At 44.4% G+C, this 72089-nt stretch overlaps 2 protein-coding genes and 2 long non-coding RNA genes across 8 annotated transcripts; 1 reads left to right on the plus strand and 3 right to left on the minus strand.

The window, feature by feature from the left end:
* Positions 1-2493: 2493 nt before the first annotated feature.
* LOC118378294 (coiled-coil domain-containing protein 69-like) lies at positions 2494-23964 on the minus strand. Of its 2 annotated transcripts, XM_052516660.1 has the most exons (10): positions 23717-23964; positions 19484-19547; positions 13082-13266; positions 10962-11000; positions 6735-6822; positions 5280-5353; positions 5043-5144; positions 4717-4836; positions 4324-4421; positions 2494-3798 (listed from the first exon to the last, which is right to left on the minus strand). In XM_052516660.1, the coding sequence occupies exons 1-10, from the start codon at positions 23735-23737 to the stop codon at positions 3630-3632; spliced, it is 960 nt and encodes a 319-aa protein (XP_052372620.1). In that variant the 5' UTR covers positions 23738-23964; the 3' UTR covers positions 2494-3629. The 2 variants fall into 2 exon arrangements, with proteins under 2 accessions (XP_052372620.1, XP_052372622.1); XM_052516662.1 differs by lacking the exon at positions 10962-11000 and having other exon boundaries at positions 23717-23957.
* Positions 6829-8479, plus strand: LOC127929130 (uncharacterized). Of its 2 annotated transcripts, none has more exons than XR_008133306.1 (3): positions 6829-7208; positions 7279-7458; positions 7504-8479. It is a non-coding gene; the product is annotated as an uncharacterized LOC127929130 (long non-coding RNA). The 2 variants fall into 2 exon arrangements; XR_008133307.1 differs by having other exon boundaries at positions 7279-7413.
* Positions 18167-19480, minus strand: LOC127929133 (uncharacterized). Of its 2 annotated transcripts, XR_008133320.1 has the most exons (4): positions 19391-19480; positions 19210-19268; positions 18911-18969; positions 18167-18194 (listed from the first exon to the last, which is right to left on the minus strand). It is a non-coding gene; the product is annotated as an uncharacterized LOC127929133 (long non-coding RNA). The 2 variants fall into 2 exon arrangements; XR_008133330.1 differs by lacking the exon at positions 18911-18969.
* Positions 23965-51941: 27977 nt separating the features above from the next.
* On the minus strand, positions 51942-59498 carry LOC118382395 (ganglioside GM2 activator-like). Of its 2 annotated transcripts, none has more exons than XM_052516704.1 (4): positions 59038-59498; positions 58780-58932; positions 54954-55183; positions 51942-53173 (listed from the first exon to the last, which is right to left on the minus strand). In XM_052516704.1, the coding sequence occupies exons 1-4, from the start codon at positions 59137-59139 to the stop codon at positions 53110-53112; spliced, it is 549 nt and encodes a 182-aa protein (XP_052372664.1). In that variant the 5' UTR covers positions 59140-59498; the 3' UTR covers positions 51942-53109. The 2 variants fall into 2 exon arrangements, with proteins under 2 accessions (XP_052372664.1, XP_035625096.1); XM_035769203.2 differs by having other exon boundaries at positions 55001-55183; positions 59038-59497.
* Positions 59499-72089: the final 12591 nt, after the last annotated feature.

Raw genomic sequence — 72089 nt, forward strand, 5'->3', positions numbered from 1 at the left:
ACACACAGTATGGAAAAACAACCACGTGCTACTTGTCACTAAAAGCATTAACTAATATATATATATATATATATATACAGTGCCATGCGAAAGTATTCGGCCCCCTTGAACTTTGCGACCTTTTGCCACATTTCAGGCTTCAAACATAAAGATATAAAACAGTATTTTTTTGTGAAGAATCAACAACAAGTGGGACACAATCATGAAGTGGAACAACATTTATTGGATATTTTAAACTTTTTTAACAAATCAAAAACTGAAAAATTGGGCGTGCAAAATTATTCAGCCCCCTTAAGTTAATACTTTGTAGCGCCACCTTTTGCTGCGATTACAGCTGTAAGTCGCTTGTGGTATGTCTATCAGTTTTGCACATCGAGAGACTGAATTTTTTCCCATTTCTCCTTTCAAAACAGCTCGAGCTCAGTGAGGTTGGATGGAGAGCATTTGTGAACAGCAGTTTTCAGTTCTTTCCACAGATTCTCGATTGGATTCAGGTCTGGACTTTGACTTTGCCATTCTAACACCTGGATATGTTTATTTTTGAACCATTCCATTGTAGATTTTGCTTTATGTTTTGGATCATTGTCTTGTTGGAAGACAAATCTCCATCCCAGTCTCAGGTCTTTTGTAGACTCCATCAGGTTTTCTTCCAGAATGGTCCTGTATTTGGCTCCATCCATCTTCCTCTCAATTTTAACCATCTTCCCTGTCCCTGCTGAAGAAAAGCAGGCCTAAACCATGATGCTGCCACCACCATGTTTGACAGTGGGGATGGTGTGTTCAGGGTGATGAGCTGTGTTGCTTTTACACCAAACATAACGTTTTGCATTGTTGCCAAAAAGTTCAATTTTGGTTTCATCTGACCAGAGCACCTTCTTCCACATGTTTGGTGTGTCTCCCAGGTGGCTTGTGGCAAACTTTAAACAACACTTTTTATGGATATCTTTAAGAAATGGCTTTCTTCTTGCCACTCTTCCATAAAGGCCAGATTAGTGCAATATACGACTGATTGTTGTCCTATGGACAGATTCTCCCACCTCAGCTGTAGATCTCTGAAGTTCATCCAGAGTGATCATGGGCCTCTTGGCTGCATCTCTGATCAGTCTTCTCCTTGTATGAGCTGAAAGTTTAGAGGGACGGCCAGGTCTTGGTAGATTTGCAGTGGTCTGATACTCCTTCCTTCCATTTCAATATTATCGCTTGCACAGTGCTCCTTGGGGTGTTTAAAGCTTGGGAAATCTTTTTGTATCCAAATCCGGCTTTAAACTTCTTCACAACAGTATCTTGGACCTGCCTGGTGTGTTCCTTGTTCTTCATGATGCTCTCTGCGCTTTTAACGGACCTCTGAGACTATCACAGTGCAGGTGCATTTATACGGAGACTTGATTACACACAGGTGGATTGTATTTATCATCATTAGTCATTCAGGTCAACATTGGATCATTCAGAGATCCTCACTGAACTTCTGGAGAGAGTTTGCTGCACTGAAAGTAAAGGGGCTGAATAATTTTGCACCCCCAATTTGTCAGTTTTTGATTTGTTAAAAAGTTTGAAATATCCAATAAATGTCGTTCCACTTCATGATTGTGTCCCACTTGTTGTTGATTCTTCACAAAAAATACAGTTTTATATCTTTATGTTTGAAGCCTGAAATGTGGCAAAAGGTCGCAAAGTTCAAGTGGGCCGAATACTTTTGCAAGGCACTATATATATATATATATATATATATATGAGAAGAGCCTTTTGGTAGAAATAGGAAGAGAATACACACTAAATAATACAGCTAGAGAATATGACTTCCCTGTTTGTCAGTTGGAATATAAAAGTTAAAAGAATGAACACAAGCGTATTACTCTCGTGTGGGGGCCCGTCCTGAGTGCTTTATGGAGAAGTATGCTCATTACTCTCGTGTGGCGCAGCGGTCGAAGGCACTGCATCTCAGTGTTACAGGTGTCACTACAGACACCCTGGTTCGAAACCAAGCTGTATCACAACCGGCCGTGATTGGGAGTCCCATAGGAGAATTGTCCCAGGGTAATCCGGGTTTGGCCGGTGTAGGCCGTCATTGTAAATAACAACTTGTTCTTAACTGACTTGCCTAGTTAAACAAATTAATGAACACAATTTACATTTCACATAACCTGCCTCCTAGTGGAGACACTGACACACTTCACATAACCTGCCTCCTAGTGGAGACACTGACACACTTCACATAACCTGCCTCCTAGTGGAGACACTGACACACTTCACATAACCTGCCTCCTAGTGGAGACACTGACACACTTCACATAACCTGCCTCCTAGTGGAGACACTGACACACTTCACATAACCTGCCTCCTAGTGGAGACACTGACACACTTCACATAACCTGCCTCCTCGTGGAGACACTGACACACTTCACATAACCTGCCTCCTAGTGGAGACACTGACACACTTCACATAACCTGCCCCCTAGTGGAGACACTGACACATTTCACACAAACACTTTGCAGTCCAGTGGTTCAGATGCAACTGTTTATTGTGACTTCCTCTCTCCTTCTAGATCTATCCGCTACCTTTGAAGAGCGTTAGCTAAATGATTCAAATAAAAATGTCAAACCAACTAAAATGTAAACGCAATAATAACAAAAAAAATTACATCAACTACCGATCACATATAGTACTAGTAAAATACTGATTAAAAGTGCTAGTGCATCAGAAGAAAAAAAATACAAATTTAAACACAGAATTGCTTCCGTTTCTTTGTTACTTCAAAAAAGTAAAAAATATGCCTCATCTGCAAAACAAAAAGGAGAACAAAATCCAACTGCAAACATGGCAATCTATTTTCCATATTCTATAAAACAAAAGTATAAACATCTTCCAATACAAAGGCAGTTGTCTAAAGTAACGGTTTAAATGGCATTATATTCTGTTACGTCTATTCCATACTGAGTGATGTAAAACCTTGACACTGCATTTTGATAAACGTCATAGTGTCTCGGCAGGTAGATATATATATATAAAAATAAATGTAGCTACTAAGTTTGTACATCTGTCTACAACCGCAAGTCAAACCATCAAAGTGAACACGGTCACATTCACCTAGAATATTCTCAGTTGAACAGTAACACAACTATGAGAATGTCAGTCGAATAATGATCGCAGTTGTACAGCAGGAGTCAGTTAAGTCCAACAAGCGCATGGCTATACCCACTGCCCCCAAAAAAAACCCCAGTCCTTTTGTATGAGCATCATACTGCTATAGAAAACATGATGTACTGTAAGGCACAGCAGGTACACAACTGGACTAAAAACATTATTTGGCATCAGGTTCCATCAGACATGTGACTATAGCCCTTTGTAAAGGTACCTGGACTTTGGTTGTCAAAGTAGGATTAGGGTTTCAAAAAAGGCCCCGAAACATTCCCAATGGCCCCTGCTTTTTCAGAAATCCCACTTGGAAGAATTTCAGGTTGGAGGAATCATTCATTACGTATTCCTGGATGATTCTTAGAATCCTCCAAGCAGGGAATTCTGAAAAAAATAAAATACTTTCAGAATTTTGGGAAATGTTCCGGATTCAGGCTCCATGTTTACAACCTGGGACAGGATTAAGATCGAGGTAACCCTGACTGTCCTGTTCGGATCAGCTGGGGGAGATCTCAGACACTATGGGGAAGGATGGGAAGGTAGGACAGGAGTCTCTGTGCTTCAGTTTAAACATGAGTTGCTCTTTCTCCTGGGTGAGCCTCTGACAGAGACCTGCCTGCCTGTCTAACGCCCCTTGGAGGTCCTGGTGCTCCTTGGAGAGCTGCCTACAGACAGGAGCACAGGGGAGGAGACATATTAGAAGAGAACACACATTTATCAACATTGATAGTTTAGCACAGAAAAACATTGATAAAACAAATCTGTAGCAAAGTACTTTATAATCAGTCTTTTGCTGACCTCAAATTACTATTCTTCACCAAAATCCTACATGCATTGTCATAAGTAGAAGTAGCACCAAAAACTCATCTATATCAACTACACAAGTATGGATGGTGAAATTGTACTTTTACACTCTCAAGTAGTGTAAACTGCCATAACTTGCTTCCACTATGAAATATCCTTCCCACTTTCTCCACCAAGTGGCGCCACATTCACATCTTATGTAAATGCCATAGCCGTTTCCTACATTTGAGTTCGCTTGAACAGAACTTGTTAACTTTGTTAAACTATTTACAGCCTTGTTGCCATGTATTCTTCTACAATGCGACTTCCTGGTAACAACATTAACTCCAGGGTAACTGACTGTTCCAAACAGAGAGACAGACGGTGTGGATAGCATATGGTCTTACTGTAGAAGGCTTTGATGGTTGTCGATACGAACCCTCAGGTCCTCATTGTTCTGTAGAACATTTATGACCTGGTCTTCTAGAGACAGATTCTTCTCCACCTGTCAGGGTAGAAAAAAGTAATGACCCAATCAGCAACCAGGGTGGTGAAGACATGTTGACATTCACAGACTTTGTGAAACTATAACCCAGAGTATTTTTTGACAACGCAGAGCACCTCAGATTTCTCGTTTCTGTTTGATTTCCTCCGTAAAGTGTATTGAAGGTCGACTCAGCAACTCTCTTCTTTATTATACAGTTTAAATAAAGAATGACTTGAATTAGACTATAGCAGAAATCTCAGAGAGTCCGGTGCCTGGACTAGTCTGTCCGCCAGTCCATGTCCCAGTTCCCTACCAGAACCTGCATCTGTAGCAGTTTGTTCCCCTGCGCCTGAATACGTTCACTCTTCATCTCAATGACAAACAGCAGACTCTCCTGCTCCCGCTCCCAGAATGGCCCAGGACTGCCGTGGGCCTAGAGAAAGAAAGGGAGGGTAAAGAGGGAGCGAGAGAGAGGGAGGGTAAAGAGGGAGCAAGAAAGGGAGGGGAAAAAGAGAGAGAAGGAGGAGGAGAGGAAGAGTATAACATTAACAGCATACTAATGAAACCTGGAGACCAGATGTCTAAAGCAACAGTCCAACTAAGTGAACTGGTTACTGGATCATGCACACACACACACACCTGAATGTTCCGCTGCAGGTCCTTCTTGAAGGTAGACTGGTCAACTCTCTTCTTTAACTGATTGTACACGTGTAGCTCTCTAGTCAGCTCCTCTACCTCCTCCTTTAAAAGAAAACCTACTAGTGAGTTCTGTACTTCCTAGTACACAGTTAGAAGGTAAGGGGTAGTGTATAGACCACAGTACATCAAAACAGGTGATACAAACTGATCAAGTTAAAGAGACAACTAAACACACACCTTCAACGTTCTCTCAGCTGCCTGGTGGGTCTCTGTTAGTAGTTTTGTCTCGTCACTCTGTATCATCTGCCATTCTGTAGGGGATAATAGGGATTTATTATGTAATTATACGGGCCCGAATAACATCAATGACTACTCATTCTAGAACCAACAGAATGACTACTCATTCTAGAACCAACAGAATGACTACTCATTCTAGAACCAACAGAATGACTACTCATTCTAGAACCAACAGAATGACTACTCATTCTAGAACCAACAGAATGACTACTCATTCTAGAACCAACAGATTGACTACTCATTCTAGAACCAACAGAATGACTACTCATCCTAGAACCAACAAAATGACTACTCATCCTAGAACCAACAAAATGACTACTCATCCTAGAACCAACAAAATGACTACTCATTCCTAGAACCAACAAAATGACTACTCATTCTAGAACCAACAAAATGACTACTCATTCTAGAACCAACAAAATGACTACTCATCCTAGAACCAACAGAATGACTACTCATTCTAGAACCAACAGAATGACTACTCATCCTAGAACCAACAGAATGACTACTCATCCTAGAACCAACAGAATGACTACTCATCCTAGAACCAACAGAATGACTACTCATTCTAGAACCAACAGAATGACTACTCATTCTAGAACCAACAGAATGACTACTCATTCTAGAACCAACAGAATGACTACTCATCCTAGAACCAACAGAATGACTACTCATTCTAGAACCAAAAAATGACTACTCATTCTAGAACCAACAGAATGACTACTCATTCTAGAACCAACAGAATGACTACTCATTCTAGAACCAACAGAATGACTACTCATTCTAGAACCAACAAATGACTACTCATTCTAGAACCAAGAGAATGACTACTCATTCTAGAACCAAGAGAATGACTACTCATTCTAGAACCAACAGAATGACTACTCATTCTAGAACCAACAGAATGACTACTCATTCTAGAACCAACAGAATGACTACTCATTCTAGAACCAACAGAATGACTACTCATTCTAGAACCAACAGAATGACTACTCATTCTAGAACCAACAGAATGACTACTCATTCTAGAACCAACAGAATGACTACTCATTCTAGAACCAACAGAATGACTACTCATTCTAGAACCAACAGAATGACTACTCATTCTAGAACCAACAGAATGACTACTCATTCTAGAACCAAGAGAATGACTACTCATTCTAGAACCAAGAGAATGACATCAATGACTACTCATTCTAGAACCAACAGAATGACATCAATGACTACTCATTCTAGAACCAACAGAATAACATCAATGACTACTCATTCTAGAACCAACAGAATAACAATGACTACTCATTCTAGAACAAATAGAAAACAAAATGCAGCTCCAAAACAAAATAATCAATATGGTTATTAGATGTACAGAAGTTATTTCACATGCTGTAGTCTTGCCTTCCAGCTGTCTCTCATGCTGCTCTGCGATCCTCTGGCTCTTCTCCACATAGAGAACAGTCAGGTCAGCAGCTGTCTCTGTTTCCACCTGGAGATGATCAACACCACAAGGACAGGGTTGAAGCCATGTACAGCCACACTTGTCATAGGAGCTAGACAAAGTGAATATCAAATATAAACAGTGAGATCTTTGTTATATAAACAAGTGTATAATACCAGATGAACCAGCCATAACTCACTGTATACCAGGTGTATAATACCAGATGAGCCAGCCATAACACACGGTTGTGCCAGGTGTATAATACCAGATGAGCCAGCCATAACTCACTGTTGTGCCAGGTGTATAATACCAGATGAGCCAGCCATAACTCACTGTTGTGCCAGGTGTATAATACCAGATGAGCCAGCCATAACTCACTGTTGTGCCAGGTGTATAATACCAGATGAGCCAGCCATAACTCACTGTTGTGCCAGGTGTATAATACCAGATGAGCCAGCCATAACTCACTTGTGCCAGTTGAAGCCATAACTACTGTTGTGCCAGGTGTATAATACCAGATGAGCCAGCCATAACTCACTGTTGTGCCAGGTGTATAATACCAGATGAGCCAGCCATAACTCACTGTTGTGCCAGGTGTATAATACCAGATGAGCCAGCCATAACTCACTGTTGTGCCAGGTGTATAATACCAGATGAGCCAGCCATAACTCACTGTTGTGCCAGGTGTATAATACCAGATGTGCCAGCCATAACTCACTGTTGTGCCAGGTGTATAATACCAGATGAGCCAGCCATAACTCACTGCTCAACCAGACCAATATGAGGACAGACAACAGTTAACAATCCAACTGGCTGCTACCAACCAATCACTCAATCCACCATAAACCTTCCAAGACTTCTCATTCTTACTTTGTCAACTATGTTTGCACAAATCACTGCTCCCCCCCCCTCCCCCTTCTGGAAAGGCATTGTGATCCCAAAGCAGCCAAACAGGTCTAGGCAGCATCCCAAACTGAACCCTATTCCCTACTTAGAGCGCTACTTTTGAGCAGAGATGTTATGTCCGCAACGACACCCTCATGCTCTGTTGACAGGAGGTTTACAAATCCATAGCCAGAGAACTTTGCAGGCGATCGCACCCGCTGTAGGTAGTCACCATACACACACACACACCAAGTAGATTGTGTAATGGAAAAGCATGTGTTTATTATCTCCAACAGCTGTAAAATATATATTTGACTTGACATCATGTTACTGTGCTGCTCTGGTTATTCTGCCTTCAGCTTGTGCCGACTTGAAGCTGCACATCCTGGAAACATAGGTAGTGTCCCAAATGGCACCCTATTCTTTATGTAGTGCACTACTTTTACCATGGTTCATAGAGACTATATAGGGAATAGGGTGCCATTTTGGACACAACCACTATGAGACCTCAATTCAAATAGAAACTTTGTGATTAAAATGCAAAATCACAATGCAATCCTGCAGGAAGAGCAGAAATACTTCTGATCTGCTTAGTAATAATAATGATGTCCACATATACCTTAGTAGTGGCTATGTGGTTCACACTAATTAACACTAATGCCCTTTTCATACTATTGTTCCAACTGTACTGTGTTGGCATGGATATTTTCTTTTCACATTATCCTCTCCAACCCGGTTCCGGCAACTATAGAGGATATACTAAATAAACAGGCCAGCCCAGTACAGTTGGCTAGGCTCTGCTCAGCAAAGTAGTGTGGAAAGGGTACATGGTGAATGTATACTGAACAAAAATATCAAAACGCAACATGTAAAGTGTTGGTTCCATGTTTCATGAGCTGAAATAAAAGATGCCAGAAATGTTCCATCCGCACAAAAAGCTTTTCTCTCAAATTTTGCACACATTTGTTTACATCCCAGTTAGTGAGCATTTCTCCTTTTGCCAAGATAATCCATCCACCTGACAGGTGTGGCATATCAAGAAGCTGATTAAAAACAGCATGATCATTACAGGTGCACCTTGTGCCGGGGACAATAAAAAGGCCACTAAAATGTGCAGTTTTGTCACAACACAATGCCACAGATGTTTCAAGTTAAGGGGGCACGCAATTGGCATGCTGACTACAGGAACGTCCACCAGAGCTGTTGCCAGAGAACTTAATGTTAATTTCGCTACCATAAGCCGCCTCCAACATTGTTTCAGAGAATTTTGTAGTACGTCTCGCCCGCCTCACAACTGCAGACCATGTGTTTGGCATCGTGTGGGCGAGTGGTTTGCTGATGTGAACAGTGTCCTGTGGTGGTGGTGGTGGGGTTATGGTATGGGCAGGCATAAACTACAGACAACGAACACAATTTCATTTTATTGTTGGCCATTTAAATGCACAGAGATACTGTGACGAGTTTCTGAGGCCCATTGTCATGCCATTCATCCGCTGCCATCACCTCATGTTTCAGCATGATAATGCACAGCCCCATGTCGCAAGGATCTGTATACAATTCCTGGAAGCTGATAATGTCCCAGTTGTTCCATGGCCTGTATACTCAGACATATGTCACCCATAGAGCATGTTTGGGATGCTCTGGATCTGTGTACGACAGGGTCTTCCAGTTCCCTCCAATATCCAGCAACTTCTCACAACCATTGAAGAGGAGTGGGAGAACATTCCACAGGCCACAATCAACAGCCTGATCAACTGTATGCGAAGGAGACGTTGTGCTGCATGAGACAAATGGTGATCACATCTGGTTCTAATCCACGCCCCTTCATTTAAAAAAAAGGTATGTAACAGATGCATATCTGTATTCCAGTTACATGAAATCCATGTATTAGGGCCTAATCGATTCATTTAAAAAATGGACAGATTTCCTTATATGAACTGTAACTCAGTAAAATCTTAGAAATTGTTGCATGTTGCATTTATATTTTTGTTCAGTCTAAAAATGGTACAAATATATAAACTCAGCAAAAAAAAGAATTGTCCCTTTTTCAGGACCCCGTATTTCAAAGATCATTCGTAAAACTCTAAATAACTTCACAGATCTTCATTGTAAAGGGTTTAAACACTGTTTCCCATGCTGTTCAATGAACCAAAAACAATTAATGAACATGTACCTGTGGAACGGTCGTTAAGACACTAACAGCTTACAGACGGTAGGCAATTAAGGTCACAGTTATGAAAACTTAGGACACGAAAGAGGCCTTTCTACTGACTCTGAAAAACACCATAAGAAAGATGCTGTAGGCATGCTGTAAGGAGGCATGAGGACTGCAATAAATTGCAATGTCCATACTATGAGATGCCTAAGACAGCGCTAAAGGGAGACAGGACGGACAGCTGATCATCCTCGCCGTGGCAGACCACGTGTAACACCTGCACAGGATCGGTACATCCTAACATCACACCTGAGTTACACCAGGAATGCACAATCCCTCCATCAGTGCTCAGACTGTCCGCAATAGGCTGAGAGAGGCTGGACTGAGGGCTTGTAGGCCTGTTGTAAGGCAGGTCCTCACCAGACATCACTGGCAACAACATCGCCTATGGGCACAAACCCACCATCGCTGGACCAGAAAGGACTGGCAAAAAGTGCTCTTCACGGATGAGTCGCGATTTTGTCTCACCAGGGGGTGATGGTCGGATTTGAGATTATCGTGGAAGGAATGAGTGTTACACCGAGGCCTGTACTCTGGAGCGGGATCGATTTAGAGGTGGAGGGTCCGTCATGCTCTGGGGCGTCACAGCATTATCGTACTGAACTTGTCATTGCAGGCAATCTCAACGCTGTGCGTTACAGGGAAGACATCCTCCTCCCTCATTTGCAGTCCATGAGGAAGAGATGCACTGCAGTACTTAATGCAGCTGGTGGCCACACCAGACACTGACTGTTACTTTTGATTTTGACCCCCCTTTGTTCAGGGACACATTATTCCATTTCTGTTAGTCACATGTCTGTGGAACTTGTTCAGTTTATGTCTCAGTTGTTGAATCTTGTTATGTACAAACAAACACAAATATTTACACGTTAAGTTTGCTGAAAATAAACTTAGTTGACAGTGAGAGGACATTTATTATTTCTGAGTTTACAGTATATGGTGAATGTAAAATGGTACAGGGTATAGGGTAAAGGGTATATGAAGGGCTGGAGGTAAAACTCCAGCTGGAGAAAAGGCTTGGGAAACACTAGTGAGCTGAGGGTTAGGGGCTAGGGGTTAGGGAAGGGTGCTAGCAGTTACTACCTACCTTCTCAGCAGGGCCGGTCCTTGCCGTTCTGCCACAAAACTAGAATAGTCCCAGTAAGCAAAATTACGTTGAAAAGACAGGTGAAAAACATTCCAGACATTGAAGTTAGGTTCTGACTGAAAGGTGACTTATTTTTCAGGATGTTTTCAACATTCTGTTTCCAGGATGTTGAAAATGTGTCTTTTCTGGATGTTGAAGAGATTGAAAGGCATTAGCTTCGGTCTGTGCTTACCAAGATGTAGCCTACAGTGTTGCCTGAAACTACATTTTAAAACACCCACCCATGTGGTAGAGGGGCCCACCCATGTGGTAGAGGCCCACCCATGTGGTAGAGGCCCACCCATGTGGTAGAGGCCCACCCATGTGGTAGAGGCCCACCATTTGTAAAACAAGCCGTTGCATTGGCTTTATTAGTCCTGATTCCGGTGACTTATCAATTTGGCTATTTAAGCACTGAATATCAGCTACCCAACTTTATCAGGACTTATCGTGAGCCTATTTGCAGGAAAAGCAGAAGTATTTTTTTTCACTATGATCAGCTTGTCAAAAATGTATAGATACAAACTTGAAACCTCTGATCATGACAATGGGGTGAGCCTTAGACCACAGATGATGCATGTCTGTTCTAACCAAATAGATAGATTGGGCAACCAGGATGAGCAACCAGGATGGGCAACCAGGATGGATAGATAACTCTTTAAACCACTTTTTATAGACCATAAATCCACTACTACATTAAGTGTGCTCTGAACCACAGCATCACGGAGAAGCACGGCGGGTCCGCTCATTAGGCAGGATTAGGCAGCCGATTGACGAGGGCAGCATTTTCTGACCGTTGGGCCAGTAAATGCTGGTTCGAATCCCCAACCTGACTAGGTGAAAAATCTGCCAATGTGCCCTTGAGCAAGGCACTTAACCCTAAATGCTCCTGTATGTCGCTCTGGATAAGAGCATCTGCTAAAATGACTAAACTGTCTAATGTAATGAGCTCAATTCCCTTGATCACCTACAGTGCCTTCAGAAAGGATTCAGATTGGGTTTGGTAACAGCCTTACTCTAAAATTGGTTAAATAGTTTTTTTCCCCGCCTCAATTGACACACAACATCCCATAATTACAAAGCAAAAAAAAAAAAAAGGTTTTTAGAAATGTATTACAAATAAAAACCAAAATACTGAATTTCTGAAGTATTCAGACCCTTTACTCAGCACTTTGTTGAAGCATCTTTGGCAGTGACTACAGCCTCAAGTCTTTTTGGGTATGACGCTACAAGCTTTAGTTGGCACACCTGTATTTGGGTAGCTTCTCCCATTCTCCTCTGTAGATCCTCTCAAGCTCTGTCAGGTTGGATGGGGAGCGTTGCTTCACAGCTATTTTCAGGTCTCTCCAGAGTTGTTCAATCGGGTTCAAGTCCAGGCCACTCAAGGACATTGAGACTTGTCCCGAAGCTACTCGCCGCTGAAAAACAGCCCCACATCAGAACAGAGAATCTTGTTTCTCATGGTCTGAGAGTCTTTAGGTGCCTTTTGGCCAACTCCAAGCGGGCTGTCACGTGCCTGTTACTGAAGAGTGACTTCCGTCTGGACACTATCAGAAAGGCCTGATTGGTGGAGAGCTGGTGGAGAGCTGCTGAGATGGTTGTCCTTCTGGAAGGTTCTCCCATCTCCACAGAGGAACTGTAGAGCTCTGTCAGAATGATCTGTGCCTCGACACAATCCTTTCTCGGAGCTCTACGGACCTTCGACCTCACGGCTTGGTTTTTTTCCTCTGACACGCACGGTCAACTGTGGGACCTTTCCAAATCATGTCCAATCAATTGAATTTACCACAAGTGTTCTCCAATCAAGTTGTAGAAACATCTCAAGGATGATCAATGGAAACAGGATGCACATGACCTCAAGTTCGTGTCTCTTAGCAACGGTCTGAATACTTTTGTAAATAAGGTATCCGATTTGTATTTTTAATACAGCCGTTTTTCGCTCTGTCATTATGGAGTAGTATGTGTAGAATAATGCTGTAACAAAATGTGAAAAAAATGGGGTCTGAATACTTTCCGAAGGCACTTTACCCTCTCAATGATGTTGTGGACCAGGAAACAGAGCAGTCTATGGGGTTAGCTACCTTCTCAGTGATGTTGTGGACCAGGGCACAGAGCTCTCCTTGGGTTGGGTCTTTTAGTAGCTCCTCCCTCTCCTGGGTCCCGGAGGCAGACAGCACCTCCCGTAGGATCTTCAGCTGCCACTCATACTGACCCAGCTGCTTCTCCGTTTCTAGAGCCACGTTCAGCTCCTCCAGAGGGACTTTACCTGGAGGAGAGGAAACCAGGGTTGTATAATTCAGTAGGCAACAGAAGAAAACAGAAACATGGAAGGACTACCTGGACATGTCCAATAACAAATGCTTGTTTTTTTCCCCATGGCAAAATCCTACATCTGCTACATTACAATGTAGCTGAATATAACCAAGTGCTGTGGTTATCAAGGCAGAAATTCCTCCTGGAATGCTCAGATAGAAATGTTGTGAAAAGAGCGGACATGATTTCTTATCCTATGTGTCTACATAATAGATTTATCTTGTACAGTATGTTCCACACAGTGAGTGGGCAGAGGGTTTGAACCAAACCAGACCTGGCTGTAACATTTACTGGTCTGACTAGACTCAGTACAACACCAGTAGAATATACAATCTGTCACCTATAAATACTCCTAGCTACTCTGATATGTGTAATGTGTACGGGGCGCCGGTCCAACTTTTGAGGAAGTCATGTAATGCTCTAGTTTGGTGAACCACGTTCCGAGTGACGATTCACCTGGAGACTTGTGCTAGCTCCACTAGCTAGAGACTTGTGCTAGCTCCACTAGCTAATGCCTAGGTTTTAGCTCAGCAGGCTAGGCTAACACAGTCTTGTTTACGTAGGCAGTTGTTGAAGGCATGATCCAGAGAACACTTTGAGTACAACAGAGTACACAAGACAGTACCTGTTGAGTAATCAAATGCAGACAGAACAGTGTTGACAAGGCCATCTCAGTATCCAAAACTGACTGGTTGAAATTAGGTCATTGTGATGTCAATTTAATGAGTAATTCCAACCAGTTTCTGGGTGTAGTGACATCATTTCAACCAACGGGATCATTGCAAAGTGTGTATCAGTTAACGGCCAAATTTAGATTTCCGCCTAAATAGACAAAGCCATGAGTAACTGCTATTCATGTGTAATTACATGATTCTGACATGCCAAAACTTGGTATATTTGGAAAGACGACGACATCTGGGAGATTATTTCCTCAATCAGAAGATGGGGGGTTACATAGTTCAGAATACACAAGATCAAGCACACACACAAAATAACCGGTGTTTTTTAAACATTTATTTTGAAAGTCATCTTTCATTGACAAGCTATAAGTGAATTATTGATGCCCAGTGCAGGGAACACAGATGGCTTCCACAACATGTGAACAATATCATAAAAATAAAAATAGAAGTTGATAGACCTAACAACTCAAAATGGGCAGATGTTCTAGTCAGTGGTGTCATTTGTTGTCACGGGACGTTTCCAAGTGTCCCTAAACCTCTCCAAAGTGGCATATGTCTGTAAATTAGATCATTCCAGTGCTATTGCATATTTGAAATTCCTAAATGCTATGTGTTCAGTAGAAAACGTTTCTACCATATGAACCTCACTCAAACAGTGTGGTGGTGTTTTGACACACACACACACACACACACACACACAGACACTTCACTAAAAAAAATGCAAAAACATAAATAAGCTGAACTTACAAATGGCATTCGTGTTTGTTTTACATCCCAGGTGTACATGATTCGATTTCACTTTCACTGTAGCTTGTGCATGTTGTGATAGTCTTTGAAGCAAGTCCCTCTCTGACCAGGAAACAAAAAGTGAACTGGCATTTCTCACAGAAGATGGTTACTTCACTAGTGGCATTCCTTCTTTCAAAACGTCTGTGATAAGTGGCTGAAGAGCCATCAGATGGGGTGATTGACATAGCAGTGGGGGGGTGAAGACCTTGAACGTGGAGGGGTGCTTGCTGGGGAGGTGTGACCCCAAAACAGCATCATCAAAATCCCCTGCATCCTCCTGTGATGAATAAAGGGATATATTGTTGTAGGACAAACTGAATTACAGTTGACTAAATTTACAAAAACAAAATTATTGTAAAGTAAAAACTCAAATTTGTACAGTGACTCACATAGGTGTGAAGCACACATGCACACACTCACTGCAAACAGTAACACTTTGGAGACAAAGCAAGGAGGTGAGAACCACAAATAAACAAGGGCCATGAGAGTTTAGTGGCCTCTCCAAAGTTACAAGGATGAAACTTTGAACAGCAAACTAATATGAAACATAGACAATAACTACTTTGGAATTATAGAACATTGAAATAACTTGTTTACATTTACATTTAAGTCATTTAGCAGACGCTCTTATCCTATGTACACTAAATCCAAATCATAAAAAGCAGACAACTTGTAAAAAACAAATACATATAGTAAATGAGCAATATCAAGTCATGAAAATAATGTACTTACAGATATAACGTGAAATCCTTCTAGAAATCAATCTTTTGTCGGCCGAGTCGAAATCCTTGTTGTCCAGATCGCTCCCCTGATCCGAGTCCGTCCAGTATTTTATTCAAAGCTTCTATGTCGGTATACTTACTCATAGCCGTTTTATTTTTAGCTTCCTTTTCAATATTCTTAGTTCTTACACCCCCCTTGAGAAGCAATATTTTATGTTAAAGCGATTAAATGTTTACAATGTAGTGGAGCGTGATTGGTGAGTCTCGTGTCTGAGCCAGGTAACAATAGTTTGCATTACGCATAAAAAGGTTATAAACTTGCTTTATTCCACCCAGGTCAACTGCATATCCCTGAAAAGCTTATCTCGGTGGCTACAAGATTGTCAAGGTGCAATAGTAGCCAATCCAGTGTGTAATGGATGCCTACTAAATGTAAAGCAGGCAACGTCATATTTTTGATGCGCAAAGATAGACACTGGGCGGACGTTCGACGTGGCCACTAAGTCATACATCATCAAATAACATTAGCAATAGACTGGATTTGTTCCTACCAACCTAAGGATTAATTTCATACCCCTACATATGGCTATAGCTCAAACACAGACCTAATCGAAGCGTACATTGAAAGATGTTTGGTGAAATAAATACTTTGACCCTCGGGGTTGGTGATCAATAACGGTAGGTCATAGGCAGATAAATGACATCATCGTCATGATCTGCGGAGTCACAGCTTTCGGTGTGTATCGACGTGTTCATTTAGTTTATGCTTCACAACGCTAACCGGAATGTAGGTAGCAGCCGTCTTGAAATGAGGTCATCGGCTCAGCCTGCCGTTATAGATTCGTATGCTCATATACATTAGCAAATCACACCAACGATTTTAAGGCACAGCTCAATAGCCAAGATACTCAGCTTTCCGCAGACTGAATACCTTTCTCATACCAGACTGAATTTAACAAAACAGAGTCCCCAAATATGAATCAAACCCACAATCCTGGAGTTGCAAGCACCATACCAATGCCAATTGAGCTATACAGGAGGACAGTTATTATGTACTGGTTATTAGTGGGCCCAATAATAAAGAGGTCAGTATGGGCGCCTAGATTTTATAATGCATCAAGAGGCAACCATCTTGATGGTTGTTGACCTTCTACAACACTACAGGAAACCACACCACTCACCCACTTCATCTTGATGGTTGTTGACCTTCTACAACACTACAGGAAACCACACCACTCACCTCCTCCATCTTGATGGTTGTTGACCTTCTACAACACTACAGGAAACCCCACCACTCACCTCCTCCATCTTGATGGTTGTTGACCTTCTACAACACTACAGGAAAACACACCACTCACCCACCTCCTCCATCTTGATGGTTGTTGACCTTCTACAACACTACAGGAAACCACACCACTCACCTCCTCCATCTTGATGGTTGTTGACCTTCTACAACACTACAGGAAACCACACCACTCACCTCCTCCATCTTGATGGTTGTTGACCTTCTACAACACTACAGGAAACCACACCACTCACCTCCTCCATCTTGATGGTTGTTGACCTTCTACAACACTACAGGAAACCACACCACTCACCTCCTCCATCTTGATGGATGTTGACCTTCTACAACACTACAGGAAACCACACCACTCACCCACCTCCTCCATCTTGATGGTTGTTGACCTACAACACTACAGGAAACCACACCACTCACCTCCTCCATCTTGATGGTTGTTGACCTTCTACAACACTACAGGAAACCACACCACTCACCTCCTCCATCTTGATGGTTGTTGACCTTCTACAACACTACAGGAAACCACACCACTCACCCACTTCATCTTGATGGATGTTGACCTTCTACAACACTACAGGAAACCACACCACTCACCTCACTCATCTTGATGGATGTTGACCTTCTACAACACTACAGGAAACCACACCACTCACCCACTTCATCTTGATGGATGTTGACCTTCTACAACACTACAGGAAACCACACCACTCACCTCCTCCATCTTGATGGTTGTTGACCTTCTACAACACTACAGGAAACCACACCACTCACCTCCTCCATCTTGATGGATGTTGACCTTCTACAACACTACAGGAAACCACACCACTCACCCACTTCATCTTGATGGTTGTTGACCTTCTACAACACTACAGGAAACCACACCACTCACCTCCTCCATCTTGATGGTTGTTGACCTTCTACAACACTACAGGAAACCACACCACTCACCTCCTCCATCTTGATGGTTGTTGACCTTCTACAACACTACAGGAAACCACACCACTCACCTCCTCCATCTTGATGGTTGTTGACCTTCTACAACACTACAGGAAACCACACCACTCACCTCCTCCATCTTGATGGTTGTTGACCTTCTACAACACTACAGGAAACCACACCACTCACCTCCTCCATCTTGATGGTTGTTGACCTTCTACAACACTACAGGAAACCACACCACTCACCTCCTCCATCTTGATGGTTGTTGACCTTCTACAACACTACAGGAAACCACACCACTCACCTCCTCCATCTTGATGGATGTTGACCTTCTACAACACTACAGGAAACCACACCACTCACCCACCTCCTCCATCTTGATGGTTGTTGACCTTCTACAACACTACAGGAAACCACACCACTCACCTCCTCCATCTTGATGGATGTTGACCTTCTACAACACTACAGGAAACCACACCACTCACCTCCTCCATCTTGATGGTTGTTGACCTTCTACAACACTACAGGAAACCACACCACTCACCTCCTCCATCTTGATGGTTGTTGACCTTCTACAACACTACAGGAAACCACACCACTCACCTCCTCCATCTTGATGGTTGTTGACCTTCTACAACACTACAGGAAACCACACCACTCACCTCCTCCATCTTGATGGTTGTTGACCTTCTACAACACTACAGGAAACCACACCACTCACCTCCTCCATCTTGATGGTTGTTGACCTTCTACAACACTACAGGAAACCACACCACTCACCTCCTCCATCTTGATGGATGTTGACCTTCTACAACACTACAGGAAACCACACCACTCACCTCCTCCATCTTGATGGATGTTGACCTTCTACAACACTACAGGAAACCACACCACTCACCCACCTCCTCCATCTTGATGGTTGTTGACCTTCTACAACACTACAGGAAACCACACCACTCACCTCCTCCATCTTGATGGTTGTTGACCTTCTACAACACTACAGGAAACCACACCACTCACCCACCTCCTCCATCTTGATGGTTGTTGACCTTCTACAACACTACAGGAAACCACACCACTCACCTCCTCCATCTTGATGGTTGTTGACCTTCTACAACACTACAGGAAACCACACCACTCACCTCCTCCATCTTGATGGTTGTTGACCTTCTACAACACTACAGGAAACCACACCACTCACCTCCTCCATCTTGATGGATGTTGACCTTCTACAACACTACAGGAAACCACACCACTCACCTCCTCCATCTTGATGGTTGTTGACCTTCTACAACACTACAGGAAACCACACCACTCACCCACCTCCTCCATCTTGATGGTTGTTGACCTTCTACAACACTACAGGAAACCACACCACTCACCTCCTCCATCTTGATGGTTGTTGACCTTCTACAACACTACAGGAAACCACACCACTCACCTCCTCCATCTTGATGGTTGTTGACCTTCTACAACACTACAGGAAACCACACCACTCACCTCCTCCATCTTGATGGATGTTGACCTTCTACAACACTACAGGAAACCACACCACTCACCTCCTCCATCTTGATGGTTGTTGACCTTCTACAACACTACAGGAAACCACACCACTCACCCACCTCCTCCATCTTGATGGTTGGTGACCTTCTACAACACTACAGGAAACCACACCACTCACCTCCTCCATCTTGATGGATGTTGACCTTCTACAACACTACAGGAAACCACACCACTCACCTCCTCCATCTTGATGGTTGTTGACTTCCTTCACTGTTTTCTCCTCCTTCGCTTTGTTTTTCCTCTAAAAATATACAGAAAAGACAAGTTTGTCATTGATCAACGCGGGTCTAGTTCCCACAATATTAAACATAGTCTTATTTAACCATATCTGGGTAAATTAGAGGGGATTATGGTACACAAAATACCTAAAGACAGTTCTCACCCCGTTTAACTTTGTTTTTCCTCTACAAGGAGAAAAGGGTGTGGTCTGATGTAGGAATACATTACGACTATACCTCAACATAGCACAGATACACCAAAGTACTGACAATACCTCAACACTATTTGAGATGTTTTGAAGTTACCAGGGAAACCATAACTTTGTGAACTAAAGCAGGGTAGGAGCTTATGTAAAGCTTCTGATGGGTGCTTGGCCCATATTGCTCTCTGACTGGGAGTGAGTCGTACCCACATGACTGGAAATTAATCAAATTAAATTAATAATTTGTTTGTTCAAAAGTTACTACATAAACATGTCCATGCTACAGTGTTCATACTATTTGTACAATGTGTTACACTGCTTCACTTCAAACTGATCATACCAGTACTTATGGAGCCTTAATAAACATTATGTTGTTGTAGAATAACCTATACCAGGTGAGCATGGATTATTACACTAAGGAGTTACAGCCAGGTCAATCATAGCTGTTTTTGTAAGTAGGGCAATTCTAGCATAGGTCACTACTCTATATACCAAACTCTCTAAACTGTCAAATAATACCAAGGTTCCTGACATGACTAGGATACCAGATCACACATTACATTGTGTCCGGTCCTCACTGTGTAGACTGAAGTATTACGTCTGTAGACTGTAAAAAATAAAGTTGTATTGTCACAAACAGCAGATAAGTGTTGTTTTACAGGGTAGTGTGATAGGGGTTGTTTTACAGGGTAGTGTGATAGGGGTTGTTTTACAGGGTAGTGTGATAGGGGTTGTTTTACAGGGTAGTGTGATAGGGGTTGTTTTACAGGGTAGTGTGATAGGGGTTGTTTTACAGGGTAGTGTGATAGGGGTTGTTTTACAGGGTAGTGTGATAGGGGTTGTTTTACAGGGTAGTGTGATAGGGGTTGTTTTACAGGGTAGTGTGATAGGGGTTGTTTTACAGGGTAGTGTGATAGGGGTTGTTTTACAGGGTAGTGTGATAGGGGTTGTTTTACAGGGTAGTGTGATAGGGGTTGTTTTACAGGGTAGTGTGATAGGTGCGCTGGAGCAAATTAGAGTTAAAGGCACAGAAAGATTTTTCACTTTTACGGCTCAGGCATTCAAAACAGCGACTTTTCGGTTACTGGGCCAACGTTCTAACCGCTGGGCAGTACAGTATGGCGGTCCATGGAGACCGGCCACCTCCTGATATAACAACGTTATTCCACCACCACTAACGCTGTAGAAACACATACAAACAACATGGCGTACCAGTTTTATTTATGCCTGGAAAACAGTGTGTGTGTGTGTCCCAAATGGCACCCTATTCCCTACATAGTGCACTACTTTTTACTAGAGCCCTATGGACCCTGGTCTCATAGGGAGTTCACAACAACAGGAAGTGTGTGTCATATGGGACACAAGCCCAATAAAATACTATAATATCTAATATTCCAATAAGACAAGTGACTTCTGGAAGACAATGTAGAGACCAGTACAGCCTGAGGTTTGTTTTAGTACCTTCTTTAAGTCCCAGTAAAGGATCTTAAGTACACAAGTCCAGGAGCATATGTTGAAGAGGGTCTGGAAAGGCTCTCTTTAACACGACCATAAATCACATCTTCACTTCCTTCTCAGTATGCACATCCCAAACGGCACTCCATTCCCTATACAGTGCACTACTTTTGACCAAGGCCCATAGACCATTGCCCAAAGTAGTGCACTACAGAGGGAATAGGGTACCATTAGGGACAGAAAGCCCGTCTCCACCGGCTTTTTAAAACACAGGAGAAACTGCAACGTGGAGGCATGTCTTCACTGACTAAACTCACGGGGAACATCCTCGCCCCATGGCAAACTGTAGCCTACACAGGACTCATAATGTTTACAAGTTCTTCCTGGCACCAAGAGTACAAGGTTAAGATTGAATGTTTGGTGAGAAACATCTAGTTCAGGTATGCTCTCACAAGAGTTGAAAGAAACGTCCCAAGGAGAGTGTAGAATAAAGATGTGCCCTGTCAAAGGACCACACATAGGAGACAGACATGTACCCCAGGCTGATAGAGCTAGAAGAGAAAAAAAAAACAGCCCCTAAACTTAAAAGGAAATTCAGAAAACTAAAACCACATCTTCAATACAACATAGGACATTCAGACTTAGTTTTAAGGGATATTTAATTTAGACTGTGGTCGAGTCTAGCAGAGAAACAAACGCTCCTTGAGATTTCATTAACACTTGGCTGAGTCTCTTCATGTGGCATTTTCATCATGGTCCATATGGAGCCATATTGCTGTGTGTGTGTGTGTGTGTGTGTGTGTGTGTGTGTGTGTCTCTCTCTCTCCAGGCCCTCTCTAGCAGAACTTCACACTTCTCCAGTTGCTTACGTCAACCAGCCAAACAGATGGTTTTGTGATCTGCTCTGCAGAAGCTGCCATACAGCTTGCCAGTGGCTTGCAGTATCTCTAAGTGCGTGCTTACTTTGTGGAGGAGAAAAATATTTTCAATCTCAAGGAGAGTTAGGTGTTTATATCAAGCACCACCAGGTACCATTGATAAATGAAGGAATCCACTCGCATAAAATAATGGCTAAACAATCAAATAATTCCCTCTGCTTTTAAACTGTATAAGTGGTCTCACTCATCTGGCAAACAGACACATTGAAATGATATCCCCTTCAACTCAACAATTTATCTAGGTCTACCTCCTCTATGCCTCCGGGAAGTGGAGAAAATCTGGGGTATCATTTGCGGATGGAGAAAATCTGGGGTATCATTTGCGGATGGAGAAAATCTGGGGTATCATTTGCGGATGGAGAAAATCTGGGGTATCATTTGCGGATGGAGAAAATCTGGGGTATCATTTGCGGATGGAGAAAATCTGGGGTATCATTTGCGGATGGAGAAAATCTGGGGTATCATTTGCGGATGTAATAAATCTGGGGTATCATTTGCGGATGTAATAAATCTGGGGTATCATTTGCGGATGTAATAAATCTGGGGTATCATTTGCGGATGTAATAAATCTGGGGTATCATTTGCGGATGTAATAAATCTGGGGTATCATTTGCGGATGTAATAAATCTGGGGTATCATTTGCGGATGTAATAAATCTGGGGTATCATTTGTGGATGTAATATAAACCTGTGCCACTGGTTGTAAATGTCAGAGGCAGTACTAGCACATTAATTAACGGTAGCCTAAAAACTACATTTAGTTGCATATTAAATATTAGTTGCCATATCCTCAAGTCACTTCCTTTCCATCACAAACAGTGCAGTTTGTAATTATTGGTTGTTGTCATAGAAAACACGAACTGGTCGCAATTGTAAATGAGAACTTGTTCTCAACTTGCCTAGCTGGTTAAATAAAGGTGAAATAAATAAATAAAATCTGAACCATGTAGAAAAAACCCAACAACTCATATGACCAGAAAGTAGAAACTTTGACAGATGTAATCCAATGACTACGCAAGGCTACAGGGTGTCAATCAATTAATGAATACAATGCACAATATACTGGTAATAATGACACTGAAGGATGAGATCATTGATACATTGTATCATCAGTGACTGTCAATGTCTGGCCAACCTGCAACTTCTTATAAGTAATTCGGGAAGAATCGCATCAGATGAGTTCCCTGCACCGCTACAATTGACAAGTAGGTTTCAAACTCGTGGGGTAGTCAGTATCAGAGGATCGACTCCATATCTTCAGTTATTTTCAGCGGTTTCAAAACGTAGAACACTTTGCACAAATTGACTGATAGCCTAAATCACGCGTTTCAAAAACTGTAATGTTAATGAATGTGTAATCTCGGTTGTAAAATCTACGAGATTAATGCACGTGGGAAATTAGGCTACACTAACAAACAGTTTTTCTTTATCTATTTAAAAAAATAAGTTATCAACACGCCTGTACTGTGCCAGGAATCGGTGCGACAATGGCAGCTACAATAACAAAACATCACTTGGTTCGCTAATTGACTTCCTATATGATTTCACAACAAATATGAATAAAAAAACATTTTTTTTTGCAAATTCCGCCACACACCTTGCTGTGGCTGCAACCCATGCCTGCCCCGCGTCCACTCGTCGCCCCGCGTCCACTCGTCACCCCTACCAGTCCTTTCCTAGAGTTACCAACTCTTCTGAACGCCGGGATGTGGTCGGGTCTCTCAAAACGTCTGTGTAGCTCACTCACAACAACTCACTCAAATCTACCAGATGGGCGGTTATTTTTCAAAACCACAATCACTGATTTTAAAGCAATCTGGACAAACCTAAATACCCACGTTCAAGAAGGGGAAACCGTTTTAAAGGTCAGTGGATTGCGCATCCTGTTGCGCACAATTTTGGTTTATGGGTGTTTCAAATCTATTGATTTGAAATTTTACCGTAATACACCGAAGACGCGACCCATCAGACAATACAATGATTTTCAACGAAAATAATAGGTTACCTAATCATGCGTTTTATCCATGGAAAATGTTTCCTTTTGCCTGAGCTATTTAATCATAGCAGGCCTATAATGTGTCCCCTGGAATATTGAATTCTCACTGTAATAAGACAAAAATAAATAATTGTATGGATTGATCTGAATCTATCATTTTGTTTATAATACATGTTGGGGAACAGTCCATATGAAAAACACAAACAAGTCGATGGAAATGTAATAGACACACAGTAGATCCATCCATCCAGCCAGCCAGGGAGGGAGGGTTGTCAGAAGGGCATGGGCCTTCATGTTTTTACTTTACAGACTCATTCCTTCTCTGAGGAGCAGATCATGTTGATCTTGCAGGGAGGGGGAGCCAGCTGTAAAGACTCCATATCAAAGCCTTGCCCCTGTAGGCTGCACATAGCCCTCTGGGATATCTTACCAACCTGCAACATTTCATCATGTCCCATAGCTAAAAATTATTGTTGCCCTCATGACTTACAAATCAAATCACAACAAATTGTATTTGTCACATGCTTCAGTGTAGACTAACAGTGAAATGCTTACTTAAATGACCAAGAACGCAGAGAGCAAGAAAATAGAGAAACAATAGAAAAGTAAAATATGTAACAATAAAAGTAATAATAAATACACAATGAGTAATGATAACTTGGCAGTGAACACGGGGCACCAGGACCGAGGCTATGTGCAGGGGTACGAGGTCATGGAGGTAGATATGTGCAGGGGTACGAGGTCATGGAGGTAGATATGTGCAGGGGTACGAGGTCATGGAGGTAGATATGTGCATGGGTACGAGGTCATGGAGGTAGATATGTGCAGGGGTACGAGGTCATGGAGGTAGATATGTGCAGGGGTACGAGGTCATGGAGGTAGATATGTACAGGGGTACGAGGTCATGGAGGTAGATATGTACAGGGGTACGAGGTCATGGAGGTAGATATGTACAGGGGTACGAGGTCATGGAGGTAGATATGTACAGGGGTACGAGGTCATGGAGGTAGATATGTACAGGGGTACGAGGTCATGGAGGTAGATATGTACAGGGGTACGAGGTCATGGAGGTAGATATGTACAGGGGATATGTACGAGGGTCATGGAGGTAGATATGTACAGGGGTACGAGGTCATGGAGGTAGATATGTACAGGGGTACGAGGTCATGGAGGTAGATATGTACAGGGGTACGAGGTCATGGAGGTAGATATGTACAGGGGTACGAGGTCATGGAGGTAGATATGTACAGGGGTACGAGGTCATGGAGGTAGATATGTACAGGGGTACGAGGTCATGGAGGTAGATATGTACAGGGGTACGAGGTCATGGAGGTAGATATGTACAGGGGTACGAGGTCATGGAAGTAGATATGTACAGGGGTACGAGGTCATGGAAGTAGATATGTACATATAACTAGGAATAAAGTGACAGATGATAAACAGTAGAAGCAGCGTACGTGATGAGTCAAAAACATTAGTGGCTGTTAGTTTACAATCACGTTTCCCAAAGCTGACATCGGTTAAAGTACAAAACTACAAGAGGTTAAAACAGACACGACTCTGAAAGTTGGCCCTCTTACAAAAATAACTTTCCCTGCAATTAACATTCAATCATTTCAACAGTGATCAAAGATATTTTATCTCATTGATGACTCAAGACACAACGCTGAAAGTTGCCCGCCTTACAAAATACCTATATTATCTCAATCAACAATTACATTATTTCAACTTTGAACAATAGAGACAGAACATTTCTCGCAAAATAGAAGACAAAAAAACATAAAAACAAAAGTCTACAGAACAATGTATTTCAGTGTCGTTCTTTACTCCGACACACCAGCTGTCTTCTTCACAACCAGGCAATGAGTTCACTGAAACACTGAGTCTATTTTTGGACTTGGTCTCTGTCAAGTTTATACTAAGCATAGATGTGGTACCTCTACAGTACTAAAGGCCAGACCATAGATGTGGTACCTCTACAGTACTAAAGGCCAGACCATAGATGTGGTACCTCTACAGTACTAAAGGCCAGACCATAGATGTTGTACCTCTACAGTACTAAAGGCCAGACCATAGATGTGGTACCTCTACAGTACTAAAGGCCAGACCATAGATGTGGTACCTCTACAGTACTAAAGGCCAGACCATAGATGTTGTACCTCTACAGTACTAAAGGCCAGACCATAGATGTGGTACCTCTACAATACTAAAGGCCAGACCATAGATGTTGTACCTCTACAGTACTAAAGGCCAGACCATAGATGTGTCACCTCTACAGTACTAAAGGCCAGACCATAGATGTGGTACCTCTACAGTACTAAAGGCCAGACCATAGATGTTGTACCTCTACAGTACTAAAGGCCAGACCATAGATGTGGTACCTCTACAGTACTAAAGGCCAGACCATAGATGTTGTACCTCTACAGTACTAAAGGCCAGACCATAGATGTGGTACCTCTACAGTACTAGGGCCAGACCATAGATGTTGTACCTCTACAGTACTAAAGGCCAGACCATAGATGTGGTACCTCTACAGTACTAAAGGCCAGACCATAGATGTGTCACCTCTACAGTACTAAAGGCCAGACCATAGATGTGTCACCTCTACAGTACTAAAGGCCAGACCATAGATGTGTCACCTCTACAGTACTAAAGGCCAGACCATAGATGTGTCACCTCTACAGTACTAAAGGCCAGACCATAGATGTGGTACCTCTACAATACTAAAGACCAGACCATCCGTGGAATCCCAAACACTGTCATTTTTTTTGGGTCAAAACCCTGTCTATTTATATATAGGTTAGTGAGCTCTAATCCCACATGAAAATATAGAGCAGTTGTTCATTGAGAACTGTGTGTGAACAGTGAAACTTTCCATAGCAGTAGCAGCTGCAGTGTCTCAGTTACCGCTGGACCTATAGGCCCAGTACACACTCTGGTTATACAACTGATCTGCAACACATTTGTAACAATAGTTGTGACATAACTGATCATTTTTTTGTGATACAACAGAGAGTTTTGTCTACCTAAAAATGTTTACACAACCATTGTGTGGTGTCTCCACAGTGCTTGTGTGATTATTTTTGTGCAGAAAACCCCCCAAATGTGTTTCAGATCAGTTGCACAACGTAAGTGTATACGGGGCCATGTAATTCCCTTGGTCGCAATCAGAGTGACAAGCTGTCGGATGCAATGTCGAGTTTGCAATGCTTTCTACAGGATAAACAATATGTCAATGTAAACAATATGTCTTTGTGTAAGAGTTTATATGATACACTTGAACTGCACTGTTGGTTAAGGGCTTGTAAAGTAATGCATTTCACGGTAAAGTCTACACTTGTTGTATTCGGCGCATGTGACTAATAAAGTGTGATTTGATATGTGAGACTGCATATCCACCATGTATGAACAGTCATTAGGGTTTAAAATCCCCTATTCACAAATACAATGAATTCAATAGTTTTACACCAAATATTTTGATTTTTTTGAAGTAGTCTACTGTAGCCTAATAGACATTGTCTTCGAAGTGATCAGCAGTATAGTGTATGATTATAGGACTTGGTATTTGGAAAAGCATGCCTCAGCCCTAGAATAAACAGAGTGTGATTGTGGGGATATAAAGGGAAAGGCATGCCCCAGCCCTAGAATAAACAGAGTGTGATTGTGGGGACAAAAAGGGAAAAGCATGCCTCAGCCCTAGAATAAACAGAGTGTGATTGTCAAGGCATAAAGGGAAAGGCATGCCCCAGCCCTAGAATAAACAGAGTGTGATTGTGGGGACATAAAGGGAAAAGCATGCCTCAGCCCTAGAATAAACAGAGTGTGATTGTGGGGATATAAAGGGAAAGGCATGCCCCAGCCCTAGAATAAACAGAGTGTGATTGTGGGGACATAAAGGGAAAGGCATGCCCCAGCCCTAGAATAAACAGAGTGTGATTGTGGGGACATAAAGGGAAAAGCATGCCTCAGCCCTAGAATAAACAGAGTGTGATTGTGGGGACATAAAGGGAAAAGCATGCCTCAGCCCTAGAATAAACAGAGTGTGATTGTGGGGATATAAAGGGAAAGGCATGCCCCAGCCCTAGAATAAACAGAGTGTGATTGTGGGGACATAAAGGGAAAGGCATGCCCCAGCCCTAGAATAAACAGAGTGTGATTGTGGGGATATAAAGGGAAAGGCATGCCCCAGCCCTAGAATAAACAGAGTGTGATTGTGGAGATATAAAGGGAAAGGCATGCCCCAGCCCTAGAATAAACAGAGTGTGATTGTGGGGATATAAAGGGAAAGGCATGCCCCAGCCCTAGAATAAACAGAGTGTGATTGTGAGGATATAAAGGGAAAGGCATGCCCCAGCCCTAGAATAAACAGAGTGTGATTGTGAGGATATAAAGGGAAAGGCATGCCCCAGCCCTAGAATAAACAGAGTGTGATTGTGGGGATATAAAGGGAAAGGCATGCCTCAGCCCTAGAATAAACAGAGTGTGATTGTGGAGATATAAAGGGAAAGGCATGCCCCAGCCCTAGAATAAACAGAGTGTGATTGTGGGGATATAAAGGGAAAGGCATGCCCCAGCCCTAGAATAAACAGAGTGTGATTGTGAGGATATAAAGGGAAAGGCATGCCCCAGCCCTAGAATAAACAGAGTGTGATTGTGGGGACATAAAGGGAAAAGCATGCCTCAGCCCTAGAATAAACAGAGTGTGATTGTGGGGACATAAAGGGAAAGGCATGCCCCAGCCCTAGAATAAACAGAGTGTGATTGTGAGGATATAAAGGGAAAGGCATGCCCCAGCCCTAGAATAAACAGAGTGTGATTGTGAGGATATAAAGGGAAAGGCATGCCCCAGCCCTAGAATAAACAGAGTGTGATTGTGGTGATATAAAGGGAAAGGCATGCCCCAGCCCTAGAATAAACAGAGTGTGATTGTGAGGATATAAAGGGAAAGGCATGCCCCAGCCCTAGAATAAACAGAGTGTGATTGTCAAGGCATAAAGGGAAAGGCATGCCCCAGCCCTAGAATAAACAGAGTGTGATTGTGAGGATATAAAGGGAAAGGCATGCCCCAGCCCTAGAATAAACAGAGTGTGATTGTGGGGATATAAAGGGAAAGGCATGCCCCAGCCCTAGAATAAACAGAGTGTGATTGTGAGGATATAAAGGGAAAGGCATGCCCCAGCCCTAGAATAAACAGAGTGTGATTGTCAAGGCATAAAGGGAAAGGCATGCCTCAGACCTAGAATAAACAGAGTGTGATTGTGAGGATATAAAGGGAAAGGCATGCCCCAGCCCTAGAATAAACAGAGTGTGATTGTGGGGATATAAAGGGAAAGGCATGCCTCAGCCCTAGAATAAACAGTGTGATTGTGGGGATATAAAGGGAAAGGCATGCCCCAGCCCTAGAATAAACAGAGTGTGACTGTGAGGATATAAAGGGAAAAGCATGCCCCAGCCCTAGAATAAACAGAGTGTGATTGTGGGGATATAAAGGGAAAGGCATGCCCCAGCCCTAGAATAAACAGAGTGTGATTGTGGGGACATAAAGGGAAAGGCATGCCCCAGCCCTAGAATAAACAGTGTGATTGTGGTGATATAAAGGGAAAGGCATGCCCCAGCCCTAGAATAAACAGAGTGTGATTGTGAGGATATAAAGGGAAAGGCATGCCCCAACCCTAGAATAAACAGAGTGTGATTGTGAGGATATAAAGGGAAAGGCATGCCCCAGCCCTAGAATAAACAGAGTGTGATTGTGAGGATATAAAGGGAAAGGCATGCCCCAGCCCTAGAATAAACAGAGTGTGATTGTGGGGATATAAAGGGAAAGGCATGCCCCAGCCCTAGAATAAACAGAGTGTGATTGTGGGGACATAAAGGGAAAGGCATGCCCCAGCCCTAGAATAAACAGAGTGTGATTGTGGGGACATAAAGGGAAAGGCATGCCCCAGCCCTAGAATAAACAGAGTGTGATTGTGGGGATATAAAGGGAAAGGCATGCCCCAGCCCTAGAATAAACAGAGTGTGATTGTGGGGATATAAAGGGAAAGGCATGCCCCAGCCCTAGAATAAACAGAGTGTGATTGTGGGGACATAAAGGGAAAGGCATGCCCCAGCCCTAGAATAAACAGAGTGTGATTGTCAAGGCATAAAGGGAAAGGCATGCCCCAACCCTAGAATAAATAGAGTGTGATTGTGAGGATATAAAGGGAAAGGCATGCCCCAGCCCTAGCATAAACAGAGTGTGATTGTGGGGATATAAAGGGAAAGGCATGCCTCAGCCCTAGAATAAACAGAGTGTGATTGTGAGGATATAAAGGGAAAGGCATGCCCCAGCCCTAGAATAAACAGAGTGTGATTGTGGGGATATAAAGGGAAAGGCATGCCCCAGCCCTAGAATAAACAGAGTGTGACTGTGGGGATATAAAGGGAAAGGCATGCCCCAGCCATAGAATAAACAGAGTGTGATTGTGGGGACATAAAGGGAAAGGCATGCCCCAGCCCAAGAATAAACAGAGTGTGATTGTGGGGATATAAAGGGAAAGGCATGCCCCAGCCCTAGAATAAACAGAGTGTGATTGTGGGGATATAAAGGGAAAGGCATGCCCCAGCCCTAGAATAAACAGAGTGTGATTGTGGGGATATAAAGGGAAAGGCATGCCCCAGCCCTAGAATAAACAGAGTGTGATTGTGAGGATATAAAGGGAAAGGCATGCCCCAGCCCAAGAATAAACAGAGTGTGACTGTGAGGATATAAAGGGAAAAGCATGCCCCAGCCCTAGAATAAACAGAGTGTGATTGTGGGGACATAAAGGGAAAGGCATGCCCCAGCCCTAGAATAAACAGAGTGTGATTGTGAGGATATAAAGGGAAAGGCATGCCCCAGCCCTAGAATAAACAGAGTGTGATTGTGAGGATATAAAGGGAAAGGCATGCCCCAGCCCTAGAATAAACAGAGTGTGATTGTGAGGATATAAAGGGAAAGGCATGCCCCAGCCCTAGAATAAACAGAGTGTGATTGTGGGGACATAAAGGGAAAGGCATGCCCCAGCCCTAGAATAAACAGAGTGTGATTGTGGGGACATAAAGGGAAAGGCATGCCCCAGCCCTAGAATAAACAGAGTGTGATTGTCAAGGCATAAAGGGAAAGGCATGCCCCAACCCTAGAATAAACAGAGTGTGATTGTGGGGACATAAAGGGAAAGGCATGCCCCAGCCCTAGAATAAACAGAGTGTGATTGTCAAGGCATAAAGGGAAAGGCATGCCCCAGCCCTAGAATAAACAGAGTGTGATTGTCAAGGCATAAAGGGAAAGGCTTGCCTCAGACCTAGAATAAACAGAGTGTGATTGTGGGGATATAAAGGGAAAGGCATGCCCCAGCCCTAGAATAAACAGAGTGTGATTGTGGGGACATAAAGGGAAAGGCATGCCCCAGCCCTAGAATAAACAGAGTGTGATTGTCAAGGCATAAAGGGAAAGGCATGCCCCAGCCCTAGAATAAACAGAGTGTGATTGTGGGGACATAAAGGGAAAGGCATGCCCCAGCCCTAGAATAAACAGAGTGAGATTGTCAAGGCATAAAGGGAAAGGCATGCCCCAGCCTTTGGAATAAACAGAGTGTGATTGTGGGGATATAAAGGGAAAGGCATGCCTCAGCCCTAGAGTAAACAGAGTGTGATTGTGAGGATATAAAGGGAAAGGCATGCCCCAGCCCTAGAATAAACAGAGTGTGATTGTGAGGATATAAAGGGAAAGGCATGCCCCAGCCCTAGAATAAACAGTGTGATTGTGAGGATATAAAGGGAAAGGCATGCCACAGCCCTAGAATAAACAGAGTGAGATTGTGGGGACATAAAGGGAAAGGCATGCCCCAGCCCTAGAATAAACAGAGTGTGATTGTGGGGATATAAAGGGAAAGGCATGCCCCAGCCCTAGAATAAACAGAGTGAGATTGTGGGGACATAAAGGGAAAGGCATGCCCCAGCCCTAGAATAAACAGAGTGAGATTGTCAAGGCATAAAGGGAAAGGCATGCCCCAGCCTTTGGAATAAACAGAGTGTGATTGTGGGGATATAAAGGGAAAGGCATGCCTCAGCCCTAGAGTAAACAGAGTGTGATTGTGAGGATATAAAGGGAAAGGCATGCCCCAGCCCTAGAATAAACAGAGTGTGATTGTGAGGATATAAAGGAAAGGCATGCCCCAGCCCTAGAATAAACAGAGTGTGATTGTGAGGATATAAAGGGAAAGGCATGCCCCAGCCCTAGAATAAACAGAGTGTGATTGTGAGGATATAAAGGGAAAGGCATGCCCCAGCCCTAGAATAAACAGTGTGATTGTGAGGATATAAAGGGAAAGGCATGCCCCAGCCCTAGAATAAACAGAGTGTGATTGTGGGGATATAAAGGGAAAGGCATGCCCCAGCCCTAGAATAAACAGAGTGTGATTGTGAGGATATAAAGGGAAAGGCATGCCCCAGCCCTAGAATAAACAGAGTGTGATTGTGAGGATATAAAGGAAAGGCATGCCCCAGCCCTAGAATAAACAGAGTGTGATAGTGGGGACATAAAGGGAAAGGCATGCCCCAGCCCTGGAATAAACAGAGTGTGATTGTGGGGATATAAAGGGAAAAGCATGCCCCAGCCCTAGAATAAACAGAGTGTGATTGTGAGGATATAAAGGGAAAGGCATGCCCCAGCCCTAGAATAAACAGAGTGTGATTGTGAGGATATAAAGGGAAAGGCATGCCCCAGCCCTAGAATAAACAGAGTGTGATTGTGAGGATATAAAGGGAAAGGCATGCCCCAGCCCTAGAATAACACAGTGTGATTGTGAGGATATAAAGGGAAAGGCATGCCCCAGCCCTAGAATAAACAGAGTGTGATTGTGGGGATATAAAGGGAAAGGCATGCCCCAGCCCTAGAATAAACAGAGTGTGATTGTGAGGATATAAAGGGAAAGGCATGCCCCAGCCCTAGAATAAACAGTGTGATTGTGAGGATATAAAGGGAAAGGCATGCCACAGCCCTAGAATAAACAGAGTGAGATTGTGGGGACATAAAGGGAAAGGCATGCCCCAGCCCTAGAATAAACAGAGTGTGATTGTGGGGATATAAAGGGAAAGGCATGCCCCAGCCCTAGAATAAACAGAGTGAGATTGTGGGGACATAAAGGGAAAGGCATGCCCCAGCCCTAGAATAAACAGAGTGAGATTGTCAAGGCATAAAGGGAAAGGCATGCCCCAGCCTTTGGAATAAACAGAGTGTGATTGTGGGGATATAAAGGGAAAGGCATGCCTCAGCCCTAGAGTAAACAGAGTGTGATTGTGAGGATATAAAGGGAAAGGCATGCCCCAGCCCTAGAATAAACAGAGTGTGATTGTGAGGATATAAAGGGAAAGGCATGCCCCAACCCTAGAATAAACAGAGTGTGATTGTGAGGATATAAAGGGAAAGGCATGCCCCAGCCCTAGAATAAACAGAGTGTGATTGTGAGGATATAAAGGGAAAGGCATGCCCCAGCCCTAGAATAAACAGTGTGATTGTGAGGATATAAAGGGAAAGGCATGCCCCAGCCCTAGAATAAACAGAGTGTGATTGTGGGGATATAAAGGGAAAGGCATGCCCCAGCCCTAGAATAAACAGAGTGTGATTGTGAGGATATAAAGGGAAAGGCATGCCCCAGCCCTAGAATAAACAGAGTGTGATTGTGAGGATATAAAGGGAAAGGCATGCCCCAGCCCTAGAATAAACAGAGTGTGATAGTGGGGACATAAAGGGAAAGGCATGCCCCAGCCCTGGAATAAACAGAGTGTGATTGTGGGGATATAAAGGGAAAAGCATGCCCCAGCCCTAGAATAAACAGAGTGTGATTGTGAGGATATAAAGGGAAAGGCATGCCCCAGCCCTAGAATAAACAGAGTGTGATTGTGAGGATATAAAGGGAAAGGCATGCCCCAGCCCTAGAATAAACAGAGTGTGATTGTGAGGATATAAAGGGAAAGGCATGCCCCAGCCCTAGAATAAACACAGTGTGATTGTGAGGATATAAAGGGAAAGGCATGCCCCAGCCCTAGAATAACCAAAGTGTGATTGTGGGATATAAAGGGAAAGGCATGCCCCAGCCCTAGAATAAACAGAGTGTGATTGTGGGGATATAAAGGGAAAGGCATGCCCCAGCCCTAGAATAAACAGAGTGTGATTGTGAGGATATAAAGGGAAAGGCATGCCCCAGCCCTAGAATAAACAGAGTGTGATTGTGGGGACATAAAGGGAAAGGCATGCCCCAGCCCTAGAATAAACAGAGTGTGATTGTGGGGACATAAAGGGAAAGGCATGCCCCAGCCCTAGAATAAACAGAGTGAGATTGTCAAGGCATAAAGGGAAAGGCATGCCCCAGCCTTTGGAATAAACAGAGTGTGATTGTGGGGATATAAAGGGAAAGGCATGCCTCAGCCCTAGAGTAAACAGAGTGTGATTGTGAGGATATAAAGGGAAAGGCATGCCCCAGCCCTAGAATAAACAGAGTGTGATTGTGAGGATATAAAGGGAAAGGCATGCCCCAGCCCTAGAATAAACAGAGTGAGATTGTGGGGACATAAAGGGAAAGGCATGCCCCAGCCCTAGAATAAACAGAGTGAGATTGTCAAGGCATAAAGGGAAAGGCATGCCCCAGCCTTTGGAATAAACAGAGTGTGATTGTGGGGATATAAAGGGAAAGGCATGCCTCAGCCCTAGAGTAAACAGAGTGTGATTGTGAGAATATAAAGGGAAAGGCATGCCCCAGCCCTAGAATAAACAGAGTGTGATTGTGAGGATATAAAGGGAAAGGCATGCCCCAGCCCTAGAATAAACAGTGTGATTGTGAGGATATAAAGGGAAAGGCATGCCCCAGCCCTAGAATAAACAGAGTGTGATTGTGGGGACATAAAGGGAAAGGCATGCCCCAGCCCTAGAATAAACAGAGTGTGATTGTGGGGATATAAAGGGAAAGGCATGCCCCAGCCCTAGAATAAACAGAGTGTGATTGTGAGGATATAAAGGGAAAGGCATGCCCCAGCCCTAGAATAAACAGAGTGTGATTGTGAGGATATAAAGGGAAAGGCATGCCCCAGCCCTAGAATAAACAGAGTGTGATTGTGGGGACATAAAGGGAAAGGCATGCCCCAGCCCTGGAATAAACAGAGTGTGATTGTGGGGATATAAAGGGAAAAGCATGCCCCAGCCCTAGAATAAACAGAGTGTGATTGTGAGGATATAAAGGGAAAGGCATGCCCCAGCCCTAGAATAAACAGAGTGTGATTGTGAGGATATAAAGGGAAAGGCATGCCCCAGCCCTAGAATAAACAGAGTGTGATTGTGAGGATATAAAGGGAAAGGCATGCCCCAGCCCTAGAATAAACAGTGTGATTGTGGTGATATAAAGGGAAAGGCATGCCCCAGCCCTAGAATAAACAGTGTGATTGTGGGGATATAAAGGGAAAGGCATGCCCCAGCCCTAGAATAAACAGAGTGTGATTGTGGGGATATAAAGGGAAAGGCATGCCTCAGCCCTAGAATAAACAGAGTGTGATTGTGGGGATATAAAGGGAAAGGCATGCCCCAGCCCTAGAATAAACAGAGTGTGATTGTGGGGATATAAAGGGAAAGGCATGCCCCAGCCCTAGAATAAACAGAGTGTGATTGTGAGGATATAAAGGGAAAGGCATGCCCCAGCCCTAGAATAAACAGAGTGTGATTGTGGGGATATAAAGGGAAAGGCATGCCCCAGCCCTAGAATAAACAGAGTGTGATTGTGAGGATATAAAGGGAAAGGCATGCCCCAGCCCTAGAATAAACAGAGTGTGATTGTGGGGATATAAAGGGAAAGGCATGCCCCAGCCCTAGAATAACACAGTGTGATTGTGAGGATATAAAGGGAAAGGCATGCCCCAGCCCTAGAATAAATAGAGTGTGATTGTGAGGATATAAAGGGAAAGGCATGCCCCAGCCCTAGAATAAACAGAGTGTGATTGTGGGGATATAAAGGGAAAGGCATGCCCCAGCCCTAGAATAAATAGAGTGTGATTGTGAGGATATAAAGGGAAAGGCATGCCCCAGCCCTAGAATAAACAGAGTGTGATTGTGGGGATATAAAGGGAAAGGCATGCCCCAGCCCTAGAATAACACAGTGTGATTGTGAGGATATAAAGGGAAAGGCATGCCCCAGCCCTAGAATAAACAGAGTGTGATTGTGGGGATATAAAGGGAAAGGCATGCCCCAGCCCTAGAATAACACAGTGTGATTGTGAGGATATAAAGGGAAAGGCATGCCCCAGCCCTAGAATAAATAGAGTGTGATTGTGAGGATATAAAGGGAAAGGCATGCCCCAGCCCTAGAATAAACAGAGTGTGATTGTGGGGATATAAAGGGAAAGGCATGCCCCAGCCCTAGAATAACACAGTGTGATTGTGAGGATATAAAGGGAAAGGCATGCCCCAGCCCTAGAATAAACAGAGTGTGATTGTGGGGATATAAAGGGAAAGGCATGCCCCAGCCCTAGAATAACACAGTGTGATTGTGAGGATATAAAGGGAAAGGCATGCCCCAGCCCTAGAATAAACAGAGTGTGATTGTGGGGATATAAAGGGAAAGGCATGCCCCAGCCCTAGAATAAACAGAGTGTGATTGTGGTGATATAAAGGGAAAGGCATGCCCCAGCCCTAGAATAACACAGTGTGATTGTGAGGATATAAAGGGAAAGGCATGCCCCAGCCCTAGAATAAACAGAGTGTGATTGTGGGGATATAAAGGGAAAGGCATGCCCCAGCCCTAGAATAAACAGAGTGTGATTGTGGGGATATAAAGGGAAAGGCATGCCCCAGCCCTAGAATAAACAGAGTGTGATTGTGAGGATATAAAGGGAAAGGCATGCCCCAGCCCTAGAATAAACAGAGTGTGATTGTGAGGATATAAAGGGAAAGGCATGCCCCAGCCCTAGAATAAACAGAGTGTGATTGTGAGGATATAAAGGAAAAGGCACGGTACTCAGGGAAGCAGGGTAGGAGGACCAGACAACAGGAGGGTAGGAGGACCAGACATCAGCAGGGTAGGACCAGACATCAGGAGGGTAGGAGGACCAGACATCAGCAGGGTAGGAGGACCAGACATCAGGAGGGTAGGAGGACCAGACATCAGCAGGGTAGCAGGACCAGACATCAGGAGGGTAGGAGGACCAGACATCAGCAGGGTAGGACCAGACATCAGGAGGGTAGGAGGACCAGACATCAGCAGGGTAGGAGGACCAGACATCAGGAGGGTAGGAGGACCAGACATCTGCAGGGTAGGACCAGACATCAGGAGGGTAGGAGGACCAGACATCAGGAGGGTAGTAGGACCAGACATCTGCAGGGTAGGACCAGACTTCAGGAGGGTAGTAGGACCAGACATCAGGAGGGTAGGAGGACCAGACATCAGGAGGGTAGGAGGACCAGACATCAGCAAGGTAGGACCAGACATCAGGAGGGTAGGAGGACCAGACATCAGCAGGGTAGGACCAGACATCAGCAGGGTAGGAGTCCCAGACATCAGTAGGTAGGAGGACCAGACATCAGGAGGGTAGGAGGAGCAGACATCAGCAGGGTAGGACCAGACATCAGCAGGGTAGGAGAACCAGACATCAGCAGGGTAGGAGGACCAGACATCAGGAGGGTAGGAGTCCCAGACATCAGTAGGTAGGAGGACCAGACATCAGGAGGGTAGGAGGACCAGACATCAGCAGGATAGGAGGACCAGACATCAGGAGGGTAGCTGTCCACTCTGCTGGCCAACAGATAACAAGCTTAACTTCAATGTGTCCCTATGCCTTTCTAAGGTCTTCGAAAGCCAAGTCAACAAACAGATTACCGACCATTTCAAATCTCACCATACCTTCTCTGCTATGCAATCTGGTTTCAGAGCTGGTCATGGGTGCACTTCAGCCACGCTCAAGGTCCTAAACGATATCTTAACCGCCATTGATAAGAAACATTACTGTGCAGCCGTATTCATTGATCTGGCCAAGGCTTTCGACTCTGTCAATCACCACATCCTCATCAGCAGACTCGACAGCCTTGGTTTCTCAAATGATTGCCTCGCCTGGTTCACCAACTACTTCTCTGATAGAGTTCAGTGTGTCAAATCGGAGGGTCTGCTGTCCGGACCTCTGGCAGTCTCTATGAGGGTACCACAGGGTTCAATTCTTGGACCGACTCTCTTCTCTGTATACATCAATGAGGTCGCTCTTGCTGCTGGTGAGTCTCTGATCCACCTCTACGCAGACGACACCATTCTGTATACTTCTGGCCCTTCTTTGGACACTGTGTTAACAACCCTCCAGGCGAGCTTCAATGCCATACAACTCTCCTTCCGTGGCCTCCAATTGCTCTTAAATACAAGTACAACTAAATGCATGCTCTTTAACCGATCGCTACCGGCACCTACCCGTCTGTCCAACATTACTACTCTGGACGGCTCTGACTTAGAATACGTGGACAACTACAAATACTTAGGTGTCTGGTTAGACTGTAAACTCTCCTTCCAGACCCATATCAAACATCTCCAATCCAAAGTTAAATCTAGAATTGGCTTCCTATTTCGCAACAAAGCATCCTTCACTCATGCTGCCAAACATACCCTTGTAAAACTGACCATCCTACCAATCCTCGACTTTGGCGATGTCATTTACAAAATAGCCTCCAATACCCTACTCAACAAATTGGATGCAGTCTATCACAGTGCAATCCGTTTTGTCACCAAAGCCCCATATACTACCCACCATTGCGACCTGTACGCTCTCGTTGGCTGGCCCTCGCTTCATACTCGTCGCCAAACCCACTGGCTCCATGTCATCTACAAGACCCTGCTAGGTAAAGTCCCCCCTTATCTCAGCTCGCTGGTCACCATAGCATCTCCCACCTGTAGCACACGCTCCAGCAGGTATATCTCTCTAGTCACCCCCAAAACCAATTCTTTCTTTGGCCGCCTCTCCTTCCAGTTCTCTGCTGCCAATGACTGGAACGGACTACAAAAATCTCAAACTGGAAACACTTATCTCCCTCACTAGCTTTAAGCACCAACTGTCAGAGCAGCTCACAGATTACTGCACCTGTACATAGCCCACCTATAATTTAGCCCAAACAACTACCTCTTTCCCAACTGTATTTAATTAATTAATTAATTTTGCTCCTTTGCACCCCATTATTTTTATTTCTACTTTGCACATTCTTCCATTGCAAAACTACCATTCCAGTGTTTTACTTGCTATATTGTAACTACTTTGCCACCATGGCCTTTTTTGCCTTTACCTCCCTTCTCACCTCATTTGCTCACATCGTATATAGACTTGTTTACACTGTATTATTGACTGTATGTTTGTTTTACTCCATGTGTAACTCTGTGTCGTTGTATCTGTCAAACTGCTTTGCTTTATCTTGGCCAGGTCGCAATTGTAAATGATAACTTGTTCTCAACTTGCCTACCTGGTGAAATAAAGGTGAAATAAAAAAAATAAAAAATAAATGGCACCCTATTCCCTATATAGTGCACTACTTTTGACCAGGGTCTATTGGGGAATAGGGTGCCATTTGGGATGCACACATTGCCTTCTGAGACTGAGTGAGAACTCTCTGGAAGGGTAACACGGTGCTTTATATTTCCTGTAGCTTCAACAGAGGACAGTAACATACTGTACACGGTGCTTTATATTTCCTGTAGCCTCAACAGAGGACAGTAACATACTGTACACGGTGCTTTATATTTCCTGTAGCCTCAACAGAGGACAGTAACATACTGTACACAGTGCTTTATATTTCCTGTAGCCTCAACAGAGGACAGTAGGATACTGTGCTTTATATTTCCTATAGCTTCAGAGGACAGTAACATACTGTACACAATGCTTTATATTTCCTGTAGCCTCAACAGAGGACAGTAACATACTGTACACGGTGCTTTATATTTCCTGTAGCCTCAACAGAGGACAGTAACATACTGTACACAGTGCTTTATATTTCCTGTAGCCTCAACAGAGGACAGTAGGATACTGTGCTTTATATTTCCTGTAGCCTCAACAGAGGACAGTAACATACTGTACACAGTGCTTTATATTTCCTGTAGCCTCAACAGAGGACAGTAACATACTGTACACAGTGCTTTATATTTCCTATAGCTTCAACAGAGGACAGTAACATACTGTACACAATGCTTTATATTTCCTGTAGCCTCAACAGAGGACAGTAACATACTGTACACGGTGCTTTATATTTCCTGTAGCCTCAACAGAGGACAGTAACATACTGTACACAGTGCTTTATATTTCCTGTAGCCTCAACAGAGGACAGTAGGATACTGTGCTTTATATTTCCTATAGCTTCAACAGAGGACAGTAACATACTGTACACAGTGCTTTATATATCCTGTAGCCTCAACAGAGGACAGTAACATACTGTACACAGTGCTTTATATTTCCTGTAGCCTCAACAGAGGACAGTAGGATACTGTGCTTTATATTTCCTGTAGCCTCAACAGAGGACAGTAACATACTGTACACAGTGCTTTATATTTCCTGTAGCCTCAACAGAGGACAGTAACATACTGTACACGGTGCTTTATATTTCCTGTAGCCTCAACAGAGGACAGTAACATACTGTACACAGTGCTTTATATTTCCTGTAGCCTCAACAGAGGACAGTAGGATACTGTGCTTTATATTTCCTGTAGCCTCAACAGAGGACAGTAACATACTGTACACAGTGCTTTATATTTCCTGTAGCCTCAACAGAGGACAGTAACATACTGTACACAGTGCTTTATATTTCCTATAGCTTCAACAGAGGACAGTAACATACTGTACACAATGCTTTATATTTCCTGTAGCCTCAACAGAGGACAGTAACATACTGTACACGGTGCTTTATATTTCCTGTAGCCTCAACAGAGGACAGTAACATACTGTACACAGTGCTTTATATTTCCTGTAGCCTCAACAGAGGACAGTAGGATACTGTGCTTTATATTTCCTATAGCTTCAACAGAGGACAGTAACATACTGTACACAGTGCTTTATATATCCTGTAGCCTCAACAGAGGACAGTAACATACTGTACACAGTGCTTTATATTTCCTGTAGCCTCAACAGAGGACAGTAGGATACTGTGCTTTATATTTCCTGTAGCCTCAACAGAGGACAGTAACATACTGTACACAGTGCTTTATATTTCTTGTAGCCTCAACAGAGGACAGTAACAAACTGTACACAGTGCTTTATATTTCCTGAAGCCTCAACAGAGGACAGTAACATACTGTACACAGTGCTTTATATTTCCTATAGCTTCAACAGAGGACAGTAACATACTGTACACAGTGCTTTATATTTCCTGAAGCCTCAACAGAGGACAGTAACATACTGTACACAGTGCTTTATATTTCCTGTAGCCTCAGAGGACAGTAACATACTGTACACAGTGCTTTATATTTCCTGTTGCCTCAACAGAGGACAGTAACATACTGTACACAGTGCTTTATATTTCCTATAGCTTCAACAGAGGACAGTAACATACTGCACACAATGCTTTATATTTCCTGTAGCCTCAACAGAGGACAGTAACATACTGTACACGGTGCTTTATATTACCTGTAGCCTCAACAGAGGACAGTAACATACTGTACACAGTGCTTTATATTTCCTGTAGCCTCAACAGAGGACAGTAGGATACTGTGCTTTATATTTCCTGTAGCCTCAACAGAGGACAGTAACATACTGTACACAGTGCTTTATATATCCTGTAGCCTCAACAGAGGACAGTAACATACTGTACACAGTGCTTTATATTTCCTGTAGCCTCAACAGAGGACAGTAGGATACTGTGCTTTATATTTCCTGTAGCCTCAACAGAGGACAGTAACATACTGTACACAGTGCTTTATATTTCTTGTAGCCTCAACAGAGGACAGTAACAAACTGTACACAGTGCTTTATATTTCCTGAAGCCTCAACAGAGGACAGTAACATACTGTACACAGTGCTTTATATTTCCTATAGCTTCAACAGAGGACAGTAACATACTGTACACAGTGCTTTATATTTCCTGAAGCCTCAACAGAGGACAGTAACATACTGTACACAGTGCTTTATATTTCCTGTAGCCTCAGAGGACAGTAACATACTGTACACAGTGCTTTATATTTCCTGTTGCCTCAACAGAGGACAGTAACATACTGTACACAGTGCTTTATATTTCCTATAGCTTCAACAGAGGACAGTAACATACTGTACACAATGCTTTATATTTCCTGTAGCCTCAACAGAGGACAGTAACATACTGTACACGGTGCTTTATATTACCTGTAGCCTCAACAGAGGACAGTAACATACTGTACACAGTGCTTTATATTTCCTGTAGCCTCAACAGAGGACAGTAGGATACTGTGCTTTATATTTCCTGTAGCCTCAACAGAGGACAGTAACATACTGTACACAGTGCTTTATATTTCCTGTAGCCTCAACAGAGGACAGTAGGATACTGTGCTTTATATTTCCTATAGCTTCAACAGAGGACAGTAACATACTGTACACAGTGCTTTATATTTCCTGTAGCCTCAACAGAGGACAGTAACATACTGTACACAGTGCTTTATATTTCCTGTAGCCTCAACAGAGGACAGTAGGATACTGTGCTTTATATTTCCTGTAGCCTCAACAGAGGACAGTAACATACTGTACACAGTTCTTTATATTTCCTGTAGCCTCAACAGAGGACAGTAACATACTGTACACAGTGCTTTATATTTCCTGTAGCCTCAACAGAGGACAGTAACATACTTTACACAGTGCTTTATATTCCCTGTAGCCTCAACAGAGGACAGTGGGATACTGTACACCGTGCTTTATATTTCCTGTAGCCTCTGAGGACAGTAACATACTGTACACAGTGCTTTATATTCCCTGTAGCCTCAACAGAGGACAGTAGGATACTGTGCTTTATATTTCCTGTAGCCTCTGAGGACAGTAACACACTGTACACAGTGCTTTATATTCCCTGTAGCCTCAACAGAGGACAGTAGGATACTGTGCTTTATATTTCCTGTAGCCTCAGAGGACAGTAACATACTGTACACAGTGCTTTATATTTCCTGTTGCCTCAACAGAGGACAGTAACATACTGTACACGGTGCTTTATATTCCCTGAAGCCTCAACAGAGGACAGTAGGATACTGTACACAGTGCTTTATATTTCCTGTAGCCTCAGAGGACAGTAACATACTGTACACAGTGCTTTATATTTCCTGTAGCCTCAGAGGACAGTAACATACTGTACACAGTGCTTATATTTCCTGTAGCCTCAGAGGACAGTAACATACTGTACACAGTGCTTTATATTTCCTGTAGCCTCAACAGAGGACAGTAACATACTGTAACAGAGGACAGTAACATACTGTACACAGTGCTTTATATTTCCTGTAGCCTCAACAGAGGACAGTAACATACTGTACACAGTGCTTTATATTTCCTGTAGCCTCAACAGAGGACAGTAACATACTGTACACAGTGCTTTATATTTCCTGTAGCCTCAACAGAGGACAGTAACATACTGTACACAGTACTTTATATTTCCTGTAGCCTCAGAGGACAGTAACATACTGTACACAATGCTTTATATTTCCTGTAGCCTCAGAGGACAGTAACATACTGTACACAGTGCTTTATATTTCCTGTAGCCTCAACAGAGGACAGTAACATACTGTACAGTGCTTTATATTTCCTGTAGCCTCAACAGAGGACAGTAACATACTGTACACAGTGCTTTATATTTCCTGTAGCCTCAACAGAGGACAGTAGGATACTGTGCTTTATATTTCCTATAGCTTCAACAGAGGACAGTAACATACTGTACACAGTGCTTTATATTTCCTGCCTCATATTTCCTGTAGCCTCAACAGAGGACAGTAACATACTGTACACAGTGCTTTATATTTCCTGTAGCCTCAACAGAGGACAGTAGGATACTGTGCTTTATATTTCCTGTAGCCTCAACAGAGGACAGTAACATACTGTACACAGTTCTTTATATTTCCTGTAGCCTCAACAGAGGACAGTAACATACTGTACACAGTGCTTTATATTTCCTGTAGCCTCAACAGAGGACAGTAGGATACTGTGCTTTATATTTCCTGTAGCCTCAACAGAGGACAGTAACATACTTTACACAGTGCTTTATATTCCCTGTAGCCTCAACAGAGGACAGTGGGATACTGTACACCGTGCTTTATATTTCCTGTAGCCTCTGAGGACAGTAACATACTGTACACAGTGCTTTATATTCCCTGTAGCCTCAACAGAGGACAGTAGGATACTGTGCTTTATATTTCCTGTAGCCTCTGAGGACAGTAACACACTGTACACAGTGCTTTATATTCCCTGTAGCCTCAACAGAGGACAGTAGGATACTGTGCTTTATATTTCCTGTAGCCTCAGAGGACAGTAACATACTGTACACAGTGCTTTATATTTCCTGTAGCCTCAACAGAGGACAGTAACATACTGTACACAGTGCTTTATATATCCTGTAGCCTCAACAGAGGACAGTAACATACTGTACACAGTGCTTTATATTTCCTGTAGCCTCAGAGGACAGTAACATACTGTACACAGTGCTTTATATTTCCTGTAGCCTCAGAGGACAGTAACATACTGTACACAGTGCTTATATTTCCTGTAGCCTCAGAGGACAGTAACATACTGTACACAGTGCTTTATATTTCCTGTAGCCTCAACAGAGGACAGTAACATACTGTACACAGTGCTTTATATTTCCTGTAGCCTCAACAGAGGACAGTAACATACTGTACACAGTGCTTTATATTTCCTGTAGCCTCAACAGAGGACAGTAACATACTGTACACATATTTCCTGTAGCTTTATATTTCCTGTAGCCTCAACAGAGGACAGTAACATACTGTACACAATGCTTTATATTTCCTGTAGCCTCAGAGGACAGTAACATACTGTACACAGTGCTTTATATTTCCTGTAGCCTCATATTTCAGAGGGACAGTAACATACTGTACAGTGCTTTATATTTCCTGTAGCCTCAACAGAGGACAGTAACATGCTGTACACAGTGCTTTATATTTCCTGTAGCCTCAGAGGACAGTAACATACTGTACACAGTGCTTTATATTTCCTGTAGCCTCAACAGAGGACAGTAACATGCTGTACACAATGCTTTATATTTCCTGTAGCCTCAGAGGACAGTAACATACTGTACACAGTGCTTTATATTTCCTGTAGCCTCAACAGAGGACAGTAGGATACTGTGCTTTATATTTCCTGTAGCCTCAACAGAGGACAGTAACATACTGTACACAGTTCTTTATATTTCCTGTAGCCTCAACAGAGGACAGTAACATACTGTACACAGTGCTTTATATTTCCTGTAGCCTCAACAGAGGACAGTAGGATACTGTGCTTTATATTTCCTGTAGCCTCAACAGAGGACAGTAACATACTTTACACAGTGCTTTATATTCCCTGTAGCCTCAACAGAGGACAGTGGGATACTGTACACCGTGCTTTATATTTCCTGTAGCCTCTGAGGACAGTAACATACTGTACACAGTGCTTTATATTCCCTGTAGCCTCAACAGAGGACAGTAGGATACTGTGCTTTATATTTCCTGTAGCCTCTGAGGACAGTAACACACTGTACACAGTGCTTTATATTCCCTGTAGCCTCAACAGAGGACAGTAGGATACTGTGCTTTATATTTCCTGTAGCCTCAGAGGACAGTAACATACTGTACACAGTGCTTTATATTTCCTGTTGCCTCAACAGAGGACAGTAACATACTGTACACGGTGCTTTATATTCCCTGAAGCCTCAACAGAGGACAGTAGGATACTGTACACAGTGCTTTATATTTCCTGTAGCCTCAGAGGACAGTAACATACTGTACACAGTGCTTTATATTTCCTGTAGCCTCAGAGGACAGTAACATACTGTACACAGTGCTTATATTTCCTGTAGCCTCAGAGGACAGTAACATACTGTACACAGTGCTTTATATTTCCTGTAGCCTCAACAGAGGACAGTAACATACTGTACACAGTGCTTTATATTTCCTGTAGCCTCAACAGAGGACAGTAACATACTGTACACAGTGCTTTATATTTCCTGTAGCCTCAACAGAGGACAGTAACATACTGTACACAGTGCTTTATATTTCCTGTAGCCTCAACAGAGGACAGTAACATACTGTACACAGTACTTTATATTTCCTGTAGCCTCAGAGGACAGTAACATACTGTACACAATGCTTTATATTTCCTGTAGCCTCAGAGGACAGTAACATACTGTACACAGTGCTTTATATTTCCTGTAGCCTCAACAGAGGACAGTAACATACTGTACAGTGCTTTATATTTCCTGTAGCCTCAACAGAGGACAGTAACATACTGTACACAGTGCTTTATATTTCCTGTAGCCTCAACAGAGGACAGTAGGATACTGTGCTTTATATTTCCTATAGCTTCAACAGAGGACAGTAACATACTGTACACAGTGCTTTATATTTCCTGTAGCCTCAACAGAGGACAGTAACATACTGTACACAGTGCTTTATATTTCCTGTAGCCTCAACAGAGGACAGTAGGATACTGTGCTTTATATTTCCTGTAGCCTCAACAGAGGACAGTAACATACTGTACACAGTTCTTTATATTTCCTGTAGCCTCAACAGAGGACAGTAACATACTGTACACAGTGCTTTATATTTCCTGTAGCCTCAACAGAGGACAGTAGGATACTGTGCTTTATATTTCCTGTAGCCTCAACAGAGGACAGTAACATACTTTACACAGTGCTTTATATTCCCTGTAGCCTCAACAGAGGACAGTGGGATACTGTACACCGTGCTTTATATTTCCTGTAGCCTCTGAGGACAGTAACATACTGTACACAGTGCTTTATATTCCCTGTAGCCTCAACAGAGGACAGTAGGATACTGTGCTTTATATTTCCTGTAGCCTCTGAGGACAGTAACACACTGTACACAGTGCTTTATATTCCCTGTAGCCTCAACAGAGGACAGTAGGATACTGTGCTTTATATTTCCTGTAGCCTCAGAGGACAGTAACATACTGTACACAGTGCTTTATATTTCCTGTTGCCTCAACAGAGGACAGTAACATACTGTACACGGTGCTTTATATTCCCTGAAGCCTCAACAGAGGACAGTAGGATACTGTACACAGTGCTTTATATTTCCTGTAGCCTCAGAGGACAGTAACATACTGTACACAGTGCTTTATATTTCCTGTAGCCTCAGAGGACAGTAACATACTGTACACAGTGCTTATATTTCCTGTAGCCTCAGAGGACAGTAACATACTGTACACAGTGCTTTATATTTCCTGTAGCCTCAACAGAGGACAGTAACATACTGTACACAGTGCTTTATATTTCCTGTAGCCTCAACAGAGGACAGTAACATACTGTACACAGTGCTTTATATTTCCTGTAGCCTCAACAGAGGACAGTAACATACTGTACACAGTGCTTTATATTTCCTGTAGCCTCAACAGAGGACAGTAACATACTGTACACAGTACTTTATATTTCCTGTAGCCTCAGAGGACAGTAACATACTGTACACAATGCTTTATATTTCCTGTAGCCTCAGAGGACAGTAACATACTGTACACAGTGCTTTATATTTCCTGTAGCCTCAACAGAGGACAGTAACATACTGTACAGTGCTTTATATTTCCTGTAGCCTCAACAGAGGACAGTAACATGCTGTACACAATGCTTTATATTTCCTGTAGCCTCAGAGGACAGTAACATACTGTACACAGTGCTTTATATTTCCTGTAGCCTCAACAGAGGACAGTAACATGCTGTACACAATGCTTTATATTTCCTGTAGCCTCAGAGGACAGTAACATACTGTACACAGTGCTTTATATTTCCTGTAGCCTCAGAGGACAGTAACATACTGTACACAGTGCTTTATATTTCCGGTAAACACAAGAAGTTTATAGACATGAGGGGAGGGTACATACAGTGAAGAGAATATACATGCAGAGCTTACTAAAAATCATAAACCTGTTCAATGCCTAAGAATACACAACACTAACAGTTTGCAGAAGCTAACAGAACTAAGTAAAACCTTCTTGCTTTCTATTTCATATCTGAGTTATAAAGGGGAAGCACAACTTCAACCCAAACAGGAATCATTACTATTATTACTGTGATCAGTTGCTAGCTATAGAAGACAGACTAGGCTTCTTAACTGAGACATCTACTCTGGGAAATGTTTTGAGAAAGAGAGTGAGAGAGCGAGTGAGAGAGACGTACAGAGATAGAGAGAGTAAGACAGAGCGAATGAGAGACAGAGATAGCGAGATAAAGAGAGAGGGGGGGGAAGAGAGAAAGAGAGAGTGAGACAGAGCGAATGAGAGACAGAGATAGCGAGATAAAGAGAGGGGGGAGAAAGAGGGATGCAGAGAAAGACACCCAGTCTGTCTCCCTCAACACCAGGCACAATACATCACCTCCACTTGCCATGTTCCACCTCAGAGATTTAACACCAACACCAGAAATCCATCCACCGCTGCATTTCCATAACCTGGATCTTCCAGCACCAGGTAGAGGTGATTGAGACACACTGTTTAACAGTTGGTCCTGGATCTTCCAGCACCAGGTAGAGGTGATTGAGACACACTGTTTAACAGTTGGTCCTGGATCTTCCAGCACCAGGTAGAGGTGATTGAGACACACTGTTTAACAGTTGGCCCTGGATCTTCCAGCACCAGGTAGAGGTGATTGAGACACACTGTTTAACAGTTGGCCCTGGATCTTCCAGCACCAGGTAGAGGTGATTGAGACACACTGTTTAACAGTTGGCCCTGGATCTTCCAGCACCAGGTAGAGGTGATTGAGACACACTGTTTAACAGTTGGCCCTGGATCTTCCAGCACCAGGTAGAGGTGATTGAGACACACTGTTTAACAGTTGGCCCTGGATCTTCCAGCACCAGGTAGAGGTGATTGAGACACACTGTTTAACAGTAGGCCCTGGATCTTCCAGCACCAGGTAGAGGTGATTGAGACACACTGTTTAACAGTTGGCCCTGGATCTTCCAGCACCAGGTAGAGGTGATTGAGACACACTGTTTAACAGTTGGCCCTGGATCTTCCAGCACCAGGTAGAGGTGATTGAGACACACTGTTTAACAGTTGGCCCTGGATCTTCCAGCACCAGGTAGAGGTGATTGAGACACACTGTTTAACAGTTGGCCCTGGATCTTCCAGCACCAGGTAGAGGTGATTGAGACACACTGTTTAACAGTTGGCCCTGGATCTTCCAGCACCAGGTAGAGGTGATTGAGACACACTGTTTAACAGTTGGCCCTGGATCTTCCAGCACCAGGTAGAGGTGATTGAGACACACTGTTTAACAGTTGGCCCTGGATCTTCCAGCACCAGGTAGAGGTGATTGAGACACACTGTTTAACAGTTGGCCCTGGATCTTCCAGCACCAGGTAGAGGTGATTGAGACACACTGTTTAACAGTTGGCCCTGGATCTTCCAGCACCAGGTAGAGGTGATTGAGACACACTGTTTAACAGTTGGCCCTGGATCTTCCAGCACCAGGTAGAGGTGATTGAGACACACTGTTTAACAGTTGGCCCTGGATCTTCCAGCACCAGGTAGAGGTGATTGAGACACACTGTTTAACAGTTGGCCCTGGATCTTCCAGCACCAGGTAGAGGTGATTGAGACACACTGTTTAACAGTTGGCCCTGGATCTTCCAGCACCAGGTAGAGGTGATTGAGACACACTGTTTAACAGTTGGTCCTGGATCTTCCAGCACCAGGTAGAGGTGATTGAGAGACACACTGTTTAACAGTTGGTCCTGGATCTTCCAGCACCAGGTAGAGGTGATTGAGACACACTGTTTAACAGTTGGCCCTGGATCTTCCAGCACCAGGTAGAGGTGATTGAGACACACTGTTTAACAGTTGGCCCTGGATCTTCCAGCACCAGGTAGAGGTGATTGAGACACACTGTTTAACAGTTGGCCCTGGATCTTCCAGCACCAGGTAGAGGTGATTGAGACACACTGTTTAACAGTTGGCCCTGGATCTTCCAGCACCAGGTAGAGGTGATTGAGACACACTGTTTAACAGTTGGCCCTGGATCTTCCAGCACCAGGTAGAGGTGATTGAGACACACTGTTTAACAGTTGGCCCTGGATCTTCCAGCACCAGGTAGAGGTGATTGAGACACACTGTTTAACAGTTGGCCCTGGATCTTCCAGCACCAGGTAGAGGTGATTGAGAGACACTGTTTAACAGTTGGCCCTGGATCTTCCAGCACCAGGTAGAGGTGATTGAGACACACTGTTTAACAGTTGGCCCTGGATCTTCCAGCACCAGGTAGAGGTGATTGAGACACACTGTTTAACAGTTGGCCCTGGATCTTCCAGCACCAGGTAGAGGTGATTGAGACACACTGTTTAACAGTTGGCCCTGGATCTTCCAGCACCAGGTAGAGGTGATTGAGACACACTGTTTAACAGTTGGCCCTGGATCTTCCAGCACCAGGTAGAGGTGATTGAGACACACTGTTTAACAGTTGGCCCTGGATCTTCCAGCACCAGGTAGAGGTGATTGAGACACACTGTTTAACAGTTGGCCCTGGATCTTCCAGCACCAGGTAGAGGTGATTGAGAGACACTGTTTAACAGTTCAATAACAGGCCTGTAAAATATATCTGATTGTTAGCTAGGGGGGTAAATTATTGAACTCTACTGTATCTTGGCCCTGGCTCAATCTGCAGCAGGAGGGTCGAGAGTAGAGAACACACTTTCAGGTTATATGAAAGGGTGTTCTAGGGTTCCCCAGCTAGCTCCAGTCCCAGAGGAGAGTTACTGGGGTGTGCAGGCTTCTGTTCATGCCCATCACTAACACAGCTATCACATAATCAACTGATCATGATCTTCAGTCTGGATCTTTAGTTGAATGAGATGTGTGATTGCGGAGCTGTAAAAAAAGCCTACACGGACAATATCTCTCCAGGACCACTCAGAGCTACAGCAAGCCCTGTTGAGATAGCCTGGCTGAGAGACTAAGACAGAGAGAGACACTACAGAGCACCTGGACATCTGTAAGTGTAAAGTGAATTGAAGTACACCCTGGGCAATCAGGAATGAGGAGAATGTTGTCAATTTGAGAAGAGTCATCTGCACTCTTGACTGAGCAGCATTGTACTAGGAGGACATTGTATCCTTCTGCAGACTGACTAGTCAACACAGACAGATTAGTACCAAGATATCCATAACATAACCCCCCCATTAATTTTTTAAATTTAACCTTAATTTAACTAGGCAAGTCAGTTACGAACAAATTCTTATTTACAATGACGGCCTACCCCGGCAAAACCATAACGACGCTGGGCGCTGCCCTATGGGTCTCACAATCACATCCGGTTGTGATACAGCCTGGAATCGAACCAGGGTCTGTAGTGACACCTCTAGCACTGAGATGCAGTACCTTAGACCGATGTGCCACTCGGGAACCCAAACTAGCACCATAATGTTAAAGTAAGTAATCAAATTACAGTACTTCACACAACTCCACATAATTTGCATGGCATCTTTTCAAGAAACTACCACTGAAGCCAGGAATAAGTCTCAATCTCCCATCAACATTTAACCACTAGCGCCATCCTGTGTCCATCCTGTGAAACTGCAGAAGCACAAATCACAATTGAAAAATACAGTCATGCATTTCAGAAAACAAAGACTAACCAACATATAGGATATTATTTTATTTAAAAAAGGGTTTTACAGTGAAATATTGGCCAGCAATGCTGATTTGTTACAGTTGTAAGCAATGTCATTTCTAAATAATCAAGGTGCAATTTTTCATGTTGATTCCTTAAAAACTTTGATACTTGATTACCATTTCCTTTGAATTTTGATTTCAGAACACTTTAACTGGTTATAGAATGGGGTTAGGCTTTTGGTATTATAAGGAGGGAAATGATTGTCTGTATTAATCCCATTTCCCTTTGAAACATCACACAGTCACACTTGATTCGTAGACCTCAATTCCAGCAGGTCTCCTTAGGCACTTTGAGTATGTCAACAACAAAACACCTTCAGAAAAAAACAGATCAATACACAAATCAACAGGAAGAACAACATATTCCCAGGGGTTCTAAAGTCAAAAGTGTCACCACTAGCAACAGGAAGTAGCATTTACAATCCATAGAACCAAAAACGAATGACACAGTAAGAGTCAGCCAGAAACGACTATGGCACAATAAAAACTCCTAGTCATGTGACCAGCACCTTACCTAGGGTAGAAGCCAGTGAGCAATAGAAGCATACCCACAGACATTCACCCATGACAAGGAATCTAATTAAATTCATTCGGTATACAAAAGACAGTGTAAAACATTGTGAAAAAGAATCAAAACAGGTGACGACAAGTTCATAGCAGTACAGTAGGAACTGGTTGACCTGAAAGTGAGTCGACAATCATATCCTAAACTACAGTAGCAGCTCAGTTACTGCTTGTTTGGTACAGGGCCAGTATCCACAAAGTATCTCAGAGTGCTGATCTAGGATCAGGTCCACCCTCCTATTCATTACGATTGTAAAGGTAAAACTGATCAGTACTCCTACTCAGAGAGAGACTTTGTCTATACAGGCCCCGTTCTCAATTAGCAGTTTGATGAGATAGGAAGAGATGAGAGCAGAAGTTCCCGTGAGAATAAAGAAGACAAAAAGGTTCAGTATCGCAGCTCACTGAATGGCACATTTATGTTCCCTGTAGCCTCCATTTAACTAGAGTGGAAAGAGGAAGTCGTTTATCCATCGTTTAGTTATTAGAGTGGACAGCAAAGGTGATTTTGAGGCAGCCCAGTTCTTTTCCCATAGCTCCCAGTACTCCCTGTACCCTGTAGTGTCCGTTGGTCAGCCAATAGGGTAGGTCAATGTCAGGGAGGTAGAAGTCTGACTCTGGTAGCGTGTACATCCCCTTAGAACAGACAGGAAATAGAGGTTTTAACCAATACACTTTCACTATGTCCCGAATGGCATCCTATTCCCTAGATAGTGCACTACTTTTGACCAAGGCCCATAGGGCTCTTTTCAAGGGTAGTGCACCTTGGTCAAAGTACTGTATATTTAGGAATAGGGTGTCATTTGTGACACAGCCCCAGAGTGAAGCATGTTTTACTGTATAGAAAAGGTATGCACCCTTAGGAGACAGAAAATAGGTCATTTGAGCCCAATAGACATGAATTGAGTAAACAGAAAAAATGATCTTTGAGAAAAACAGAATGAGTTCCGAGCAACAGAACGTTAAGTGCACATGTTCAAAACATTCGGAGAACATTTATTTTTAACTTTGTTGTTGGGCGAGCTGCTGTTCAACAAACACTCTGTTACCAATCATTCACAGTGCTATCAACAGACATTCACCACATTGCACTGAACAGAATACGAAAGAGGGAAGTAGCCTGAGCATTGACCACTAGAGGAACTGGTTCTTTCTTGGGGGTGGGTTCAAAAGGCAACAAACGGAAGAAAATGGACAGACAGGCTTATAGAGGGATTAACAGGACCTGTCCAATAAGAAACGGCCATCATCATTTGTCATTGCAAAACAGTTTCAAATGATTGTGCCCTAATGAATACAACCATAAATGATAGACTCACAGCTTTAAAGGGACAGTGGCAGGGGATGAACTACAGTATAGACTCACAGCTTTAAATGGACAGGGGATGAACTACAGTATAGACTCACAGCTTTAAATGGACAGGGGATGAACTACAGTATAGACTCACAGCTTTAAAGGGACAGTGGCAGGGGATGGACTACAGTATAGACTCACAGCTTTAAAGGGACAGTGGCAGGGATGATGGACTCACAGTTTATGGAGATGAACTCACAGCTTTAAACAGGGACAGTGGAAATGGACAGGGGATGAGCTACAGTATAGACTCACAGCTTTAAATGGGACAGTGGACAGGGGGGGATGAACTATAGACAGTATAGACTCACAGCTTTAAATGGACAGGGGATGATGAACTACAGTATAGACTCAAACTACAGTATAGACTTTAAAGGGACAGGGGGGATGAACTACAGTATAGACTCACAGCTTTAAAGGGACAGGGGGGATGAACTACAGTATAGACTCAAAGCTTTAAAGGGACAGTGGACAGGGGATGAACTACAGTATAGACTCACAGCTTTAAAGGGACAGTGGCAGGGGATGGACTACAGTATAGACTCACAGCTTTAAAGGGACAGTGGACAGGGGATGAACTACAGTATAGACTCACAGCTTTAAAGGGACAGTGGACAGGGGATGAACTACAGTATAGACTCACAGCTTTAAAGGGACAGTGGCAGGGGATGAACTACAGTATAGACTCACAGCTTTAAATGGACAGGGGATGAACTACAGTATAGACTCACAGCTTTAAAGGGACAGTGGCAGGGGATGGACTACAGTATAGACTCACAGCTTTAAAGGGACAGTGGCAGGGGATGGACTACAGTATAGACTCACAGCTTTAAAGGGACAGTGGACAGGGGATGAACTACAGTATAGACTCACAGCTTTAAAGGGACAGTGGACAGGGGATGAACTACAGTATAGACTCACAGCTTTAAAGGGACAGTGGCAGGGGATGGACTACAGTATAGACTCACAGCTTTAAAGGGACAGTGGCAGGGGATGGACTACAGTATAGACTCACAGCTTTAAAGGGACAGTGGCAGGGGATGGACTACAGTATAGACTCACAGCTTTAAAGGGACAGTGGCAGGGGATGAACTACAGTATAGACTCACAGCTTTAAAGGGACAGTGGCAGGGGATGCCGTAGGTGTGTAGAGGTTCAGGACAGTCCTGTCCTGGCGGTATGAGCTGGTTGAGCAGCTCACAGCCGTCTGCGTAGTGGCAGCTCCCGATCTCTTCCACACACGGCACCTTGACCCAGAACCCTGCCACCTCCTTCTCCAGTGTCACGTTCACCTAAGAGGAGAGAAATACAGCACCAGTCAAAGGTTTGGACACACCTACTCATTCAAGGGAATAGAATAATAGTGAAGACATCAAAACTATGAAATAACACATATGGAATCATGTAGTAACCAAAACAAAGTGTTAAACAAATCAAAATATATATTTATATTTGAGATTCTACAAAGTAACCACCCTTTGCCTTGACAGCTTTGCACACTCTTGGCATTCACTCAACCAGCTTCATGAGGTAGTCACCTGGAATGCATTTCAATTAACAGGTGTGCCTTGTTAAAAAGTTAATTTGTGGAATTTCTTTCCTTCTTTATGCATTTGAGCCAATCAGTTGGGTTGTGACAAGGTAGGGGTGGTATACAGAATAAAGCCCTATTTGGTAAGAGACCAAGTCCATATGATGCCAAGAACAGCTCAAATAAGCCAAGAGAAATGACAGTCCATCATTACTTTAAGACATGAAGGTCAGTCAATCTGGAACATTTCAAGAACTTTGAATGTGTCAACAAGTGCAATCGCAAAAACCATCAAGCGCTATGATGAAACTGGCTCTCATGAGGACCGCCACAGGACAGGAAGAACCAGAGTTACCTCTGCTGCAGAGGATAAAGTCATTAGTTACCAGCATCTGAAATCGGCACTTAACAAGGCACACCTGTTAATTGAAATGCATTCCAGGAGACTGCGTGAATCAGGCCTTCATGGTTGAATTGCTGCAAAGAAACCACTACTAAAAGGACACCAATAAGAAGAGACTTGATGGGTCAAGAAACACGAGCAATCGACATTAGACCAGTGGAAATCTGTCCTTTGGTTTGATGTCCAAATGTGAAATTTTTGGTTCCAACCGCCATGTCTTTGTGAGACGCAGAGTAGGTGAACATTGAATCTCCGCATGTGTGTTTCCCACCGTGAAGCATGGAGGAAGAGGTGTGATGGTGCTTTGCTGGTGACACTGTCAGTGATTTATTTAGAATTCAAGACACACTTATCGCTGCAGAATGCTGGTTACGCCATCCCACTTGGGTTGTGCTTAGTGGGATTATGATTTGTTTTTCAACAGGGCAATGATCCAAAACACACCTCCAGGCTGTGTAAGGGCTATTTGACCAAGAAGGAGAGTGATGGAGTGCTGCATCAGATGACTTGACCTCCACAATCACCCGACTTCAACCCAATTGAGATGGTCTGGGATGAGCTGGACCACAGAGTGAAGGAAAAGCAGCCAACAAGTACTCCGTATATGTGGGAACTCCTTCAAGACTGTTGGAAAAGCTTTCCAGGTGACTACCTCATGAAGCTGGTTGAGAGAATTCCAAGAGTGTGCAAAGCTCTCATCCAGGCAAAGGGTGGTTACTTTGAAGAATCTCAAAAATATTTTGATTTGTTTAACACCTTTTTTGGTTACTACATGATTCCATATGTGTTATTTCATAGTTTTGACGTTGTCACTCTTATTCTGCAATGTAGAAATAGTAAAAATAAAGAAAAACCCTTGAATGATTCAGCATGTCCAAACTTTTGACTGTTACTGTATATTTTTATTTATTTTATTTCACCTTTATTTAACCAGGTAGGCAAGTGGAGAACAAGTTCTCATTTACAATTGCGACCTGGCCAAGGTAAAGCAAAGCAGTTTGACACATAAAACAACACAGAGTTACACATGGAGTAAAACAAACAGTCAATATTACAGTAGAAAAACAAGTCTATATACAATGTGAGCAAATGAGGTGAGAAGGGAGGTAAAGGCAAAGAAAGGCCATGGTGGCAAAGTAGATACAATATAGCAAGTAAAACACTGGAATGGTAGATGTGCAGTGGAAGAATATGCAAAGTAGAGAAAAATAATGGGGTGCAAAGGAGCTAAATAAATAAATACAGTAGGGGGAGAGGACCAGTTAACTGGGATGTCTGGATCAACACAGTAGGCTACAGTAACAGTACGCCTATCCACAAAATAGGCCATCACAAGGTTACGTTTACCTATGGACAAAATGCTGTTATAACCTGGGCGGTTCGAGCCCTCAATGCTGATTGGCTGACAGCCGTGGTATATTAGACCATATACCACATGTTAACTGGGATGTTATGAAAAACGAAGTATATGTCAATAAAACAATTTTACAGAAATACCGCCAGGCTTGGTCAAGTTACCTAAGAGGAGAAAATAGGACCAGTACCGGGGTGTTTTGAAAAACGTGTCTAATGTCAGGCTATTCTTGACTTGGACGTTGCACCATAGTTGTTTACAGTAAAGCAGAAACTGTTCTATTCCTCCCTTGCAATGATGTCACCGATGTTAGAGAGAAAAAAATCTGACACTGATCTACGTGATTGATTTCGGGGGAAGAACAGTCAAGTCAGTCTTCTCTGCATTGCATCAACTAAACCAATACAAGTTGGGAACAACAGAATGTCCAGTATGTGAAAGCTGTCAGTTGCAAAAAAATTTTTTTTAAAAACGTACAAAACGCAACAATATTACATTAACGCATTGTTAATCAGAAGATCACCACTCTCAATGCCGTCCCTTCTCTTGTGAACTCTGCATTTTAAGGGTGAGCATTGAATCAGGAAGTCTACTGTATATTATATATCTATTTGGGCCATTAGTGCAGCAGAGCAGGCGTTTATGTGGTGAGCTGCTCACATGAAGCTCAGCCTTGAGTCAGACATACCTCCCCAGCCAAGTTTCTACCTGTTTAACAACACTCTACCCAGAGCCACCCAGAAGAACCCAGAACCACCCAGAAGAACCCAGAGCCACCCAGAAGAACCCAGAGCCACCCAGAAGAACCCAGAGCCACCCAGAAGAACCCAGAGCCAACAATTGACACACACACAGACAAAGTGGAATAGGCTATCACATGGCTGAATAGGCCTACAGACTGATATGGCAAAGTAATAGCTTTCAATTCACTGTTGGTAAGTTTTTCAGGAGGAAGTAGAACTATAGTGTTTCAAACTTGCTTTGATTGTGACCATTTTAATCCAAGAAGAGCCTATTCATTCTATATATTTCCCTAGTGGTTAAGAGCGTTGGGCCAGTAACTGAAAGGTCGCTGGTTCGAATCCCCAAACAAACTAGGTGAAAAATATCTCGATGTGCCCTTGAACAAGGCACTTAACCATAATTGCTCCTGTAAGTCGCTCTGGATAAAAGCATCTGCTAAATGACTTTTATTTGTATAAATATGTATTGTATAGCCACAGGAAGTAGTTTGGGGGCGGGGGTGTTCTTAACTATATAACTACCTTTTTTTGCCCAGTGCTACAGATGTCTATATCTCTGCTTATACAGGACCAGTAAAGGCCCAGTGCACTACATTTGTAAAAAAATTAATATATCAAGAATTTTTGTTATTATTCTGATTATTCAGGGGGTGCTGCAGCACCCTCACTTCCTGTGGCTATGTATATACTGTATGTATATATTGAAGACAGGCAATACCATATGCCTACCTCAAACTAATGGTTGGTTAATTACAAAAACTTTAACAAACAAGTATACTTTATAAGTAATCAAATAGCATTACATATCTAATTTTAGTATTTGAAGAGGAAGCCCTTGGTGCATGCTTCGTACTCACAGCGAGGGGAGCGGCCAGCTCGACGGTTGTGTTCCCGGACGCACTGGCCTTTAGGTCCCCTGGAACTGTGATGGGGTCCGGGGACAGGGTTAGGGTCTTCAGAACCGCTGGGTCGTCTGGCTTACCGCAGTTCTCCCATGAGAACCCAAAGATCTGTGCAAGAATATTGAATAGTCTATGTTACTGTAATAAACATGATGAAATGATAGAGTAGGTTAATGAACAACATTTGAATACAAGTAAAGATATTTCACTCACCTTCACAGTATATGCTGTGCGCGTTTTCTCGAAATCCAAAGCGCAATTCACCTGAATTCCAATGCATAGCATTATCACATTAATAACAATAACATTTTTCATTGTGCTCAACTAATCTACAACTGAACTAGAAATAATTAGGGTTAATTCAAGATAACAACAGAAAGCGCGTAAACTAAGACCGTGCACCGCTAAAACGAATCGAGAATGACTGCGACACAACACGTTGAGACGGTGCAGTAAATATTTGTTTCCATGAAGTTCAGTCTCACTTCCGTGTTTATCAAATCACTCCCGAGGCTCGTGACAGACTTCGCGAGGAGCAGATACTGAGATTTTCCTATTTGTATTTGCGCCTCCTTTATATAAATAAAGGAGATTAAAGACCAAATTCCTATAGAAATAAAGGAGGCGCAAATACAAATGATAAATCTCAATATCTATCTCCTCGCATCCTCTCTCCTCGCCTCCTTCTCAAACCGCATTGGAGGAGAAGGTCAAATTGGGCGGAACCTCTGGCTCTCTCATCCAATGGAGTTTGAGAAGGAGGCGAGGAGAGAGAAGAGAGGACGCGAGGAGTAAGCAAGTGAGATCTTCCCACAGTCAGAAGCATACTTACCGGATGTATTCGTTTTGGTAATCAATTTAATCCCTCACTTGATACCTACAATAAGGAAATTGATCTTTAATTTTTAGATTAACAAATTGTGGTACAGGCTTTTGTGAACAAATCTAGACCATAACCTGTCCCCAATATAGAGAAAGTGCAGATTTTGTGATACCTTCGGCAAGTAGCCACACATAACTGACATCCATTAGTATCCCATCCAAGTTCCAAAACAAGCATTTGGCATTGCAGCTAAACCCATTGGATAGGCTTCATTTGTTGCGAGCCTGAGGCATTGTATTTTGAAGACAACACTCTGAATACCTACACTGGCTTTCTAGCCTATAGTAGTGGACTTGCCCATGGGCCAGTTTATTCTACAGTACTGTTGATCTGCTTCTCTCCACAAGATGGAGATGTTGTCCTAATTTCCTCACCTCTCTGTGAACACCACGACATGGCCTCACCTCTCTGTGAACACCACGACATGGCCTCACCTCTCTGTGAACACCACGACATGGCCTCACCTCTCTGTGAACACCACGACATGGCCTCACCTCTCTGTGAACACCACAGCATGGCCTCACCTCTCTGTGAACACCACGACATGGCCTCACCTCTCTGTGAACACCACGACATGGCCTCACCTCTCTGTGAACACCACGGCATGGCCTCACCTCTCTGTGAACACCACGACATGGCCTCACCTCTCTGTGAACACCACGACATGGCCTCACCTCTCTGTGAACACCACAGCATGGCCTCACCTCTCTGTGAACACCACGACATGGCCTCACCTCTCTGTGAACACCACGACATGGCCTCACCTCTCTGTGAACACCACGACATGGCCTCACCTCTCTGTGAACACCACGGCATGGCCTCACCTCTCTGTGAACACCACGACATGGCCTCACCTCTCTGTGAACACCACGACATGGCCTCACCTCTCTGTGAACACCACAGCATGGCCTCACCTCTCTGTGAACACCACGACATGGCCTCACCTCTCTGTGAACACCATGACATGGCCTCACCTCTCTGTGAACACCACGACATGGCCTCACCTCTCTGTGAACACCACGACATGGCCTCACCTCTCTGTGAACACCACGACATGGCCTCACCTCTCTGTGAACACCACAGCATGGCCTCACCTCTCTGTGAACACCACGACATGGCCTCACCTCTCTGTGAACACCACGACATGGCCTCACCTCTCTGTGAACACCACAGCATGGCCTCACCTCTCTGTGAACACCACGACATGGCCTCACCTCTCTGTGAACACAACGACATGGCCTCACCTCTCTGTGAACACCACAGCATGGCCTCACCTCTCTGTGAACACCACGACATGGCCTCACCTCTCTGTGAACACCACGACATGGCCTCACCTCTCTGTGAACACCACGACATGGCCTCACCTCTCTGTGAACACAACGACATGGCCTCACCTCTCTGTGAACACCACAGCATGGCCTCACCTCTCTGTGAACACCACGACATGGCCTCACCTCTCTGTGAACACCACGACATGGCCTCACCTCTCTGTGAACACCACAGCATGGCCTCACCTCTCTGTGAACACCACGACATGGCCTCACCTCTCTGTGAACACCACGACATGGCCTCACCTCTCTGTGAACACCACGACATGGCCTCACCTCTCTGTGAACACCACAACATGTAGCCTGTACCTAGTCAGTTATGTAGCCTGTACCTAGTCAGTTATGTAGCCTGTACCTAGTCAGTTATGTAGCCTGTACCTAGTCAGTTATGTAGCCTGTACCTAGTCAGTTATGTAGCCTGTACCTAGTCAGTTATGTAGCCTGTACCTAGTCAGTCATATAGCCTGTACCTAGTCAGTCATATAGCCTGTATCTAGTCAGTTATGTAGCCTATACCTAGTCAGTTATGTAGCCTGTACCTAGTCAGTTATGTAGCCTGTACCTAGTCAGTCATATAGCCTGTACCTAGTCAGTCATATAGCCTGTACCTAGTCAGTTATATAGCCTATACCTAGTCAGTTATATAGCCTATACCTAGTCAGTCATATAGCCTGTACCTAGTCAGTTATATAGCCTGTACCTAGTCAGTTATATAGCCTGTACCTAGTCAGTTATATAGCCTGTACCTAGTCAGTTATGTAGCCTGTACCTAGTCAGTCATATAGCCTGTACCTAGTCAGTCATATAGCCTGTGTCTAGTCAGTCATATAGCCTATACCTAGTCAGTTATGTAGCCTGTACCTAGTCAGTCATATAGCCTGTACCTAGTCAGTTTTATAGCCTATAGCTAGTCAGTTATATAGCCTATACCTAGTCAGTTATATAGCCTGTACCTAGTCAGTTATATAGCCTGTACCTAGTCAGTTTTATAGCCTATACCTAGTCAGTCATACAGCCTATAGCTAGTCAGTTATATAGCCTATAGCTAGTCAGTTATATAGCCTATACCTAGTCAGTCATATAGCCTGTACCTAGTCAGTTATATAGCCTATAGCTAGTCAGTTATATAGCCTATAGCTAGTCAGTTATATAGCCTGTACCTAGTCAGTTATATAGCCTATAGCTAGTCAGTTATATAGCCTTACCTAGTCAGTTATATAGCCTATACCTAGTCAGTTATATAGCCTATAGCTAGTCAGTTTTATAGCCTATAGCTAGTCAGTTATATAGCCTATAGCTAGTCAGTCATATAGCCTATAGCTAGTCAGTCATATAGCCTATACCTAGTCAGTTTTATAGCCTATTGCTAGTCAGTTATATAGCCTATAGCTAGTCAGTTATATAGCCTATAGCTAGTCAGTTATATAGCCTATAGCTAGTCAGTTATATAGCCTGTAGCTAGTCAGTTATATAGCCTATAGCTAGTCAGTTATATAGCCTGTACCTAGTCAGTCATATAGACTATACCTAGTCAGTCATATAGCCTATACCTAGTCAGTTATGTAGCCTGTACCTAGTCAGTTATATAGCCTGTACCTAGTCAGTCATATAGACTATACCTAGTCAGTCATATAGCCTATACCTAGTCAGTTATGTAGCCTGTACCTAGTCAGTTATGTAGCCTGTACCTAGTCAGTCATATAGCCTATACCTAGTCAGTTATATAGCCTGTACCTAGTCAGTCATATAGTCTGTACCTAGTCAGTTATATAGCCTGTACCTAGTCAGTTATATAGCCTGTACCTAGTCAGTTATATAGCCTGTACCTAGTCAGTTATATAGCCTGTACCTAGTCAGTTATATAGCCTGTACCTAGTCAGTTATATAGCCTGTACCTAGTCAGTTATATAGCCTATAGCTAGTCAGTCATACAGCCTGTACCTAGTCAGTTATATAGCCTATACCTAGTCAGTTATATAGCCTATAGCTAGTCAGTTATATAGCCTGTACCTAGTCAGTCATATAGCCTATACCTACTCAGTCAGCCTGTGTCTAGTCAGTCATATTGGCTATGTCTAGTCAGTCATATAGCCTATACCTACTCAGTCAGCCTGTGTCTAGTCAGTCATATTGGCTATGTCTAGTCAGTCATATAGCCTATACCTACTCAGTCAGCCTGTGTCTAGTCAGTCATATAGCCTATGACTAGTCAGTCACATAGCCTGTACCTAGTCGTTTATATAGCCTTTGCCTTGTCAGTCAGCCTATGCTCATTAGTCAGGTATATAGCCTGAATTTCATGTGATCTACATGCATTGACAAAGTTATATGATTGTAAAGTTCTACCTTGTGTCCAGGTTAATATGTTGTGGATGTATTACGCTCTTTCAAGCAATGCAGCTCATGCAATCAGCCATTGGATGTATGCAACATTCAGCAAGCTCTACACACTTGCTGATTTAAATGTATTTTGGTGGGACAACTAATAACCACGAAACAGCATAGTGACAGGGCTAGCGGGACAGCTAATAACCATGAGACAGCATAGTGACAGGGCTGGTGGGACAGCTAATAACCATGAGACAGCATAGTGACAGGGCTGGTGGGACAGCTAATAACCCTGAGACAGCATAGTGACAGGGCTAGCGGGACAGCTAATAACCATGAGACAGCATAGTGACAGGGCTGGTGGGACAGCTAATAACCCTGACACAGCATAGTGACAGGGCTGGTGGGACAGCTAATAACCCTGACACAGCATAGTGACAGGGCTGGTGGGACAGCTAATAACCATGAGACAGCATAGTGACAGGGCTGGTGGGACAGCTAATCACCCTGACACAGCATAGTCACAGGGCTGGTGGGACAGCTAATAACCATGAGACAGCATAGTGACAGGGCTGGTGGGACAGCTAATAACCCTGACACAGCATAGTGACAGGGCTGGTGGGACAGCTAATAACCATGAGACAGCATAGTGACAGGGCTGGTGGGACAGCTAATAACCACGAGACAGCATAGTGACAGGGCTAGCAGGACAACTAATAACCATGAGATAGCATAGTGACAGGGCTGGTGGGACAGCTAAGAACCCTGAGACAGCATAGTGACAGGGCTGGTGGGACAACTAATAACCACGAAACAGCATAGTGACAGGGCTAGCGGGACAGCTAATAACCATGAGACAGCATAGTGACAGGGCTGGTGGGACAGCTAATAACCATGAGACAGCATAGTGACAGGGCTGGTGGGACAGCTAATAACCCTGAGACAGGATAGTGACAGGGCTGGTGGGACAGCTAATAACCATGAGACAGCATAGTGACAGGGCTGGTGGGACAGCTAATAACCCTGAGACAGCATAGTGACAGGGCTGGTGGGACAGATAATAACCATGAGACAGCATAGTGACAGGGCTGGTGGGACAGCTAATAACCCTGAGACAGCATAGTGACAGGGCTGGTGGGACAGCTAATAACCATGAGACAGCATAGTGACAGGGCTGGTGGGACAGCTAATAACCCTGAGACAGCATAGTGACAGGGCTGGTGGGACAGCTAATAACCCTGACACAGCATAGTGACAGGGCTGGTGGGACAGCTAATAACCATGAGACAGCATAGTCACAGGGCTGGTGGGACAGCTAATAACCACGAGACAGCATAGTGACAGGGCTAGCAGGACAACTAATAACCATGAGATAGCATAGTGACAGGGCTGGTGGGACAGCTAAGAACCCTGAGACAGCATAGTGACAGGGCTGGTGGGACAACTAATAACCACGAAACAGCATAGTGACAGGGCTAGCGGGACAGCTAATAACCATGAGACAGCATAGTGACAGGGCTGGTGGGACAGCTAATAACCATGAGACAGCATAGTGACAGGGCTGGTGGGACAGCTAATAACCCTGACACAGCATAGTGACAGGGCTGGTGGGACAGCTAATAACCATGAGACAGCATAGTGACAGGGCTGGTGGGACAGCTAATAACCACGAGACAGCATAGTGACAGGGCCAGCAGGACAACTAATAACCATGAGATAGCATAGTGACAGGGCTGGTGGGACAGCTAAGAACCCTGAGACAGCATAGTGACAGGGCTGGTGGGACAACTAATAACCACGAAACAGCATAGTGACAGGGCTAGCGGGACAGCTAATAACCATGAGACAGCATAGTGACAGGGCTGGTGGGACAGCTAATAACCATGAGACAGCATAGTGACAGGGCTGGTGGGACAGCTAATAACCCTGAGACAGCATAGTGACAGGGCTGGTGGGACAGCTAATAACCATGAGACAGCATAGTGACAGGGCTGGTGGGACAGCTAATAACCCTGAGACAGCATAGTGACAGGGCTGGTGGGACAGATAATAACCATGAGACAGCATAGTGACAGGGCTGGTGGGACAGCTAATAACCCTGAGACAGCATAGTGACAGGGCTGGTGGGACAGCTAATAACCATGAGACAGCATAGTGACAGGGCTGGTGGGACAGCTAATAACCCTGAGACAGCATAGTGACAGGGCTGGTGGGACAGCTAATAACCCTGACACAGCATAGTGACAGGGCTGGTGGGACAGCTAATAACCATGAGACAGCATAGTCACAGGGCTGGTGGGACAGCTAATAACCACGAGACAGCATAGTGACAGGGCTAGCAGGACAACTAATAACCATGAGATAGCATAGTGACAGGGCTGGTGGGACAGCTAATAACCCTGAGACAGCATAGTGACAGGGCTAGCGGGACAGCTAATAACCATGAGACAGCATAGTGACAGGGCTGGTGGGACAGCTAATAACCACGAGACAGCATAGTGACAGGGCTAGCAGGACAACTAATAACCATGAGATAGCATAGTGACAGGGCTGGTGGGACAGCTAATAACCCTGAGACAGCATAGTGACAGGGCTAGCGGGACAGCTAATAACCATGAGACAGCATAGTGACAGGGCTGGTGGGACAGCTAATAACCATGAGACAGCATAGTGACAGGGCTGGTGGAACAGCTAATAACCATGAGACAGCATAGTGACAGGGCTGGTGGGACAGCTAATAACCATGAGACAGCATAGTGACAGGGCTGGTGGGACAGCTAATAACCCTAAGACAGCATAGTGACAGGGCTGGTGGGACAGCTAATAACCACGAGACAGCATAGTGACAGGGCTAGCAGGACAACTAATAACCATGAGATAGCATAGTGACAGGGCTAGCGGGACAGCTAATAACCCTGAGACAGCATAGTGACAGGGCTGGCGGGACAGCTAATAACCCTGACACAGCATAGTGACAGGGCTGGTGGGACAGATAATAACCCTGAGACAGCATAGTGACAGGGCTAGCGGGACAACTAATAACCCTGAGACAGCATAGTGACAGGGCTGGTGGGACAGCTAATAACCACGAGACAGCATAGTGACAGGGCTAGCGGGACAGCTAATAACCCTGAGACAGCATAGTGACAGGGCTGGTGGGACAGATAATAACCATGAGACAGCATAGTGACAGGGCTGGTGGGACAGCTAATAACCATGAGACAGCATAGTGACAGGGCTGGTGGGACAGCTAATAACCATGAGACAGCATAGTGACAGGGCTGGTGGGACAGCTAATAACCCTAAGACAGCATAGTGACAGGGCTGGTGGGACAGCTAATAACCACGAGACAGCATAGTGACAGGGCTAGCAGGACAACTAATAACCATGAGATAGCATAGTGACAGGGCTAGCGGGACAGCTAATAACCCTGAGACAGCATAGTGACAGGGCTGGCGGGACAGCTAATAACCCTGACACAGCATAGTGACATGGCTGGTGGGACAGATAATAACCCTGAGACAGCATAGTGACAGGGCTAGCGGGACAACTAATAACCCTGAGACAGCATAGTGACAGGGCTGGTGGGACAGCTAATAACCACGAGACAGCATAGTGACAGGGCTAGCGGGACAGCTAATAACCCTGAGACAGCATAGTGACAGGGCTGGTGGGACAGATAATAACCCTGAGATAGCATAGTGACAGGGCTAGCGGGACAACTAATAACCCTGAGACAGCATAGTGACAGGGCTTGTGGATTGATATAGCTCTGTTCTCTGTTTAGCCTTGAGGTTGACAGTCCTCATCTTGTCATGGGGAAAACTCAGTAAAACACTAAATGACCTGCTGTTAACCGTCATGTCACACTGCCAGTGTGAAAAAGTCCCACTTCAGTCTTCCCTCTGCATGTGTATGTCCAGTATAACTATCAGAGTAGGTCATGTCACTGTCCCGGTCACTGTCCCAGTCACTGTCCCAGTCACTGTCCCAGTCACTGTCCCAGTCACTGTCCCATTGGCTATTCTCATCTTCATGTCCATATGAGTGAAATTACTTTAGCATGTCTAGTTGGAAATGATGTTCCAGCCCTTCAAAAAAAGCCGTAACACCATGTACTAGAGCTGGTAGGGCTGGTAGAGCTGGTAGGGCTGGTAGGGATGGAACACCATGTACTAGGGCTGGTAGGGCTGGTAGAGCTGGTAGGGCTGGTAGGGATGGAACACCATGTACTAGGGCTGGTAGGGCTGGAACACCATGTACTAGGGACTGGTAGGGCTGGAACACCATGTACTAGGGACTGGTAGGGCTGGAACACCATGTACTAGGGGCTGGTAGGGCTGGAACACCATGTACTAGGGGCTGGTAGGGATGGAACACCATGTACTAGGGGCTGGTAGAGCTGGTAGGGCTGGTAGGGCTGGAACACCATGTACTAGGGACTGGTAGGGCTGGAACACCATGTACTAGGGACTGGTAGGGCTGGAACACCATATACTAGTAGCTGGTAGGGATGGAACACTATGTACTAGAGCTGGTAGGGCTGGTAGGGCTGGAACACCATGTACTAGGGGCTGGTAGGGCTGGTAGGGCTGGAACACCATTTACTAGGGGCTGGTAGGGCTGGAACACCATGTACTAGTGGCTGGTAGGGCTGGTAGGGCTGGAACACCATGTACTAGGGGCTGGTAGGGCTGGTAGGTCTGGAACACCATGTATTAGGGCTGGTAGGGCTGGTAGGGCTGGAACACCATGTACTAGGGTTGGTAGGGCTGGTAGGGCTGGAACACCATATACTAGGGCTGGTAGGGCTGGTAGGGCTGGAACACCATGTACTAGGGGCTGGTAGGGCTGGAACACCATGTACTAGGGGCTGGTAGGGCAGGAACACCATGTACTAGAGGCTGGTCCAGTGTAGCTATTCCCCCCGCAAGGCAATCAAACAAGCTAAGCGTCAGTATAGAGACAAAGTAGAATCGCAATTCAACGGCTCAGACACAAGAGGTATGTGGCAGGGTCTACAGTCAATCACGGATTACAAAAAGAAAACCAGCCCAGTCACGGACCAGGATGTCTTGCTCCCAGGCAGACTAAATAACTTTTTTGCCCGCTTTGAGGACAATACAGTGCCACTGACACGGCCCGCAACCAAAACATGCGGACTCTCCTTCACTGCAGCCGAGGTGAGTAAAACATTTAAACGTGTTAAGCCTCGCAAGGCTGCAGGCCCAGACGGCATCCCCAGCCGCGCCCTCAGAGCATGCGCAGACCAGCTGGCTGGTGTGTTTACGGACATATTCAATCAATCCCTATACCAGTCGGCTGTTCCCACATGCTTCAAGAGGGCCACTATTGTTCCTGTTCCCAAGATATCTAAGGTAACTGAGCTAAACGACTACCGCCCCGTAGCACTCACTCCCGTCATCATGAAGTGCTTTGAGACACTAGCCAAGGACCATATCACCTCCACCTTACCTGACACCCTAGACCCACTCCAATTTGCTTACCGCCCAAATAGGTCCACAGACGATGCAATCTCAACCACACTGCACACTGCCCTAACCCATCTGGACAAGAGGAATACCTATGTGAGAATGCTGTTCATCGACTACAGCTCAGCATTTAACACCATAGTACCCTCCAAACTCGTCATCAAGCTCGAGACCCTGGGTCTCGACTCCGCCCTGTGCAACTGGGTACTGGACTTCCTGACGGGCTGCCCCCAGGTGGTGAGGGTAGATAACAACATCTCCACACCGCTGATCCTCAACACTGGGGCCCCACAAGGGTGCGTTCTGAGCCCTCTCCTGTACTCCCTGTTCACCCACGACTGCGTGGCCACGCACGCCTCCAACTCAATCATCAAGTTTGCGGACGACACAACAGTGGTAGGCTTGATTACCAACAACGACGAGACAGCCTACAGGGAGGAGGTGAGGGCCCTCGCAGTGTGGTGTCAGGAAAATAACCTCACACTCAACGTCAACAAAACTAAGGAGATGATTGTGGACTTCAGGAAACAGCAGAGGGAACACCCCCTATACACATTGATGGAACAGTAGTGGAGTAAGTTTTAAGTTCCTCGGCGTACACATCACAGACAAACTGAATTGGTCCACCCACACAGACAGCATCGTGAAGAAGGCGCAGCAGCGCCTCTTCAACCTCAGGAGGCTGAAGAAATTTAGCTTGTCACCAAAAGCACACAAACTTCTACAGATGCACAATCGAGAGCATCCTGTCGGGCTGTATCACCGCCTGGTACGGCAACTGCTCCGGCCACAACCGTAAGGCTCTCCAGAGGGTAGTGAGGTCTGCACAATGCATCACCGGGGGCAAACTTCCTGCCCTCCAGGACACCTACACCTCCCCATGTCACAGGAAGGCTATAAAGATCATCAAGGACAACAACCACCCGAGCCACTGCCTGTTCACCCCACTATCATCCAGAAGGCGTGGTCAGTATAGGTGCATCAAAGCTGGGACCGAGAGACTGACAAACAGCTTCTATCTCAAGGCCATCAGACTGTTAAACAGCCACCACTAACATTGAGTGGCTGCTGCCAACACACCGACTCAACTCCAGCCACTTTAATAATGGGAATTTATGTAAATTTATGTAAAATATATCACTAGCCACTTTAAACAATGCTACTTAATATAATGTTTACATACCCTACATTATTTATCTCATACGTATACGTATATACTGTACTCTACATCATCTACTGCATCTTTTTGTAATACAGGTATCACTAGCCACTTTAAACTATGCCACTTTGTTTACATACTCATCTCATATGTATATACTGTACTCAATACCATCTACTGCATCTTGCCTATGCCGCTCTGTACCATCACTCATTCATATATCTTTATGTACATATTCTTTATCTCTTTACACTTGTGTGTATAAGGTAGTAGTTTTGGAATTGTGAGCTAGATTACTCGTTGGTTATTACTGCATTGTCGGAACTAGAAGCACAAGCATTTCGCTACACTCGCATTAACATCTGCTAACCATGTGTATGTGACAAATAAAATTGGATTTGATTTGATTTGGTAGGGATGGTAGGGCTGGAACACCATGTTCTAGGGGCTGGTAGGGCTGGAACACCATGTACTAGGGGCTGATAGGGCTGGAACACCATGTACTAGGGGCTGATAGGGCTGGAACACCATGTATTAGGGGCTGGTAGGGCTGGTAGGGCTGGTAGGGCTGGTAGGGCTGGAACACCATGTACTAGGGGCTGATAGGGCTGGAACACCATGTATTAGGGGCTGGTAGGGCTGGTAGGGCTGGTAGGGCTTGAATACCATGTACTAGGGGATGGTAGGGCTGGAACACCATGTACTAGGGGCTGGTAGAGCTGGTAGGGCTGGTAGGGCTTGAATACCATGTACTCGGGGCTGGTAGGGCTGTAACACCATGTACTTGGGGCTGGTAGGGCTGGTAGGGCTGTAAAACCATGTACTAGGGGCTGGTAGGGCTGGTACGGCTGGAACACCATGTACTCGGGGCTGGTAGGGCTGGTAGGGCTGGAACACCATGTTCTAGGGGCTGGTAGGGCTGGAACACCATGTACTAGGGGTTGGAAGGGATGGTAGGGATGGAACACCATGTATTTGAGGCCAGTTAGGGCTGGAACACAATGTTCTAGGGGCTGGTAGGGCTTGAACACCATGTTCTAGGGGCTGGTAGGTCGGGGACACCATGTACTAGGGGCTGGTAGGGCTGGAACACCATGTACTAGGGGCTGGTAGGGCTGTTAGGGCTGGAACACCATGTACTAGGGCTGGTAGGACTGGAACAACATGTACTAGGGCTGGTAGGGATGGTAGGGCTGGAACGCCATGTACTAGGGGCTGGTAGGGCTGTAACACCATGTTCTAGGGCTGGTAGGGCTGGAACAGCATTTACCAGGGCTTGTAGGGCTGGTACACCATGTACTAGGGCTGCTAGGGCTGAAACACCATGTACTAGGGGCTGGTAGGGCTGGTGGGGTTGGTAGGGCTGGAAGGGCTGGTGGGGGTGGTAGGGCTGGAACACCATGTTCTAGGGGCTGGTGGGGGTGGTAGGGCTGGAACACCATGTACTAGGGGCTGGTAGGGCTGGTAGGGCTGGAACACCATGTACTAGGGGCTGGTAGGGCTGGTACGGCTGGAACACCATGTTCTAGGGGCTGGTGGGGGTGGTAGGGCTGGAACACCATGTACTAGGGGCTGGTAGGGCTGGAACACCATGTACTAGGGCTGGTAGGGCTGGTAGGGCGGGGACACCATGTACTAGGGGCTGGTTGGGCTGGTAGGGCTGGTAGGGCTGGTAGGGCTGGTAGGCCGGGGACACCATGTACTAGGGCTGGTAGGGTTGGTAGGGCTGGAACACCATGTACTAGGGGCTGGTAGGGCTGGTAGGGCGGGGACACCATGTACTAGGGGCTGATAGGGCTGGTAGGGCTGGGACACCATGTACTAGGGGCTGATAGGGCTGGTAGGGCTGGAACACCATGTACTAGGGGCTGGTAGGGCTGGTAGGGCTGGTAGGGCTGGAACACCATGTTCTAGGGGCTGGTGGTGGTGGTAGGGCTGAAACACCATCTACTTGAGCTGGTAGGACTGGAACACCATGTACTAGGGCTGGTAGGGATGGTAGGGCTGGAACACCATGTACTAGGGCTGGTAGTGCTGGAACACCATGTACTAGGGGCTGGTAGGGCTGTAACAC

Source organism: Oncorhynchus keta, chromosome 4 (genome assembly GCF_023373465.1).
Source record: "Oncorhynchus keta strain PuntledgeMale-10-30-2019 chromosome 4, Oket_V2, whole genome shotgun sequence".
Lineage (NCBI taxonomy): Eukaryota > Metazoa > Chordata > Actinopteri > Salmoniformes > Salmonidae > Oncorhynchus > Oncorhynchus keta.

Excerpts from the sequence above, each read along its gene's own strand:
- LOC118378294 (XM_052516660.1), bottom strand. The coding sequence starts at position 23,737 with ATGGGTTGCAGCCACAGCAAG. Across the intron at positions 19,548-23,716 it reads TGGGTTGCAGCCACAGCAAG|AGGAAAAACAAAGCGAAGGA; the intron begins GTGTGTGGCGGA and ends GTATATTTTTAG. Across the intron at positions 6,823-10,961 it reads GGACCGGCCCTGCTGAGAAG|GTGGAAACAGAGACAGCTGC; the intron begins GTAGGTAGTAAC and ends GATCATCTCCAG.
- LOC118382395 (XM_035769203.2), bottom strand. The coding sequence starts at position 59,139 with ATGAAAAATGTTATTGTTATTAATGTGATAATGCTATGCATTGGAATT. Across the intron at positions 58,933-59,037 it reads GCACAGCATATACTGTGAAG|ATCTTTGGGTTCTCATGGGA; the intron begins GTGAGTGAAATA and ends ATTCTTGCACAG. Across the intron at positions 55,184-58,779 it reads AGCTGGCCGCTCCCCTCGCT|GTGAACGTGACACTGGAGAA; the intron begins GTGAGTACGAAG and ends CTCTCCTCTTAG.